General features: G+C 35.1%; 3 protein-coding genes across 4 annotated transcripts; 1 reads left to right on the top strand and 2 right to left on the bottom strand.

Moving 5' to 3' along the window:
* The first annotated feature begins 8,901 nt into the window (after positions 1-8,901).
* Positions 8,902-23,605, top strand: LOC138317982 (lens fiber membrane intrinsic protein-like). 2 transcript variants are annotated; one of them, XM_069259985.1, is made up of 3 exons: positions 8,902-9,443; positions 21,985-22,131; positions 22,492-23,605. In XM_069259985.1, the coding sequence occupies exons 1-3, from the start codon at positions 9,230-9,232 to the stop codon at positions 22,635-22,637; spliced, it is 507 nt and encodes a 168-aa protein (XP_069116086.1). In that variant the 5' UTR covers positions 8,902-9,229; the 3' UTR covers positions 22,638-23,605. The 2 variants fall into 2 exon arrangements, with proteins under 2 accessions (XP_069116086.1, XP_069116085.1); XM_069259984.1 differs by lacking the exon at positions 8,902-9,443 and adding an exon at positions 16,745-17,484.
* A 13,601-nt stretch (positions 23,606-37,206) lies between these two features.
* On the bottom strand, positions 37,207-39,650 carry LOC138319588 (thrombospondin-1-like). Its single transcript, XM_069262738.1, has 3 exons — positions 39,494-39,650; positions 38,607-38,786; positions 37,207-37,214 (listed from the first exon to the last, which is right to left on the bottom strand). The coding sequence occupies exons 1-3, from the start codon at positions 39,648-39,650 to the stop codon at positions 37,207-37,209; spliced, it is 345 nt and encodes a 114-aa protein (XP_069118839.1).
* Positions 39,651-39,888: 238 nt separating this feature from the next.
* On the bottom strand, positions 39,889-53,469 carry LOC138319995 (mucin-like protein). Its single transcript, XM_069263095.1, has 4 exons — positions 53,325-53,469; positions 51,418-51,593; positions 41,020-41,055; positions 39,889-40,210 (listed from the first exon to the last, which is right to left on the bottom strand). Exons 2-4 carry the CDS (start codon positions 51,563-51,565, stop codon positions 40,014-40,016), a joined length of 381 nt encoding a protein of 126 aa, XP_069119196.1. The 5' UTR covers positions 51,566-51,593; positions 53,325-53,469; the 3' UTR covers positions 39,889-40,013.
* Positions 53,470-72,089: the final 18,620 nt, after the last annotated feature.

Raw genomic sequence — 72,089 nt, 5'->3', positions numbered from 1 at the left:
AGTTTTTTTGTATATGACTTCATAAACCAAAAAGATGTCGAGAATAGTGCTAATAATCTAATTTGAACAATACACTTGGGTACTAATTAGGCATTCATTTTCGTGCTTTCAATACGTTTACAATAAAACAAATTGAGAGGTCGCGCATTGATATCTTAGCTAAAAGCTTAGTGTGGCCAATGGCTGTGTCGCTTAAAATTTTTTCCGTGAAAACGTGCATGTATGACATGCATCATAATGCTCGACGTACAATTCTTTCAATCTATGAAAAAATAGTCTTAAAATCCTAACCAATAGAAATGAGTGTCACATATGATATGAAATTAAATCATTTAAGCACTATTCTTAATATCTTGGGTTTATGAAGTCCGCCTGTTTTTAGGTCACCTGACCATAGGTCATGGTGACTTATTGCGATAGTCTTTGTCCGTAGTCTTGCGTCGTACGCCGTTCGTCGTGCTCCGTGTGTCGTCCATTAACATTTCCTTGTGAACGCGATAAATATTCACCGAGCTTCATGAAACTTTGTATGTAGACTAATATTAGAAAGATCTCGGACGAGTTCGAAAATCGGCTTTATTTGACTGTAAGTGACGGAGTTATTGTCCTTTGCACTAATAATTACTATTGGACGTTGTGAACGCGATAACTTTAGTAAATATGAACCGAGCTCAATGAAATTCTGTGTATAGACTAACATTGGAAAGTTCTCAAACGAAATTAAAAATCAGATTGATTCGACTCTTATTTAGGGAGTTGTCGCCCTTTGCATTAATGATTATTATTGGACCATTGGAACGCGACAACTTTAGTAAATATAAACCTTAATATAATTTAAGATTACTGAAGCTTTGTGTGTATACTAACTTTTGAACAATCTTGGACGAGAACGAAAATCAGCCGATTCGACAGTAAATTATGGAGTTATTGCCCTTTCCACTAAAAAGTTGTTGGACCTTGTGAACACAATAACTTGACTAAATATAAACCGAGCTTAATGAAACTTTGTATTTAGACTAACATTGGAAAGATCTTGGACGATTCGACGGTAATATACGGAGTTATTGCCTTTTGCACTAATAATTATTATTTGACATTGTGAACACGATCAATTGAGTAAATATGCGCCAAGCTTAATGACACTTTATATGTAGACTAACATTGGAAAGATCTTGGATGAGTTCGAAAATCGGCCTGATTCGACAGTAATTTACAGAGTTATTGCCCTTTGCACTGACAATTATTATTGGACCTTCTCAAAGCGATAACGTTAGTAAATATAAACCAAGCTCAATCAAACTTTGTGTGTAGACTAACAGATCAATCTCGGATGAGTTCGAAAACTTGATTCGACGATAACTTACGGATTTATTGACCTTTGCATTCATAATTATAATTAGACATTGTAAATACAATAACTTGAATAAATATGCACTCAGCTTAATGAAATTTTGTATTTAGACTAAAATTGGAAGGATTTCAGCCAAATTCGAAAAGCGATCTGATTAGATCATAACTTACGAAGTTGAATTTTGTGAACATGATAACTTGAGTAAATATAATTAGAGCTTAATGAAACTTTGCATCTGGATTGGAACTATCTCGAACAAGTTTGAAAACCAGCTTGATTCGACCTTAACTTATTTACGGAGCTATTGCCCTTTGCAATAATAATTATTGAACCTTGTGAATAAGGTAATGTGAGTAGATATGCACCAAGCTTAATGTAGACCTATTAGATTAATGTTCCTATTTCGTGAACAAAAGACATCAGTTGACTAGTAAATTACATAATAATTTTGTATCAAACATCAGGTGACTTTTAAGGCCCCTGGACCTCTTGTTTAATAATAATAATTATTATTTAATAATATAACTCAGTCAGGTACTAACTATTAAATTCAGTGCTTTTACTTATTTTTCAAATAAAACGTCATAATACTTGAGGAACAATTCTTTCGGTCTATGGAAAGATAACCTCAAATTTCTTACCAATAGAATTGAATGTAACATATGAAATTGAATTATATAAAGATATAATATAACTCTATTATGGTATTATAATACTAAATGGTGATTTCATATAACTATATGATGCAATGGTATAACTCTATTATGATATAATATAACTATATGATGATATTATATAACTATATGATGTTGTTATAATACTATATAATGCATTGATATAACTCTATTAATTATGATATAATATAGCTATATATTTACATTCCATGTTGCATTCGCCTATATAACACTAGTATACCAAATTGTAGTATATGAGAGTATGTCTGCAATTTACAGTGATGAGGTCTCTGTGTAGGAATACAAACAATGTAAACAAACATGGCCGCCAGTAAACAATAAACAAAGCTAGTAGCCTATCATCACATAGGATTTGTATTCGAAATAATTAAACTTTAAATAAACAAGAGGCCCATGGGCCTTAACGGTCATCTGACTATTAGTACAATACAACATAATCGTTTAAAGATTTTAGCCTATTTGACCACTGTGACCTTGATTGAAGGTCAAGGTAATTCATTTGAACAAACTTGGTAGTCCTTCATCCCAGCATGCTACATGCCCAATATCAGTACCCTGGGCCTTCTGGTTCTTAAGAAGAATTCATTTAAAGGATTTTAGCCTATTTGACCCCTGTGACCTTGAATGAAGATCAAGGTCATTCATTTGGACAAACTTGGTAGCCCTTCATCCCAGCATGCCACAGGCCTAATATCAGGTCTCTAGGCCTCATAGTTATTCACAAGAATTTGTTTAAATGATTTTAGCCTATTTGACCCCTGTGACCTTGAATGAAGGTCAAGGTCATTTATTTGAACTAACTTGGTAGCCCTTCATCCCAGCATCCTACAGGCCAAATATCAGTACCCTGGGCCTTCTGGTTCTTGAGAAGAAGTCGTTTAAAGATTTTAGCCTTTTTGACCCCCGTGACCTTGAATGAAGGTTAAGGTCATTCATTTGAACAAACTTGGTAGCCCTTCATCCAAGCATGTCACAGTCCCAATATCAGTACCCTGGGCCTTCTGGTTCTTGAGAAGAAGTCGTTTAAAGATTTTAGCCTATTTGACCCTCGTGACCTTGAATGAAGGTCAAGGTCATTTATTTGAACTAACTTGGTAGCCCTTCATCCCAGCATCCTACAGGGCAAATATCAGTACCCTGGGCCTTCTGGTTCTTGAGAAGAAGTTGTTTAAAGATTTTAGCCTTTTTGACCCTCGTGACCTTGAATGAAGGTCAAGGTCATTTATTTGAACAAACTTGGTAGCCCTTCATCCCAGCATGCCACAGGCCTAATATCAGGTCTCTAGGCCTCTTAGTTATTCACAAGCAGTTGTTTAAAGGATTTTAGCCTATTTGACCCCTGTGACCTTGAATAAAGGTCAAGGTCATTTATTCGAACAAACTTGGTAGCCCTTCATCCAAGCATGTCACAGTCCCAATATCAGTACCCTGGGCCTTCTGATTCTTGAGAAGAAGTCGTTTAAAGATTTTAGCCTATTTGACCCTCGTGACCTTGAATGAAGGTCAAGGTCATTTATTTGAACAAACTTGGTAGCCCTTCATCCCAGCATCCTACAGGGCAAATATCAGTACCCTGGGCCTTCTGGTTCTTGAGAAGAAGTTGTTTAAAGATTTTAGCCTATTTGACCCTCGTGACCTTGAATGAAGGTCAAGGTCAGTTATTTGAACAAACTTGGTAGCCCTTCATAACAGCATGCCACAGGCCTAATATCAGGTCTGTAGGCCTCTTAGTTATTCACAAGAAGTTATTTAAAGGATTTTAGCCTTTTTGACCCCTGTGACCTTGATTGAAGGTCAAGGTCATTCATTTGAACAAACTTGGTAGCCCTTCATCCAAGCATGTCACAGGCCCAATATCAGTACCCTGGGCCTTCTGGTTCTTGAGAAGAAGTTGTTTAAAGATTTTAGCCTATTTGACCCTCGAGACCTTGAATGAAGGTCAAGGTCATTTATTTGAACAAACTTAGTAGCCCTTCATCCCAGCATGCCACAGGCCTAATATCAGGTCTCTAGGCCTCTTAGTTATTCACAAGAAGTTATTTAAAGGATTTTAGCCTATTTGACCCCTGTGACCTTGAATGAAGGTCAAGGTCATTTATTTGAACAAACTTGGTAGCCCTTCATCCCAGCATCCTACAGGGCAAATATCAGTACCCTGGGCCTTCTGGTTCTTGAGAAGAAGTTGTTTAAAGATTTTAGCCTATTTGACCCTTGTGGCCTCGAATGAAGGTCAAGGTCATTTATTTGAACAAACTTGGTAGCCCTTCATCCCAGCATGCCACAGGCCTAATATCAGGTCTCTAGGCCTCTTAGTTATTCACAAGAAGTTGTTTAAAGGATTTTAGCCTATTTGACCCTCGTGACCTTGAATGAAGGTCAAGGTCATTTATTCGAACAAACTTGGTAGCCCTTCATCCCAGCATCCTACAGGGCAAATATCAGTACCCTGGGCCTTCTGGTTCTTGAGAAGAAGTTGTTTAAAATTTTTAGCCTTTTTGACCCCTGTGACCTTGAATGAAGGTCAAGGTCATTCATTTGAACAAACTTGGTAGCCCTCCATCCCAGCAACCTACACGCCAAATATGAGTACCCTGGGCCTTCTGGTTCTTGAGAAGAAGTCGTTTGAATAAAAAGTTTACGCACGGCGCACGGCGGACGGCGCACGGCGCACGACGACGGACGGTGCATGATGACAATAGGTCATCCTGACCCTTCGGGTCAGATGACCTAAAAATGTTAGCATTACAGTAATGAAATTAAAATGAAAATCAAGACGAAAACATTTAAAATTGCAGTGATTACTATTTGGACGCTTTCCAAATACCAAATTAATTAAAACGTCATAAAACATCGTCCAGCGTCTTAGAACGTCGTCTGCTACTGTGTCAAGAACACTGGAGGAAATTAAAAACTAGTCTACTTTGATTGGAAAACACAAGGAGAAATACAGCATGGGGCTTGAGTTGAGAGTTTTTCAAGGTACCTGGCATGGTAAGCTTTTGACTGTTTGAAGTAGAATTACACCGTGTAATTTCGAGATAAACTCAGCTTAAACTGATGGAATGTTCAACTTAATTTAAGAACAATCACATCGTTTAAGCTTTACACAGCATAAAAATGTACTCAGCAATAGTGACGTACCTTCCGAAAACAGAAATTAAATTGTAGTGTTGTGAATTTTGATGATTAAAGGGGGATAACCCTTACTGAGTACACTAGACTCTACATCACTGCGTATGTCTTGGGGGAGGCGCTCGGCATGGTATTATGCCGAAGCTAAGCTAGGCTAGACCGAATAAAAACGACGACAGTACTAATGAGAACCAACTTTATCACAAGAACTCATTGATTAATATCGACAGATATCTGACAGACTGATAGAAACATAAAGAGTTCATAAAAGCGAAACCAGGCACACTCAATATCCTACAAAACTATCATAGAAAAGTCAGATTTAAATAAGATTGCATCTTACCTTTCTAGTGGCACAAAATCCCATTATCCTACGTAAAAATATGTGGTTTAAATAAATCACTTAGTCTCACGCGGAATAGAATTCCATCATCAGATGAATCACCTCAGCAGCGTCCTTCCCCGAGCGCTGATTTGGAACCACATCACTACTATAGAAGGGTATCTACATTGCGCGATATTAACTGTCACATCAAGAGATAAAATGTTTAGATATTTTAAAAGTGTATGTTATTTTGTAGATTTTTAGGTATTATTGCTAAAATAAAGTTTGATGTGGTATAAAATGCATTTTTGATTATTTTATTTATGATACCATGGGGAACTATATTATATCTGGAAAAGATCTGCTGTTCCGGTAGTTGTATCTGCTGACGTCAGCGATGTGACGAGCGGCAAATTTAAACGCATTATTAACGACGTTTCTTCAAAAAATAGTTGAATGTAAATATAAGCAATAAACAGTTACCAAATTGTAGTATATAGTCAATATGAATACAATTTGGATGACAGATAAATAATCATGTCGCCCTAACGGGCGACATTCAATTTATCTGTCACCCAAATTGTATTCATATTGACTATATACTACAATTTGGTAACTGTTTATTGCTTAAATGATGCTATTTTCTTTCATACCTACACGTGTAATATTGGCTGGTCCAGGGCAAAACACTCATGTCTCCTGAGGCTGTATTGCATGGCTACCCATGCAATAAAGCCTCGTGACGTCAACAAAATCTCTATTTCCTCGGTAAAATTTTAACATTTTTACCACAAATATGACTGGTTTTACTATAATAGATGCAAACAACGGAATTTGTGTTGAAAGTATCACGTAATTTTTCTTGTATGGAAAATTGACTCCCATCGTGAATTTCTTCGAATTTATTTGAAAATGGCGGGATATAATAGTTGTAAAATTACAATAAAACGTCGAGGTATGAGAGAAAAATACTCTTTCATAAGTGGATATGAAGGATAGGGATATTCTACCCTCGGGATCACAAAATGTTGCAAAACCCTCGGCAAACCTCGGATTTTACTACATTTTGTGACCCTCGGGTAGAATATCCCTATCCTTCATATCCACATATGAAAGAGTCTGATAATATAACTCTATTATGATATCATATAACTCTGTGGTGATATAATATAACTATATTATGCTAATACATACCTAATTGACGTTATAACATAACTATATGGTGATATAATGATGATATAATATAATAATATTGTGCTATTGCATAATTAAACGATGATATAACATGATATTACATACATGTAATAAATTGACGTTGTAACATATAACTTTATGATGATATTGCATAATAATGATATTGCATAATAAATTGATTAGATAACATAACTAATATATAGTGATATAACATAACTATTCGATGCTATCATACGGAAAAATGTAATGATAAAGCTTCGCTTCGGGCGTTTACAAAACGACATTACAAGTATGAGTAATCGTATGTAATACCACTATTGCCAGCAGCAACTTCATTAAAAGAAACGCCCCCGCCGACACCACAGTGTATACGGTTTGTGTGGGAGGAACATTTCCAACGTACACATGTATTATGTATAGGAGAATGATGTAACATACACAACAATGTGCAATAATGAACATGGTTTGATACAAAAAAAATCAATGTCTGAGTAATATGATGATAACGAAATAGGTGAACAATTAAGTATATTCCTTGCCTGAAATTTACTCTTAAATTTTGTTAAACTTTTACCAAGATCTGACACATGATAATATGTAATGCCATAATTCAGTTAACACGTTTAAAGTAACTAGAATTGATTGATTTTTCTCGGTGTAAATAGTATTCGTAAATGTAAAAGATTACGTCGCACATGTTTGAAACTAAAACATTGGTATTACAGCTAATCACGAAAGTGACTCATACAGATTATTACTTATCTTTTTAGCATGATTTAGCATAATAAAAAACGCCGATATTTTGAACGTCCGAGGCCATATTTAATACAGAACTTACTATATTTGTGTCTCAAACAATGCAGGTTATCGTTAAATGTCCACTGGAACTACCATTAGGTATTCGGAAATGATCGTCGCGATTGACACAAATCACTTTATCACTTTATTATAATACATGTATATTATGGAAAATCCCAGTGTTGGCGATTTGTGCACGGACAGATTGAATCAGAATGAGAGAGCAATCTGATTAAAATACAAATCCTTATTATCACTACGTTTGATAAGAGGATTTGAGAACATCCCATTAGGGGTCACGTCATGATGACCTTTTGAAATGGCCAATCAAATTGGCACTGCCAGAATCTTGACTGGGGACGAAATAGTTTGAAAAAGCTGTCCCAATTATTTTCTTTTATGTAGCCATCTCGCCCGAAGTGCACAACAAAGCTTATTGTATATGTATACTGGGGCGAAAAGACATTTTCAATTAATGTTGTAAGGTGTAGAAACTGCATTTGCTCTGAAGTACACGTGGTATAAAGGTCATCTGGACGTGACCCCTTATTGGATATTGTCAGATCCTCTATTGAACGGAGTGGTTATAAGGATCTGTGTTTTAATCAGATTGAATGAGAGAGATTCAGAAAAGCAGTGGGCGTTCATATGTACAAACAGATTCACGATCAGAAATGAGATTCCACTTATGGAAAGTAAACGAGAAATATTGAGACTAGTTAATTAGTGCTCCATTTATTAATGTTCCGTGTTTTCGCGATCGAACAAACAATTAAGACAGCGGATGCTTAAAATTTACACAATCTTTGCTACTTAAACTAGTCATCTAAACTGAACTAGCTCTAGCTAATATCAAACCGAAACTAGATTTACAGTTTCTTAAGTAAATCGCTCGCGAAATGTATTGTCTTCGGAACAACATATTAGATTGATAGATATACATTATGAATCATAAGGCTCATGTATATGCCCACTTACTCGAATAAACTCTTACTCTTCAGTAATTTTGAAACCTAACATTATATATAAACCAATGCCTCGCATAAAAAAGTCATATTCTTTAATTAATATACTACACAGCTCGTAAAAATCAGCAAACATGACAAATATGTAAACTCAATACAATTAACCTCTATATCGATAACATATAAAACAATTCAAATGACCTTCAGGATTTTTATCCTCAAGATGTTTTGTTTTCGCTCCCGCAACTTCATTTTTATACGTTTCATACTAGAAAAAAACTATATCCTAGAGGTGCTCCGTACGTATGGTGAGAATCGCTTAACGCGACAGCCACTTACTTCATAAACAAAATTGATATATGTCGGACAGTGGTTGTCATGGTAACCCTCGTATTAGTACAACTCCCTCTGAGTTCGCGTCCCTGGGATATTCATCAATTCGCATGCGCGTGAAGACGTATTTAGTTTCATTGGCGTGAGGTCATGCGTTTTCCTCCCTGTACAAACTTTACGTACAGTCTACACTGCGAGAGAAGTGTGTGCGCTTGGCACTATCCTCAAACTTGGACAACATATACCGGTAGGATCTATGTTCCTCGTGTGTATCCTATAAATAACTCCACACATCTCCATCGCTCTATAGGGCGTTGCCCCTCTCTCTCTTAGCTTTTTCCGTGTTGAGCTAGGTGGAATTTTATTTTTCTCAAAAGTCGCGTCGCAACCTTTGTTGGTTAAATCGCCACAGTTTAGTTACAACTAACGCTGAAAGATGGCCGGGTGGAACACGTCTTCGACATGGATGAAGATCGCACTGATTTGTCTGTGTTTGGGATTACTATTGTTTGTCATCGCCTTTGCGACCACCGGGTGGATGGTCTACACGGCATATAACTACGACAGAAGTCAGGGACTGTGGGAGTTCAAGGACTGTAGCGGTCGTGGGTGCTTGTCAGGGGACGTCAACCCCAACCGGTCCATGGCAGGTAGGGCGCTTTCTTTGATTAAATAAAGAAAATCGGCGGTTTATGTTTGGCCTAATTTGGTAATGATTTCTTGATAATAATGTAATCACATCACACCAGTATAATTTTAAAGGTGAAAACATAATCACTGGTGAGTTATTATACGTGAAATGTATTGCTGCATTTCTCGTCATTATACTTAAAATTTGTCCTTGACCTACAATTTATTTGCAAAAAAGCGACCCTGACCTTAGACTGGGTGTTTGATGGATATTTATAAAAAATATACTACGTTCTACAATAGATTATGATAAAGATAAGTATTGGTCTCAGTATGTCATTCATGTATTACCATTGAATTGAAGATTTTTCTTCTACGAGTTCGGTCAACTTACGGAGACACACTAAGAATTGTACAAGTGGTAAAGTGGTAGTTGCTGTTCGGCATAAAAAGAGTGGAACGACTGATTTGCCCATTACCGGTTTATGTGACTGTATAGGCTGTGTTGCTCGGCAGAACACAGAGGTACCCACTGTTTCTCTAATAACAAAACAAAGGATCCACAACACGTCCCATGCAAGGAATACCGTCCACAAATGAAATTGAATATTGATATGACATCAGGCAAAACAAAACTAAATATTTCTGCATCGTAATATGGTATATCTTCATGTCTTATTTAAGATAGTTATTTTCATAAGTAGTATATACTACACTACTTCTCGATTTACAATGTGTATGCATGCGTGAAACTAATTTGCGCTGGTTCATCAGCATAAAATTCTTAGAAAGACTTTGGACAGCCTCTGCTCTTATGACAATGATTAAAAATCCACCTTTTGGCGTGTATGACAGATAGAAGTGGCGTTGTAAAGAGAGTTGATACAACAGAGCACGGACATATGTTGTGTGCCACAGCAGGTGGCCATCAAGACTGAAGACTTTCTGCTGGCATGTGTACACATAAATATTCTACTTATCATATAAACACAGTAGGCATTTACTTTAAAAAGTTTCAGAAAAAAACATGGACAACTGTCATCCACTTGATGTAAACGAATCCATGTTTTCAGTTAGACCGATAGTGAAATGTGCACTGGTCATCAGTCATAAACAACAAAGGGAACAATAGACATGGAACAGATAATCACAAAACAGACATTTAATACTGGAGGATACCGAATAATGGGCTTTTAACGCGGGTCAAAATTTTCGCGTTTTTTAAAGTAAAAACAAGAACATTAAATCGTAACACTGTAAAATGTTAACGATCTGGCTCTCAAGATGTATATAAGTCAACTTCTCAAATCTTCGCGATCATAATTCTCTTCCGTGAGATCGCGAAAATATCCTCCTCTCGACATCAACCAGGTGTATAGTTTATAAGAATCCTTCAGCGCAAAGGTGTTCAAGAAGGTTTAGCAAGCGAATGTAGCGTTTAAAGAATACTAAAGACACACTCTCATTCAAAATAATCATGATACAGACTCATTGTAATGGAATAGCAGAGTACTTAATATTGAAACCACGGTTAAGCAACCAAATTTATTGATAAGTTTGTGAGCTGAGCATAATGTTATATGAAAATGACAGGGTATTGGTTCACTCGTGATGGATGTCAGGCTATTGCAGATAGTTCTAATATCGCCAAGAGTAATTTGACAACAACCTTGAATATTTATGTATTTTTACATTTGTGATCGATTTCATCCCAGTTTACAGCTGTACGTTTAATGTTCATGTTTGTATAATATCTATATCAGGGCACAGTTTTATGAACATTCCTTAACTTAAAATTACCCATAAAAAAGCATTACAGAATTTAAGAAAACAACTTAAGTTAAGGAGCCTTCCTTAAAATCTGTAATGCTTTCCTATGGAGAATTTTAAGTTAAGGGATTCCTATGTTCAGGAATATTCATGACACTGGACCCAGATGCAAGTTGCTTTTGGCAGCACCGTTATTTTCGCGGGGTGATATTTTTGTGATTTCGCGGAACATTGCTATGATCGCGTAAATTTGATCAGCAAAAGTAGTGAGCAATGGTTGAATCATATAAACCCTGAAAGCCAAATAGCAAAATATTAAAACCGCATAAATTTAATTTCTCTATTTTACGTTAAAATCGCGAAAAAATTAAATAACCGCATATGAAGTATTCTCCAGTGTGACTGTGCTATATTTGTGTACACATACCATGATACAATCATAAACAAGCGGAAATTATCATCACATGCTACTGGTAGGTAATCCGTATATAGTGTAATTTAATCTGGTGTTCACAATCATTCGAAATTCGAAGGACTAGTTTTAATTTTGCGGCATCCAGTAAGAAAAGGTGACGTTTCAATAACGAATAGCTGTCTAATTTTTCCTTTGGCGGGAAAAGTAAAGCTAGACATTTCTTTGTTATTTTGAATACCGAATAACTTAACATTGCTTTTTTCTGACAAATGTTAACGCCGTAGTACCTGTAAGTAAAAAACAATGTTAGAAATAGCTACACCATTATGAACAACATTAGACGAGGACACCATTTATTAAGCCAATAAATATAATATGTAACATGTAATATTCGTGAGTACTTTCGTTTTTGGTTAAATTTCGTGGATAGAAATATTCGTGGTTTGCCGATGCAGTAATAGTGACATTTATATCAAAAGAATATTGTTGTTTTTTATTCGTGGTTTTACAGCAACCTAGAAAACAACGGACATTTATATATACAACTTATATGTCATGTGATACAGTGATTTGTGGATAGAAAATGGAATTGTTGAATTAAAACTGTACAAATTGTCTCATTTTATAAGTTATAATAAAGAGGGACTATGTTTTATACGGAGTTCTCCGACACCCGCTGTGTAATCAGGACAACAGCCTTGTCAATCTCAGCAACATTTCCTGGCCGACGTGCTGCTGATGCGAGATATTAACTGTTTGGTATGCGGTGTTTCTGTTTATGTAGGATCTTTGTGCCAGAAATTGCTATTCAGACCTACGTAATGTACCAACATATCGTAATATACATGATGTATCTGGAACAAATAGCCGATTTAGTGCGCATCACTTACTGTACCGGGTTTTTCATCATCCAGTGATTATCTCATTTATTGACTATTGTTTTCTTGTTCGTTCCTTTGAATATCATTATTAAACTTCACACATACATTGTATATATAACGAAATTTTCAACTCGTACATCTGAATAGATAAAGTGTATGTAATTTTTAATAATAAAATTGATATGTTCTTTGATCTGCAAATAAGTACACTCTTCAAGATTAACATGACTAAAAATCAATGTGTCGCTTACATTGTTTTCGGAACTTTGATGTCGTTTTTTATGGACCTATCACTATAGTTATAACCAGCTGTTTTAGTACATGCTAACGTCTACACGGTCCACGAGTCATCGAGATAATGTCTAATTTTGTAGTCAGGAATGTCTAGCTCACTGACATTTTGTTTTCGTCGTTATTTCCCTTTATTGATCATTAGTCTCGTGGTATTACATTGACAATCACGTATAATGAAAGTTATAAACATTTACAATATTTTACAGACAAGCGCTGACTATGGTTCTGACTATCGGACATTCCAGAGTAAAGTACATAGAGGAAATGCTTCAAACATTCCTCCGTATATAGAAATATTCCTCAGTCTTTCTATCAGACATTCCTCATTATATGACATTCCTTAGTATATGATATTCCTCATTATATGACATTCCTTAGTATATGATATTCCTCAGTATATGACATTCCTCTGTATATGATATTCCTCAGTATATGACATTCCTCAGTATATGACATTCCTCAGTATATGACATTCTGAAGTATATGATATTCCTCAGTATATGACATTCCTCAGTATATGACATTCCTCAGTATATGACATTCCTTTGCATATGACCTTCCTCTGAATATGATATTTCTCAGTATATGACATTCCTAGTGTATGACATTTTCAGTATATGACATTCCTTACTATATGATATTCCTTAGTGTATGACATTCCTCAGTATATGACATTCCTCAGTATATGACATTCCTCTGTATATGATATTCCTTAGTGTATGACATTTTCAGTACGTGACATTCCTTTGTATATGACATTCCTTTGTATATGAAATTTCTAAGTATATGACACTCCTCTGTGTATGAAATTTCTTAGTATATGATATTCCTTAGTATATGACATTCCTTTGCATAAGACATTCCTCTGTATATGATATTCCTTAGTGTAAGACATTCCTCAGTATATGATATTCCTCATTATTATATGACTGGTGTTTTTGCTGCATTTTGATTGGCCGATACGTTTCTCAGAAGTATTCATCAACTGCGATATCGGCAAAAAGCACGCGAGGTTACTGGACTCAGTCTAGATACCTCTCGCGAGTCCAGTAACCTGTGTCAAAAATAGATCGAGAGAAACTCCCTTTAGATGTGACGTCATAATCACTTTTGACGTCGAGTCGTACCCAAATATAGCGTTACGGGAGTTTCCTTATTCAAAGATGTCGGATTAATCTATTGTGACGTCATTATAAATAGTCGGCAACATATTTGGCGGAAGGCAGCAAGTTTTGTAAAAGGAACATTTGCAAATATCATCCTGTTTATTGTAGTTAAGTCTTTTTGAAGAACCGGGTTAATATCCTGTAAATGTCATATAATAAAACAGTTATCGACCTATTTTCAGGTGGATACGGTGAGTTATCAACCCTCGAAAATGATATAACCCTCGGCCTACGGCCTCGGGATATATCACTTACTCGGGTTGATAACTCACCGTATCCACCTGAAAATAAGTCGATAATTGTATAGTATATGAAATTCCTTAGTATATGACATTCCTTATAGTATATGACATTCCATAGTATATGATATTACTCAATATTATTATGACATTCCTCAGTATATGGCATTCCTTAGAACGTGTGTATTATGTATATTATATTGTAAAATACATTGAAATAAATAAATAAATCATTAAATATAAATACAAATTTGATACATTTCTTAATTTATCATTAGTTTAAGTGTATGACATTCCATAGTAAATGACATTCCTCAATATTATTATGATATTCCTCAGTAAATGGCATGTATATCATATTGAAAATAAATGTAAATACATAAACAAATTTAATAAATACAAAAGCAAATTTAATACATTTCTTAATTTATCATTGGTTTAAGATTAACATAGCAGTCTTCAGAGAGTCATCATAAAATGCCACGTAAATGATTGTAATAATCGACATGTTATCGTCGATTTCAATTTGATACATGTAGAACGCCTCATTTAAATCGTTATATATGTGTGCATCTTGCATCAGCCATTCTGACGATAACACTACCATTTGATTACCTTTATGATGTTACTGAAATTTTCTATCTTAACATATTACTGATTTATCTCCCTTGTGGAAAGGTTTCGATTGTGACGTCATTAGTTTGGACTGAAATTAACGTCTTCTTTTTTTAAATATGACGTTACGCTCAGAAACACATGGCGTCACAATCCCTCTTTATGCAAAAAACAAAGATTAAGTAAAGTCCTAGAAGTCATTCTAACATCTACACCACGTTGATGAAACCAACAATGTAGCTGTTCGATGTAATGAATGGGAGGAGTTCGCTTTTATCTATCAAGAGGGCGTGTTGTTATTGCAGAGGCCGCCGACGGGTTACTGATACATATAGATAATCGAGGGGTGTTGTTAGTACTCTATGAGAAAGTTCAGTCTGTGAAAATAGAGGTTATATGGCATTAACCGGTTTATAGGCTTCTTTCACTAGAGCTAACATCTATCAAGACACAACACGAGTTATAACACAAATTAAAGTGTATTTCCACATTTTGTTCATTAAGTTCGCTAATTAACTTTGTACGGTCATCTAAATGATTAGGACATTCTAAGAAATAATGATAAGCATTTTCACAATGCTTTCCACAGTTTGTACAACGACAATTTTCGACTATACATGTATTTGTACGGAAAAAGATCGTCATTAAGAGTACTACATTTGTGCCTTAATCTGGTGTGAAAAATGTTTAATTTTCTGTTACCATATCTAAAATTAATTGGTCGATGAAAGACTATTTGTTAGGAAAGAACAATCTTAAAGGAAGAGATTGGTTATTCCTTGATATCATTATCTAAAATTCTTCCAGTTTCTTAAAGTAGAAGGTAAGAGAGACTTGAGAGTGGAGGAGAGTCGATAAGTTGGAATACAAAAGTCGTTATTGTTTCTTACAGCATATTGAATATTTCTCCAACTGTGGGAGGTTACAGATTCGAAAGAAAATTAGGAGTATCAGGAGTTTTCATCTTATGTAGTAATTTGAGTTTTCTTCTTGCTCTCCTATCACTTAGTAATTCTAAACAGGGGAGGTAATTGTTGATAAAAAAATTATCTATACAAAACAAAGCAAACTTTACCAATGTTTTAACTTTACCACCTCTTGGTTGCAAGTTTGAAACCCGTGACGTACTAGCCGTAGTTATGGCTGTGTATTTACGAACTGTGGATCCTGGCACGTCCTCAAATGACACTTCCTGTTGTACTAATGTAATGTTCTCCGTGTATTTACCAAGCACGGTAGTGTTGATCTACACACAAGGCATAAATATAACGACTTCAGCAGGTGTTTAAGGAGATGTAACCATACCATGCGAATTCTGAAGATGTTTACGTCGAATTTAATTTATCAGCGTCGTCTCCTCAAACATATCGTATTTGAATAGTATCATTCATATATTCAAATAGCACAATCGATCACTTAATATATTATTTGACATATTGCTTTCAAATTCCTGAAAATAAGAAAGATAAAAGTGAAAAATTCGTAAACCTCTTCGCAATAAGAGATGGACGCATTTTTGCTATATCAAGGGAAACAGGAATGACGATGTAGTGCTGTATCAAAGATAATGTTTATCGGAAGCTAGACTGCTGTCCATAGCTACCATCTGGATCGTGTTACGTATTTCGCTTGACCATTTCCCCTGTAATGGCCCCAGATGCCGAATCTCGCGTTCAGGTAACCTATTACATTTCTGAAAGATGAACCGTTGCCAAGAAAGTGTTTAGATGTTCAGGAGGCTCCATATAGGAGTTTTTGGTGGTTAGAAAAAGATGTCCTTCCTTTGTCGATAAAAGTATTCCAAATGCTATCTTTATGACCAATTCCTACGATATGTTAGAAACATATCAATGAAGAAGTGTTGTTTTTACTTAGCTTCCGAGACAATTTTACAGCTTTAATTATAAAACCCCACTGGTAGCCTCTTCGTGCAATTCCATGGAAGTAAAAATAGGAAAAGCTACTTCTTAATATACCCTAACTTTCTTACGTTTCATTATCTGCTTTCAAACTTTAAACGCCTAAGTAAAAGGATGAGAGTGAACAGAGACCTTGAGGTTTGTCAGAGAATCGCCGCCTTAAACTTCGGCACGGAGCCCTACAGAATTGCGCACTGGATAATGTCTTGTATTGGCCATGCAGAATAATATCAGTAATACATCGTACATGTAAGAATCAGCGTGTGTTTATTTTCGTCTGGAAGCTATATTTATATCTGACAGTTAATTATCTTCGCGTGGAAATATCAACTTGTACTGATACCATTCATTAAAACGTTACCAATGGAAAGGATGGATTTTTCTGACTAGATGCATGCTACAGTTGTGATAGTGCGCTCCATGCAATGTAGATGTTCAATTATACCGAAGGATTTTAAGATCGCTGAAATTCAAAAATTGTTGCTCGTTTTGGGAACTTTTAAAGTGGAAAAATGGCACATAAATGGTACGACCATGTTACGGTGTGGCTAAAGATCGGAATAGTTTTACAACTTGTGTCTACCGTTTTGTTTATTGTTGGGTTTTCTACGGATGTGTGGATATTCGCGACATTTCGGGAGGACGCTAGGCGTGAATATGGACTCTGGAGATATTTATTCTACACGTACAGTTCACGATACGAAGATGTTGGGGCCATCCGAGCAAACATAGGGAACAATGCTATTGTTATAACGAGATCAGGTAGGAAGAAGACAGGTGTAGTCTGTATACGTTTGATGTAGAATATTCGCTTTCCCGAATTAACGTTTAACATACTCTCTGAAATATTTTTGTCACCATCAGAATTCTAGTGAAAAAGCATGTTTGATTGATAAGAAAAGCTCTTGAATATCTAAGAATAGACTTCATAAGTGGTATGCATTACAAACGAATGTAATAAAAATAAAGTTACACAATCTGAAGGATGATCTAGATATACACTATCATTTTAAAAGAACGCCTACACTATTCGGCAATAGAAATTGTCGGAAAATAGATAAGCCCTCGTCTTATCTCAGCTACAACCGCTCTATCCTCAGTAGCGCCGAGCCTTCGCGATAAACACTTTGATTTCTGTTCCTAAATTAACGTCTCTTTCTAATATAGATCTATTACATAATATGATGAGTAAAACTAGCCCTAAGTTAACTGAACATGCCTCGTCATATCTTGAGAATATACCCTCCTTTTTTTAAAACTTTTACTTAAAATGATGTCACTATTTCTTAATTTCAAAGGGATATGGAAAAGCGTTTGAAAACAAACAAAAAAATGTGTAAACTCCGATGGATTTAAAAACAATATTGATATCAATGCTTGTAATTAATTTTTCAGACTATGTGAGAAAACGAACTACGTTTTAATGTACGATTACATTGATTTAGCAAGGTATATTTTTTAACAAATCAATACGCAACGTCAGTGTCTATATTGTGATATCATGGTATTGTCTGAATTGTTATCGTAATGGTATGAAAAAAATCGATCAATTTAAAGGTCAGATACATGTATGAAAAAATGGTTTAAAACTATCTGCAAACAATATTTAAACTTATAAATCTTCAAAATGTTCACTAATATTTGATAAACGTATTTACTGGTACATGTTTAATAATAGCAACAATAAACTAAAAAAAGATACGGATATTATGATATTAAATGAAAAAAAGACAAGTATGGTAATGATAAAGAATAGGAAGATGGGAATGATGAGGGGAATCATACCTATATAAGAATTACGATTGTAAATACAAATAAAGAATAATGCTATGAAAGATGACACAAAGTAGGTTTATGTTTCTAAGTAAGGGTGTGGGAGTGTATTGTTGATTTAAAGAAAAGTTATAAAATAATCCACGTTTTACCGATGCAGGAATTATTTACTGACAAAGTTCCAGGAATTCTCTGTTGGGTGCCACTACTCTATCAAGTACGCTAAGGAGACAACTGTTCGAGTGTTAGTAATTAAATTCAATCATCGCTGCTTGCCGCAAAACTATGCTGCAAACTGCTGTGGTTTTCTTCTTTAAAGAGTTATGACGTAATTAAACAGGTGTTTTTACCATACGGGCAATAAAAGTAAGTACCCCGTGGTGAACCTCTTATCGTATGATGTGCGTGTTTACATCCTCAAATAATGACAGGAAGTAATGTTTACACATTCCTTATGCATATTCTCCAAAAAGAGGTCCTCGACGGGGTTTGCAAAGCAGCGATATATACATATGTATATTATAAAATACTTTTTACAGTAATGTAACATACATTTTGATGCATTTTATAATATAAACAATATCAATTCACATTTAACTTTCAGCAATTGACAAACAAGCAAGTGATTTTATATCAGTATAATCAGTACACGAAGAGAAGTTTACATGGCTGTTTAGACATTTTGCCGATGTAACCCATGGTAATATTCATAACATTAACTGATCCCGTCTGTTAACACTGAAACTATGATATCCCTAACAGATGCAGCAAAACCGTCCTCCAGCTAGTCATATTGTAACTGAATTACAGTAACAAGAAATGCTACTATTGTTTATCTTTTTCCTATCGACTGAACGCTCTTTTCAAAGTCATTCCTGTATCTTGCAACATGTGTAAGCGTTTTGCGGAATCAGTAGTTCGGTTTTCGCTATCAAAGAGCTATATTCATATCAAATCCCACAACCAGGCCAAGATATCTTTGATCACAGCAACTCATCTATTATCACATTTACATGTACATGCAAATAATGTAAAGTTATACGACTTTTCTCTTTTTTCCTTATTTAGTTTCTAGCTGGTTGTAAAAAGAGAAGAAAATGCAATGATGGATGCAACTATCTATTGTATAGCATATAAGTAATTTAATTGTTTAACAAACCTACATTGTACATATCATATATTTTGTCATTGTATGTCCGAGGACAGCATACATGCAAAGTTACACGAATTACAAGAAAAACCATGTTATAGTTTCACATGAGGCCAAGGTGGTCAAGTGGTTACCACAAGCCCTCCACCTCTGGGTCGCGTGTTCGAATCCCATGTGGAGTAGTTACCAGGTACTGACCGCTGTTCGATGGCTTTTCTCCGCTTTTTCCACCGCCACCTAAACCTGTAACGTTCTTAAATGACCATTATTGTTAGTAGAATGTTAAACTACTCAAACCAAAACAAAGTTCCAACTATATTCCATATGGAATGGGGCTTGTTATATATTACTGCAGAAATCATGTTGTAGTTATAAGTAAGCATTTAAATAAATAACAGGCACAGGTAGATTGAAATTATCACGGTGATACCAAAGATTTTCAGCATTTACGCATAGTCTTTCTCTAAAAATGGAAGTTTCATCTAATTGTCCACAATGATATTTTATAGTCTTTTCCTAAAAATGGAAGTGTAATCTTAATGTCCACAACGATATTTTATAGTCTTTTCCTAAAAATGGAAGTGTAATCTTAATGTCCACAATGATATTTTATAGTCTTTTCCTAAAAATGGAAGTGTAATCTTAATGTCCACAATGATATTTTATAGTTTTTTTTTTCCTAAAAATGGAAGTATCATCTTATCGTCCACAATGCTATCATTAGTAAATGTAATCGTAAACTGATTTTTTTTTACATATCATTAACTTAGATGCATCAACACCAAATTGATGAAAAGCAATTATAGCAAATTTTAGATATCACACGACGTTACAATCATACAACATACTTGAAATATAAATAAGGAAAGCATTTGAAACGTATTTCATGGTTGAGTCAAAAGTGTCCTTTTGTGGGTAATTTCTAATCCTATTTGTAATTACACTGTGTGTTTTTAGGAGGCATCATTGACAAAATAAACACTTTCTTATGCAAATGGTAGTAAAGAGTTGTATTGGGAAAACAAATTGAATGTTTTTGAACAATTTTACTTTCGGAAGAATGTTCCAGAATAATCAAAACACCATTAGACTTTTTTATGCCTATTTTCTATAACATCTTCGCTTACTGGTATGACAGTGTGTGCCAAATATCACTGTTCCCTTCAGATAGAGATTGAACAGTGTTTTGATTGCGTTAAAGGTGGTATGAATGCAATGGGATACAGACATATTCCGCGCTACATGTAGAATATGTCTGGATCCCATTGCGTTCATACCACCTTTAACGCAATAAAAATTCTGTTCAATCTTTATATTTACATAAATAAGTCTACTTTTACGTCAAGTTTAAAACGGTGATGGTTGCTAAGTTGGGTAACAGTTGGGTAACTACGGTAGTCAGGATGACCGAAGATATAGTTCCGATTGTTGAATGTTATAGCTGCAGTTTGATTTGAAATATAACAATGACACCTTTAAATTATTTTCAAATTTTGCTGGGTTTTTTTCCCCAATTTGATAATATATCAATAACGTCGATTTTTATTAAAATTTGAGATAAACGAGGCGGAACGACTACCGGTATATATCGTTGTCAGGTTAGTGATGCGGTCCGAAGTGGAGCGAGCCGCCATATTTGATTTTCAACCGAGGAAAGTAACTGTGAAATAGTCTGTTGATCAAATCATGGTATGACTGCTGAGCTGCTGAATGTTTGTAATGTATGTATCGGTCTACGTACGCGATATAGACTAAATTCTTCATAGTCACGACTTTTATTTTATTGTACGAATGATGGACAAGTGTTTACATGGTGTGGGACTGACGTAACTATGGAATTCCTCGAACATTCCTGAGGAAAGCCCCCGGTTGTAACCTCGACAAGCGATTCTTTTTGTTGTTTATTACCGTTACAATGCTTGAACACATATTCTGTTTTGATGTCAAATACATTTTAATTGGATCTAATAACAACTCTTTATTATTATTTTGAATCCGACAGCGAGGAAACTTTGTTAACACTTCATAGAGTAGGCCAATCGAGTAGGCTAATGACGAGCATGATATTGTCTGTGCCGCCTAAGGATCAGTATTGAGACAAATAGAAGACCGAAATTGCCTTTCGACCACGACTATTGCACGATGATTAATGGACTAAATGGCTATTAGACGAAGAGTTGATTACAGGTATAAACAACATCATAGTGTTGGCCTTACGGAAGCCAATCTGACACAGTCAAAGTCAGTCAACCTAACGGTGCTTAGAGGGATTGCAGACAAAATATCATATGGCAGAAATAATTTGTCTTTTACTGTGACCCTGACCTTTTATGTTACAGATTGGTACCGTGCTACGCAGGCCATGGAATGCTTCGGTCTCATCTGCATCGTCGTTGCCACCTTCCTCCTCCTGCTCTACTTCTTCGTCGCCTCCTGTAAAAGAAGGAATGCTCTTATAGCTACTATCGTCTTCACCTTTGCTGCGGGTGAGTTCAATAACGTTATATGTGTTTCCCTCTAAAATTTCATATTGAACTGGTCTAGTCATGGATTTAGAAGAGTCGAAATGTGTTGTTAGGGGCGATTGTTTTAATGAATGAAGAGTGTTCCAATGAAGGCTTTTATCAAATATTAATTTATGTGTATTCAGGTTACGTGTGAAAACAAGACTTAAACGAATTGGATGATTGTTATAAAGATATCATTCCTTTTGAAAGAGTCTATTATTGAATTATATCATAATATTACATTGTATTACTTTATGTATTATAAACCATTTTCGATTAATGTTTTTTTTCTAAGGTATTAGGTTTGTTTTTAATTTCATTCATTTATTTATTTTACAGTTGGATTTATCATCATCGGCATTGCTATTTTTGCATCAAAGTTCGATAACTACGGTTATGAAATAGGCTGGTCAATGGGCCTGGCTATTGCGGCAGCCATTTTGGCTTTTGTGGCGGGAATCATGGAAGTTTTAGAAATAAAATAAAATATAAGTATCAAATTATTTTACCTCTCGAAACCAGAGACAGAAGATTACTCCATCGGTTGAATTTATACGTGAGTCGATGTTAAACTATTGCTCACATAAGCAGACGTCTAAAGACCCGGATGTTTTTTTCCATAACTATGGAGGACGACTACTGTTTTTGGCGGGAAGAGGTTATATGTTATCCTTTAGCCAACCATTTCATGACCAAACCTCACATACTTACTACCGAATGCGAAATGTTTAAGGTTATGATTAATCTTTTCAGGAATTAATTACTGAACGCCGACACTTTTAATTTTCTACGGAGGAAAGATGCATAACTGTAGAGAAGTATAGTTAAACCCTAGTTATTATATAATATACTAGAATGTCACGTGATTAATGGCCATCTTTTCTTTTGGTGAACATGCAGTGAACGTGACATTTTATTTCCTCTTGAGTCACACATACCTTTTTTCTGAATGAAAAGTTTATAACGATATTTATGCAATGTTTTTATAGATTTATATATTTTTCTTTACTCAAAGTGCTTTTATCTTTTCGCATTGATGTCAAAGTCACATCTGAAAAAATGCTAAGAATTGAAATGAGCGTGTTGAGTATTAATGTAAATTTTGTAATTCATTTACAATAAATGCCAGATAATTTCAATTTCTCAAAATTTGAAAATCTGAGCAATCAACTTGGATTGGTGTACTTTTATTGTGACTTTGAGATCAAATGTGTTCTAATGTCTTAGGCAGCAAGATGTGTATATGGCCGTTGTAATCGTGTTTGGATAATGCAATTAAGTGTTGTTCTTTCCTTTGTTCGGTGGGGGACCATCCCCGTATACGAAGACTTCTAATGTCGGAAAACACAATCATTTTTAAACATCGCAAGAAAGATAACTCCTGCTGAATTTATTTCCCTCGTGTAACCTTCATCATGTTATAAAATACACGTATTAATAATTATATATTTAATGTCTGGTTGGTATTTCGTTATGAGTGAATGCATGGCTCAATTGTTCAAATGTATATTGCAAATATGACATTTATTTAGCTATAGTTTGCTTGTGTAATGTTGTTCTTTCTTATTATAAACAATTTTAAATAAAAACTACAAAATCAAACAACTTTTATCAGAAGTTTATATTAAAATTTAAATGAACAGACATTTATATTCCTATGGATTCTTCACTCTAAATTGATGAGGTTTTCTTCAGATCGTATGGCAACCATCAGTTGTATATAATATATTTTTCAATACTTTAATTTCATATGTTACACTCATTTCTACTGGTTAGATGTTTGAGGTTATTTTTCCATTGACCGAAAGAATGTTACGTCAAGTATTATGACGTCATACATACAAAACGTTTTCGCATTACATTTTAAAAACGACACAGCCATTGGCCAAACTGAACTCTTTGATAAGGCACAATGCACCACAACTCAATTTGGTTTATTGAAGAAGTAAACAAAATCACGATAATTTATGCCCAATTAGTACCTGAATGAGGTATCTTAATTAAATTATGAGCAGTATTCTCAATATCTTTTGGGTTTATGAAGTCATAGACAAAAATAATAACAAAACAAACAAAAAACCGCCTCGCGTCCTAGAAGAATGTCTTTCAATTTTTTTATGACTTCATAAACCCAAAAACAACTGAAAACAATGCTAAATAAATAAGAAAACATCACCGTTCCATTTGAAAGTATTTCATAATATCTAAGATTGAAGAGCAAATGGACGGCAGGCATTACCAATTTAAGTCTCCTTGTGATAATAATAATTTTCAATAATAGCAAAATTATACATTAAAACAAAACATATTATACGAAATTAAATACAACACATAATAACATTACAATAACTCTTGATGGTGGATTATACAAAGATAGAATTTTACCTGTAATACTTAGATATATGGGATACAAACAAATGATACAAACATAGAATCTTATTTTCGCATACGCTTACATTTAGCATTTTCGAGAGCTTTTTGAAGAACGCGAAAGACATTAACGCAGAAACGTTTCAAACACATGGTACAATAGAAACATGTAAACCTCAAACAAACGGTACAGTAGAAACATGTAAACCTCAAACACAGTAGAAACATGTAAACCTCAAACACACGGTACAGTAGAAACATGTAAACCTCAAACACACGGTACAGTAAAAACATGTAAACCTCAAACACACGGTACAGTAGAAACATGTAAACCTCAAACACAGTAGAAACATGTAAACCTCAAACACACGGTACAGTAAAAACATGTAAACCTCAAACACACGGTACAGTAGAAACATGTAAACCTCAAACACAGTAGAAACATGTAAACCTCAAACACACGGTACAGTAAAAACATGTAAACCTCAAACACAGTAGAAACATGTAAACCTCAAACACAGTAGAAACATATAAACCTCAAACACACGGTACAGTAGAAACATGTAAACCTCAAACACAGTAGAAACATGTAAACCTCAAACACAGTAGAAACATGTAAACCTCAAACACAGTAGAAACATGTAAACCTCAAACACAGTAGAAACATGTAAACCTCAAACACACGGTACAGTAGAAACATATAAACCTCAAACACACGGTACAGTAGAAACATGAAATTATCAAACACACGGTACAGTAGAAACATGTAAACCTCAAACACAGTAGAAACATGTAAACCTCAAACACACGGTACAGTAGAAACATGTAAACCTCAAACAAAGTAGAAACATGTAAACCTCAAACACAGTAGAAACATGTGATTATCAATCACATAGCACAGTAGAAACATGTAAACCTCAAACACACGGTACAGTAAAAACATGTAAACCTCAAACACACGGTACAGTAGAAACATGTAAACCTCAAACACAGTAGAAACATGTAAACCTCAAACACAGTAGAAACATGTAAACCTCAAACACATGGTACAGTAAAAACATGTAAACCTCAAACACACGGTACAGTAGAAACATGTAAACCTCAAACACACGGTACAGTAGAAACATGTAAACCTCAAACACACGGTACAGTAAAAACATGTAAACCTCAAACACACGGTACAGTAGAAACATGTAAACCTCAAACACAGTAGAAACATGTAAACCTCAAACACACGGTACAGTAAAAACATGTAAACCTCAAACACACGGTACAGTAGAAACATGTAAACCTCAAACACAGTAGAAACATGTAAACCTCAAACACAGTAGAAACATGTAAACCTCAAACACATGGTACAGTAAAAACATGTAAACCTCAATCACACGGTACAGTAGAAACATGTAAACCTCAAACACACGGTACAGTAGAAACATGTAAACCTCAAACACACGGTACAGTAAAAACATGTAAACCTCAAACACACGGTACAGTAGAAACATGTAAACCTCAAACACAGTAGAAACATGTAAACCTCAAACACACGGTACAGTAAAAACATGTAAACCTCAAACACACGGTACAGTAGAAACATGTAAACCTCAAACACACGGTACAGTAGAAACATGAAATTATCAAACACACGGTACAGTAGAAACATGAAATTATCAAACACACGGTACAGTAGAAACATGAAATTATCAAACACACGGCACAGTAGAAAGATGAAATTATCAAACACACGGTACAGTAGAAACATATAAACCTCAAACACACGGTACAGTAGAAACATGAAATTATCAAACACACGGTACAGTAGAAACATGAAATTATCAAACACACGGTACAGTAGAAACATGAAATTATCAAACACACGGTACAGTAGAAACATGAAATTATCAAACACACTGTATAGTAGAAACATATAAACCTCAAACACACGGTACAGTAGAAACATGAAATTATTAAACACACGGTACAGTAGAAACATGAAATTATCAAACACTTGGTATAGTAGAAACATGTAATTCTAAAACACATAGCAAAGAAAAAACATGTAATTCTCAATCACAAAGCACAGAAAAAACAGTAGAAACATGTGATTATCAATCACATAGCACAGTAGAAACATGTAAATCTCAAACACACGGTACAGTAGAAACATGCAATTCTCAACCACTTGGTGCAGTAGAAACATGTAATTCTCAAACACTTGGTGCTGTAGAAACATGTAATTTTCAAACACATGGTACATTAATAAAATGTAATTCTCAAACATATAGTACATTAGAAACATGTAATTCACAAAACTTGGTGCAGTAGAAACATTTAATTCTCAAACACACGGTACAGTAGAAACATGTAATTCTCAAACACATAGCACAATAGAAACATGTTATTCTCAAACACACGGTACAGTAGAAACATGTAATTCTCAAACACATGACACAGTAGAAACATGTAATTCTCAAACACATAGCACAGTAGAAACATGTAATTCTCAAACACATTGCACAGTAGAAACATGTAATTCTCAAACACATAGTACAGTAGAAACATGTAATTCTCAAACACATAGCACAGTAGAAACATGTAATTCTCAAACACATGACACAGTAGAAACATGTAATTCTGAAACACATAGTACAGTAGAAACATGTAATTCTCAAACACATGACACAGTAGAAACATGTAATTCTGAAACACATAGTACAGTAGAAACATGTAATATTCAAACACATAGCACAGTAAAAACATGTTATTCTCAAACACATAGCACAGTAAAAACATGTTATTCTCAAACACATAGCACAGTAGAAACATGTAATATTCAAACACATAGCACAGTAGAAACATGTGATTCTCAAGCACATAGCACAGCATCGTCGGAGACCCACGTGTGATCGCACTATACTACGTTACACTTGAGTGTAGAGTAGTGTAGTGTGATCACCCGTTGATCTCCGACGATGATAGCACAGTAGAAGCATGTAATTTTGGATCCTGAGATTAAATCGCTGTGAAATAATCGTTCGACCTTTAAACGTTGCTTTACAGTGTATTTCGAATTCGAAATGTTTTATGTAAAATGTCTCAATGTATCAAAGTTATGTATGAGCCACTATGAAATAACTTATACGTCGTTTCTAGAAAGGACTCTCTGCGCTTCATCTATTTGACCTTTTAGAACAACTCATACCTTTGCTATAAGAATTGGCCGGTCTGCAGTCGTCTTACCTCAATAAATGATAAAATCAACATCTACATTTGTGTTACTACGCTGAAATTACGAGATACCGGGCAAAAAACCCCCACAAAAAAACAAAAACAGAAAAATACACATACACACACTAACAGACCAAATAAAAAAGCACTATATCTATTAGTGTAATTCCAAAGACCGTGCTGTCGCATTTAATGAAATAACATGGATAAAACAAGGTAAAACGAATTAACAAATTTTATCAAAAATAATTCCTTCTATATCTGAAAATATTCTCAAATACAGTTACCTCAGCGTGATAAATAATATGTATATAGTTAGCAAAATAGGTTGTTCCTGTTGGGAGTCATAGTTCAATATCGATTGCATTGAACAAACAAGGACATCAATTCTTAATCAAGATCATATAGCTTGTGAAGTCAACGAATAACTACTTTTTTATTAACCCGATAATTTCGACTATTCTCATCTGATATGTATGTCAAGCTGATTATCAATCACATGAAGAATATCCGGAGAGAACAATTGTTTTTAAGAAAACACAATTTATTACGTGTTTCTTATTTGATTTTGCAAGTATTCGCTGATTATTGGTTTTCCCCAAACGATGTGTTTTAGTTTTATTCCATCGAGGAATACCATTGAACTATATGCCTTCATAGAAATACCTTAAACAAATCAACAATATTTATTTTCATACACACAACCGATCTACAGTTGCGAACATTCGCAAGGGTTTTAATAAAGCAAAATTGGTGGGTTAATAAAAATGGGCGAAATTTAATACCTCGCGAAATCAAAAACATAGTTTTATATATTACCATTTAAGTATGAATGACACTTTCAAAGACTACAAAGAGAATTCGCGAACAATAGCCCCAACAGTAAATCACGAAATGTCACAGCCGCGAAATTAAATAACTACACAGTATAAAATGTGTCCAGCCTTAGGTATATTTAAAGAATAATCTGTATTGCTCTTTTATCTAGGGGCTCCAATCGTTATCTATATTTCAATTGTGTCATCATTTCAAATTAAATTACGTAATCTGAAACATATCAACAAAAAATGAAAATCGCCTATGGAATCTCTACAATAATGTCAATAAAACTATCAAATGATATCAAGATGACATAGCAATCTTTCATGTAAACCCTGTCTCTTAATGCTACATGACAGTCTTGAGACTCATTGGCCGGGTTAAATCCAGACGAGGTTGTATCTTCATCAGTTAGATATATTGCTTTCTCAAGAACCTTTATATTTGATTAGACAAAAATACAATGTTAGATCCGCCTTGACCAATATGTAAAATGTAAATATTTAAATTTAAAAGATTTATCTTTAAATATGTTACACTACCGAGGAACCCAAATCAATAATTATTACTTCGATAACCAATGGCATTTAGTATGTAATTGCATTTTTATTTAAACATATTTTATTTGTATCAAATATATACAATGGGATCGGGCACAAGTTGTCCAACTTGTTGTAAGGACTCTCTTAATACAATTTAATAACTGCATAGATACAAGAAGATGCCAATATATTTACATATGTACAATTTGGAGAGGGAGAGATAGATGAAGAAGGAAAGAAGAAGGAAAGAGAAGGTAGGAAAGGGATATCCAGATAGGCAGTGAAGAGAGAGAGAGTGTGGACAGAGAGAGTGTGTGGACAAAGAGAGAGAGAGAGGGAGAGAGAGAGAGAGAGAGAGAGAGAGAGAGAGAGAGAGAGAGAGAGAGAGAGAGAAGAGGAAGGAAGTTTCATTATCAAATTAAAAAAAATTGTTTTAATAAAATGGCATACTTGTTGATTCAGACAACAGAAGGTTAAATAGTTCACTTTTCAATGCTTATCCCGTGCTATGTGTTCGTTATCCAATCACTCCAGGATTTCACAATATACGTTTCTCTTTTACCATCAGTCTAGGAAAATAATACTTTTACAATAAATATCATGGGTAGTTGCGTACTAATAAAGAGAGAGGGAAACACATTTGGATGTAATTTTCAAAATCTATTTTCATCAGTAGTATACCATTTCAAATAAATTTTACGATGACATTAAGAAAGGATCTTCTATATAGCTATCATAAATTCAGTGCTCTTTATTTTCTTCATATTTCTAATGATATGTTGTTATTGACCTCTGATTATGCCCCAGAAAATTATGCAGTCAGGAACTTGCATATATTATCTTTATAGAAACCGGAACTACCCAGACCAGTTGCGCCACAGATAAATCGAGAATGCAGCAGGCTCCCATTAATTCATGTCAGGACAGAGTGCAGATGCATCTTTTTGTATACGATAAATACTTTTTATTATAGAAATAAATAAAAAAAACTCTAACTTTTCAAGGGCGTTGACAGTAGTAAGTATGTAACTTTTGTAACCAAAGAAAGTTAAAGATACAAATTTGTTAGGTCAGTTCTAATAGTGAGAAATAATCTCTGTCGACGATATCGGTCTTTACGAAATATGAACAGTATTTTCAGTGTAACTAAAGTGAAATACTGTTATGAAACTATAATGGCTACCAGTCTCTAAATTATTGAGGAAAAAATCACTAAAACTTGCCATTATTATTTTGTTTCTAATACATGCCTGATTCTAGTTTCAATCTAGGGGGAGGTAATCTAGTAAAGAACTGCTGAGAAAGTCTTATCAACAACTTTGGGTCTGGTGGCCATCTAATATGAAACTAGAGTTTATGAGTTTTGCGTTTCCCTGCCGTTTTCCTGTTAAGTCGCTGATAAATGGTACTAAGATCCGCCAGAATGATAAGGACAAAGGGAATAGCTAACAGTACTGCTCCCACTGCTCCAATGGTATTCGCCGACGTCCTCGAGTCCATGACACTTGTCTTCCGACGTATATTCACTGTTGATGAAAACATCAATATTTTGTATTCTTAATTATAGTAATTTTCTTTTAAATAAAACTAAATCGATAATTCATTTTCATATTTACATTACCAAGGGTATGGATTTTAGTTTCAAAACTGATTTGGACTGACACTGTTTAAAATGTTTAAAACACATAATGAGGACAACGTTTACTTAGTGTTTAGTATTTATTTCTCTTATTTTGTGTTTTTTTTTTATATATTTATGTACTTACTTAAATATAAAATCAATATACATGCAAACGGAATAGTAATTTTTTGAACATATTTTGGCATGAAATTGAACACTTTGATAAAAAATGTATTGTCCGATGCACCTACTGTTTGTCTGTGTTTTGTCCACGGTCAATTCCTTCTTCAGCATCGCGACGGCTTCCGCGAGTCTCTCCATTGTCATGTTGGTTATACGAGGGGGGCAGGGGCATTTTCTGGTTCCAGATGGCTCAGAACAGACAACTTCAGAAAGAATCGAAAGTGACATATGTACATATATTAGCCTTCAATGCTCAATATTTTTCTCAATAATGCTATCAACCAATATGAATAAAATAGACAAAGTATATCTACTACGTATATGCTGACAATGTCAACTTTCTTGAAATCAAGGAATTGGATTTATGGAAATCATACTTGAGTTAAAACAAAATGTTAGGTTTGTCGTCATGGTTTGTGATTTTTGTTTTTCTGATATCTTAGCGTTCTAGACACAGAGATATTGGTAAGCCACGGCTATCATTAACGAAACTAGACTAAAATATCGGCTTAAAAAGCTTGGATGCACAAATGAACAATGTCTGCACAGAAAAAGTATATGCATATGAATGTGCGTATTTTGTGGATAATCCTTAGTATTACTGATATCAAACAACTGAATAACGATATAGGTGAGTGAGCTGCTGACAAGTATCAAAATACTATCTTAAAAGAAACATACATTGACAGTCGGTTAGTTTGCAAATCTGATTGGCTATAGCTGTGGTCGCGGTTTTATCGCAGTTAGAACCACCATGTTGTGGTGAGGGGTGAGTACAGTTCCTGATTCTCTGTTGTGTACCATTACCGCATGTTGTAGAACATGATCCCCAATCACTCCAAGTGGACCAACCTCCATCGACTACAAAGATTAAAACGTATATTTCCGCTTAGGAAAATAGTATGGTATTTTCGTAATTTTCATGGAATTATATGATATGTTTTACCAAATCACTGGGTTGGATGTAAAACAAAATTTCATAAAGCCAATCATTAAGTATTTATAGAGTAGACTTTAATGCGTTCATTTCAAGTTTATATTCATTTTGCTCAAATTGCACAATCTTTGATAATGAATGAATTAACCCCTTATGACATATATAACGTAAAACTTTCTTCAATTCTAGGGATGGCTGATAAGGCTCTTTATTCGCTTTCCCAATTGGGGAAAAAATCGTTATTGAACACTATGGATACACGGACAGGTATGGGTGTTGCAGGAAGTCGTTGGAGAAATATTCCCTGAACAATAAGACTCGTTTAGATCCGAGCTATAACATGTCCTTGTTCTAGTCTTTAATCCAGTTCCGTTCCGCAAGTCTTTGAGCACAAATCGTTGGAACCCCAGTTCGAAAATTCAAATCTCACTAAAAAATTACACCATTTATCATTGGGAGCCAATGATAATGGATGGTTAAGACTTGATTATGAATCGCATGGTTTCTCCTATGAAATGAATTTCGGTCAAAATTACTGAAGACGTACCGCGTACTGATTGTTTTTTATCTAAAATTATCTGGAAATTACTGCGTCCCCTTCCCTTGAATATGAATAACCATGTAATCAATCAATATTACTTAAGACACGCAATGTGTTTAAAAATGAAAAATCATAATTTCAATGTCTAACGTCACTGTACCCCATTTGGTACAAATTTGACATATTTTTTGTGATAATTTCAATATGCATTCAATGTGATTCAATGTTAGTCAGTTTCTGACAAGGACTGCCTTTGGGGTGTACGTCCACAATAAAAAAAAATATCGTCGTAACTGCAAGCTAAAAATAGACCGGTTTTATTCCTCACTACGTCACTTCCGGTTTTGATACAGCGAGCGGACCCCTTTTGGTACACGGGACATTTTGCTTAGAGATTCTCGATTGGTGTGCTGAAATTTTAATTTATGCACTTTGATCGAAAGGTATGGTATTCATTTATCAAGCTGTATGACTGTCTTTGATATTTACCGACGATTATCTAAAAAGTACCGCCGTTCAAAACACTACCTAATCTGGCGAGTCATTTCCCGTATTTTTCAGTGAAATTGAAAGACGGTTTGGTGTTACAATTAAAATATGGGAATATCTACTACACTTCTTCATATAAATTGATTTGAAATAGAACATAACTCTTTTAGAGTATTCTGCAATCTATATTCCCGGTAAATACCAATTTTCCAAACTTTTTAAAATATGTTATCAAAACGAAACAAGCACCTGCTCATTTGCATATAAAATTTAATATAACATGCCTAAACAGTCCATATTATAACTAGGCCTATAATATAGATCTATCCATTCTCCGAATGAAGCATTGGAAATAACGCAAATAGAACATAATTATAAGATATGGTATCTTGTTTTATAAGATCATTTTATTCATTGTACCATGTAGTGTACATTACATATTGTGAAAAAGAGCTTGTTTAAAACTGTTTGTATGTAAAATGTATATAACCTTATAATGTGCATGTATTTAATTTTGATAAGACTTCATTTAGCCCTCAATACACAGCTAATGCATAATAGTACATATTTGCTGAAAATCTTGTTATGCAACTGTATTTTGAGGTTGAGGTCTTGTTTATAATTGTTATTTATATGAAAAAATTAAACAAAATCATAGATAGATACATGTAGGTATATTGGGTAATTAAAAATGTTTTAATGTATTATGTATGTATGATATTTAAAGATAATTTTATAAATTACATTACAAAATGAATTTAAATACTCTTCTGTTTTAATTTTTTACAACTCTGTCAATTTTGTTATAATCTTCCCTTCTTGATTTTAAAAGGTTTGCATTACAAAACATTACATATATAAATTTCCCCATATCAATTTAATAAGAGGATTCAAATACATGTGATTCATGTATAATTATTTTATAGTATATATAGATATTTTTATGGTAAAACAAATACCATTTTATTCAATTACTGGGTATATGAATTACCAATGACTAGATATCCTTCCTTCTGTTAACTTATTACATGTAATTATTCAGCTACATGTAAATCATTTTTACCTGGGAGTTTATCTGTAAAATGGTAAAATTGGGAATGATATATCGTGTCCATTTTTACTGGAAGACCACAAATAAAAGGATAAGAAAAGTCCTCATAATGGTCATGTCAATGCAATAATATTGCATTTTTACCTGTACATACTGCATTTTGTTCCCTATAGAACAAAGATACCTATAATCCAGCCATGAATGGATATTGTTAAGATCAATAGCTCTGTACCTGGTATAATTTTTCATGTCTAATTTTCAATTTTGTTTATGTTGCAGGCATGGAAAACCCCAGAATATAGGAGGAATTTCTTGAGGCTACACATACCTTTTCTATATGTAAAAACCAGACAGTATTAAATGCATGGAAACCATAATATCTCTTTGTTTTATTTCCTGAGTTCATCATCTGTTACAAAATTTCTTTTAAAATTTCTTTGAAAATTGCAGCATTCAGCATTTAGCACAATAATTTTGGAACATATTGTCATATACAAACCTATATGAAGATGTGAATGTCTCAGAAAATGGTTTTATTGTAAAATTAAGTATAATTTTAAAGAAGAAAGATCTGGTTTATAACTGGAATTGCCCTTATACTTGTTAATTTTCAGTAAATACATTTCAGCACTCATAAATATATCAATTTGTTCTTTCTTTAAAATCATAATACTGGGAATCACCAGATAGTGTATGCATGGTAATAATATAGGTACAGTCAATATATACCTGGTACATGTACATTTATACTTGTAGGTACTAGGTAATACATGCAGGTACACTGTATAATTGCATATTAATTTGATAAGTGGATAAAAAATGGATGCAATAGGGCCTAAGGAGGTAGTACAGGTTCATTTAAACACAACAATACTTCAAACACACAATTTTAAAGATTCTTACAATTTCTTCTTACAGATGAAAATAAATGTATTCACATTTGTTCAATTCAGGATAACTTGGAATGTGAATTATCTATACATGTATATGTGTATACATGGCCTCACATTGACAAATTGATATTAGTTTTGATGCTATGCACTGACCATATTTTGGTTGGTATATCAATATTGATTCCTAAACACAAGTTTTCAGAAATGCAGAATTTGTCATACCTGTTTAAGAATTATATATATTTTATTTTATAACATTGCAACTTTAAATCAAGAATACAACAACCCTTTTAATGTAAACAGAAAAGATGGAGAGAGAGAATAAATGAAATATTTGTGAGCAATGTCTTCTATATAATAAAAGATCTAGGATGTACATGTAAGTTCAATGTTATATTTTTTCCATGACTGCATGTGACATTAAATCCCCATGGTGATTCTCAACACTGATTCAGTTTATTGCTGTTTTTGTGTACTATTAACGATGAAACAGTATTTGCCTGCAAATCTGGATTAAGTCATTTTATAATTTTGAGGAACCGTTTAAAAAAATCTACTGAGCTACTGCTTACATATAAGTTATATTTATCTGTACTGAGTACATTTGTATGTCATGGTCTTGGGGGAAATGTCACTGGTCTGTTGTTTGATTATCTCAATTGATTTAAGACAAAAGTACATTCATATGGTGTACATGTAGGTTATCTTACAATCCTAGTTATTAATAAACAAAAAAGTAATAATTGACACCAACACATAATATATATCTTTGCTATAAATCCGGATCATTAAACCCCCAACCGAGCACCTGGCCTGGTAGATCGTTTTAGTCAGCAACGTTGAGGCATGCGCATTGGTAGTAAAAACAAAAATGGCGAAGCGGGATGTTTGAATTGCGGTGTTATACTCAGAAAAGTGTCGTATCTGCGCTAATAAAAGAGGTATCGTTATGGAAATGATATCCGAAGAATTTTAGTGATATATAGATTAATTTAATGCGTTTACTTAAGATGAAAACGGATAACAATATAGCATGAAATAGCCGTCGAATGGCTCTACGGCACCCACTGCTAACATTTACGGCCCTTTCGCCCATTTCCATGTAGGCGTATACGAATATAATCAAAGCGATCGAACTCAAATTTGAGCATAAATTGTCATTTTATACTTGTATTTTCATATCACAATAGTATAAATAACAAAACACAGTAACTAGGATTTTAGAGGGGAAAACCCGAATTTTGTACCAAAAGGGGTCGTGTACCAAATGGGGTATGGTCACGTTAGTATTTCCTCCAAGGTATCATACGGAAATTAAATTTCAATCTTTAGCATGTGACTAGTTCACGTACCACGTGATACCTGTTTTGTGGACTATTGTTTCTATTGGCGATAGAATGACGTTATACGAGGATATCCCGCGCTAACTGCGCGTGTAGACGTTCGATCACCACTGGAGATACTTTTACCGCACAAACGTTATGGGGTATCACGACACGGTATCAAGTAGGACATAAGTCCTAGTCATTCTTTTTCAAAATCTACACTTGTTTTTTTTTTTGTTCTATTTAGTTTTCGCTGGTTTCGTCCATATAAATATACTTTTGATTTCGATGAATACATTGTTACAGATGATCCCAATCGAATTTTTTTCTTGGGTATTGTAAATGTGGACATTTTTGCGAAATTTACGCTAGATACGCGGAGGCTTTTATACCACGAAAATTTTCCCCTATGCCTGATCTTGTGTATATTAAGATATTATATGAAACCATGTTTTACATTGAAGCTATATTAATCGCGAAAATAACAACGTCGCAAAATGTTGACGCATGCAAATCGCGAAATAGTAACGTCGCGAAAATATTCTTGTTGGCAGTAAATTGATTACATTTGTTTGTTTCTACATTTCTTACAGACAAAATAACACGTTGTGCGCTACTTAGGGATGAATTCTTCTGAGGTTTCAGTCCCGTTGAAGTCTCGTTTCGACAAAAATCAAAGAAGTTATGAGATTTTCAAATACAATTTATCAATATCTGTATAAAGTTGCCAGTTGCAAATTTGTCAAAAAATTACAGTTCTAACTTTAGCAGATTTTTTTTTATACGGGGATTTTAAGAAATGGCCCATTTGGCGGCCATTTTGAAATTGTGTCTTTTTTCGCTTTGAGTAGAGCCTAAGTTTTACCATTTTTTACTGAAATTGTGTTTACTTAAAACATCACTGCACCAGCACTTTTAGCTGTATCGAGCTAATTTTTGCTGTAAATCTTTACTTGGTTCGTGGTAATTGAAATATTGAGCATAAATGTGTGAAATGATTCACCCTTTTCACTTTATAATTACATATATTGGTAATTTGAGCACTTTTATTTTTTACTCTAAAATGCTGAAAAATAACAAATATTCAAGTGGGGCAAAAAAGTAATCACACGGACCCCCCATTTTTCTGCCTGATTTTGAAAGAACGACTCTTTCCCTATTGATATGCAAAATATAAACAAAAGTTTAGTACCAGAATTTTTTCTATAAAGGGTTAGATTTGGCAAAAATGGCTGAAAATGGTGCATTTTGTAGCTCAAAATTAAGGGGTAGGAGTAGCATATGCTGTTATTCTGAGAAAAAATATTAGTCATATTAATCAAAACTGGTATATTTTAAAAGAAGACTACTGGAAAATAAATTCTACAAACATTAATACATATCAAACACCTCATTAGGAAATTATGGCTTTAATCTCTTGTGTATATGGTCAAAACGGCATAATTCCCATAAAATCCAATATTTTGTCAACTAGGTATCTTTGAGTGACAGTAGTTCAAACACGAGCACACGGACAATTTTTTTTTTCATTTTGTTTCATGGTATGAACTCCTCTTTCCAAAAATTTATATGAGAAAAAAAGTTTAATACAAGAACATTTTGACTTCTCAGAGGAGTACATCCTTAAAGCTGAAAGTGCAAGTTTAATTTATTTAATGAGAATTAAAAAAAAAAGATAAGTACACTTGTATTTCAAGAATCGTAACTGAGATATTCCCTTGTCGATAATAGCCATTTTTTTTCTTTTTTCTTTACCAGTTATAAAGCGCGTGAATCGACACACATGCGCTCAGTCTATACATGTACATAATACACCAAGTAGCTGTCCATGATGTATCATCTACTAATACGTAAACAAAACCCTTACCTGTAGAACTGTGCGTGGCTTGTTTTAGCACAATTTTCACCAAAGTAAATAGAAATCCAAATAATAATCCGTCGACATATCTCCACGCACGTTATCGTACCGATGTACTCGACTGACCACGTGGACGTGATCACTTGTTCCATACGAGCGACTGTTCCATGTATATTTACGTGTAAAACTTAGGGTATATTGAAGTATTGTATTAACTCGTTCTGGACATATTTTGGGATTTAGGTGACAATATTACTTCAGTGAAACCTTGTCAGATGAGTGCATTGTTTATTTTCAGTTTGACAATGTTATCTGCAGTATAAGGGCATGTGTAAGCGAGATATGTTTAGAATGACGCATGTGTGCCAAATCCCGTGCTTTTATAGGGGGTTGCCCAGTGGAAAGTGACCAAACAGAACAAAAATGGCTACCTTTCGTGGATACGACAGTCTTAACTTGGGAATGTCTCAGAAACGATTTTTGAAAAATATTTTTTCATTACATTTTTTTGTAATCTCAAATGCATGTTTTTTAACTTGTATAGTCAGCATTGTAGAATAACTGGAAAATCAGAGATAAATTCCGTCAGATAGTGCCTACCTGGGCAATCACCTGTGTTACAAGTCTGATTTGCTGTAGCTGTTGCCGTGATTATATCGCAGTCAGCGCCGCCATGTTGTGGTGAGGGATCGGAACAGTTCCTGGTCCTCTGTTGAGTACCGTTACCGCACGTTGTAGAACATGGTCCCCAGTCATCCCACGTGGACCAGGCGCCATCAACTTATGTGACATGAACATGAAACACTTTATACCTTCAATAGATCTTACCATTCGTCCACATACCGCACACTGATATCATTTCAATTAAATTTCCATCCTTTGGGATAACTAGCGGAATATTTTTTTAAGTATTTGTTTTGATTTTTACTTTGGGTTTCGTTTTTTGAGTTTATCTTATTCACATTTGTGGACTATTGTTTCTATTGCTGATGGTATGACGTTATACGAGAATATCCCTCGTTACTGTATTTCAGCGGGAAGATTTCAAAGAGAAACGTTCCATCATCACTGGTTGATAACAGAAAAAAACGTTTTGGGTTATCACGGTGTCACGTGGTACAGTAATTAATATGTATACTATAAATATAGAAAGTTTCTCGAAATTACAGCTAAATACGCAGAGGCTTTCATACCGCGAAACGCGCGTGTATAATAAACAGTGTGTGAAATCATGTTTTACAATTTGGAAGGCATATTAATCCCGCAGAAAACAACGTCGCGAAATGTTGACGCATGCAAATCGTGAAAACAAGCACTCGCGAAAATATTCTTGAGGACAGTAAATTAATGTTCTAGATTATTATAGATTATGTACATTTGTTTATTTTTACATTTCTAGCAGACAAAACAATCCAGCGTGTGGTACTTTTATAACTGACATAGAATACCAGGAAAACAAGAGATACATTCCGTCAGATAGTACCTACTTGGGCAATCATCTATGTAACAAGTCTGTTGGTCTGTTGACGAATTTTCATCGCAGTCAGCGCCGCCATGTTGTGGTGAAGGGTCGGTACAGTTCCTGGTTCTCTGTTGAGAACCGTTTCCGCACGTTGTAGAACATGGTCCCCAGTCATCCCACATAGACCAGGCGCCATCAACTTATGTGACATGAACATGAAACACTTTATACCTTCAATAGATCTTACCATTCGTCCACATACCGCATAATGATATCAAAAGTGATTTTAATAAAAGTTTCGTCCTTTAAGATTATTATCAGCATACTTTCTAGAGAAATTGCAAAACAATCATCAAGATAATTTCATTTTTATTCTGACTTTGGGTTTCACATCATGTTTTATTCTAACTGATTTTCCATGTTGCATCATAAAATACTGCTAGGTACGTGAACAAATAAAAGTTATATTAAGAAATTATCATGGTTGTGGATAAGTGTTGATCACACTTCTAGTATCTCAACCGAGAACTGATTTTAGAGTATTTTTATATCGGTAACGACATACTAGGACATGACTTGTTGTTACAGTTGGTTGTTTCTGACACATGCGTATAATGGGAACATGGGGACAACGCTCCGGCCAGATCAGGGATATGGCATGTCCTCATTCTGATCATCATTCCCGTGTCGCACGACCGGGAACAGTGTCCGTAGGGACTCCAGCTGAAAATGTCGGCTTCCACTAAAAAATAAAGTAATGTAGCAAGGTAAGTCATAAAAATGATGGTTAGGAATAAATAATAATTTGCAACTTTACTTTGTATCAAGATTTAGTACAGTGGGCCTAATATTTAGGTTAATGGGGAAAGCATCTGTTATTTTGTCCGGAGCCTACGAGACGTCTTGTTTTATATTTTATTTACCTAATTCTACCTATTTCTAATTGTTTTAAATTTCTTTTTTCACTTTCATTTTCATTTATTTTTTGAAAAAAAAAGAACGTTATTTGAATTGAAGATGATTACTATAATTTCCATTACTTCTTTGTTAAACTGTCACTTATTAAGTTTTTTAACAAAAAAAAATAAACTAAATTTGTTCGTTTCATCATGAAGCTTTTGTTGCTATACAATGTACGTATTATAATTTTGTTCAGAAGCAATTTGTCTTCATGCCTAAAATTCTTCTACAGTTTATAATTAAATCTTTTTTACAGTTACTTAGAAGGTTTCAAAAGACAAATATTCCGATAAACGTCCAGCAACACAGAGGAAATGTTCATTTTGATATTAAATTTGATTTAAATATTTTCTGTAGTATTCGAATACTTCCCTTTAGACTCTAGTTAATTTTCGTTCAGCGTTTTATGTAAGTGTTAAGCAGAAATAAAATCAATACATCATTATTTGATATGTAATATGTTTGTATATCAATTATTTGCTGAAACAAATTAAAATAAGATAAGTAAAAAAACGATAACTCTGGTCTGATCGTTAATGGTAATAAAATAAAACTTGTGTCTAAATGTCATATAAAACAAAATGAACTCACAAACCCAGATCGCAAATACTTCCGCAACAGAGTAATCTGCAATAAACCAAACACCGTGTCATTATGAAGTTAACTTAACGAGTCCGTTTTTAATATTCATTAACATCCTAATGTAGCTTTATACTGGAATAGTCTATACCTTACACTGTAGTCATCAGGTACAGCTGTAGCTTTATACTGGAATAGTCTATACCTTACACTGTAGTCATCAGGTACAGCTGTAGCTTTATACTGGAATAGTCTATACCTTACACTGTAGTCATCAGGTACAGCTGTAGCTTTATACTGGAATAGTCTATACCTTACACTGTAGTCATCAGGTACAGCTGTAGCTTTATACTGGAAAAGTCTATACCTTACACTGTAGTCATCAGGTACAGCTGTAGCTTTATACTGGAATAGTCTATACCTTACACTGTAGTCATCAGGTACAGCTGTAGCTTTATACTGGAATAGTCTATACCTTACACTGTAGTCATCAGGTACAGCTGTAGCTTTATACTGGAATAGTCTATACCTTACAATGTAGTCATCAGGTACAGCTGTAGCTTTATACTGGAATAGTCTATACCTTACACTGTAGTCATCAGGTACAGCTGTAGCTTTATACTGGAATAGTCTATACCTTACACTGTAGTCATCAGGTACAGCTGTAGCTTTATACTGGAATAGTCTATACCTTACACTGTAGTCATCAGGTACAGCTGTAGCTTTATACTGGAATAGTCTATACCTTACACTGTAGTCATCAGGTACAGCTGTAGCTTTATACTGGAATAGTCTATACCTTACTGTAGTCATCAGGTACAGTGTACTTTATACTGGAATAGTCTATACTTACACTGTAGTCATCAGGTACAGCTGTAGCTTTATACTGGAATAGTCTATACCTTACACTGTAGTCATCAGGTACAGCTGTAGCTTTATACTGGAATAGTCTATACCTTACACTGTAGTCATCAGGTACAGCTGTAGCTTTATACTGGAATAGTCTATACCTTACACTGTAGTCATCAGGTACAGCTGTAGCTTTATACTGGAATAGTCTATACCTTACACTGTAGTCATCAGGTACAGCTGTAGCTTTATACTGGAATAGTCTACCTTACAGTATCATCAGGTACAGCTGTAGCTTTATACTGGAATAGTCTATACCTTACACTGTAGTCATCAGGTACAGCTGTAGCTTTATACTGGAATAGTCTATACCTTACACTGTAGTCATCAGGTACAGCTGTAGCTTTATACTGGAATAGTCTATACCTTACATGTAGTCATCAGGTACAGCTGTAGCTTTATACTGGAATAGTCTATACCTTACACTGTAGTCATCAGTACAGCTGTAGCTTTATACTGAAATAGTCTATACCTTACACTGTAGTCATCAGGTACAGCTGTAGCTTTATACTGGAATATTCCATACCTTACACTGTAGTCATCAGGTACAGCTGTAGCTTTATACTGGAATAGTCTATACCTTACACTGTAGTCATCAGGTACAGCTGTAGCTTTATACTGGAATAGTCTATACCTTACACTGTAGTCATCAGGTACAGCTGTAGCTTTATACTGGAATAGTCTATACCTTACACTGTAGTCATCAGGTACAGCTGTAGCTTTATACTGGAATAGTCTATACCTTACACTGTAGTCATCAGGTACAGCTGTAGCTTTATACTGGAATAGTCTATACCTTACACTGTAGTCATCAGGTACAGCTGTAGCTTTTATACTGGAATAGTAGTCATCAGGTACAGCTGTAGCTTTATACTGGAATAGTCTATACCTTACACTGTAGTCATCAGGTACAGCTGTAGCTTTATACTGGAATAGTCTATACCTTACACTGTAGTCATCAGGTACAGATGTAGCTTTATACTGGAATAGTCTATACCTTACACTGTAGTCATCAGGTACAGCTGTAGCTTTATACTGGAATAGTCTATACCTTACACTGTAGTCATCAGGTACAGCTGTAGCTTTATACTGGAATAGTCTATACCTTACACTGTAGTCATCAGGTACAGCTGTAGCTTTATACTGGAATAGTCTATACCTTACACTGTAGTCATCAGGTACAGCTGTAGCTTTATACTGGAATAGTCTATACCTTACACTGTAGTCATCAGGTACAGCTGTAGCTTTATACTGGAATAGTCTATACCTTACACTGTAGTCATCAGGTACAGCTGTAGCTTTATACTGGAATAGTCTATACCTTACACTGTAGTCATCAGGTACAGCTGTAGCTTTATACTGGAATAGTCTATACCTTACACAGTAGTCATCAGGTACAGCTGTAGCTTTATACTGGAATAGTCTATACCTTACACTGTAGTCATCAGGTACAGCTGTAGCTTTATACTGGAATAGTCTATACCTTACACTGTAGTCATCAGGTACAGCTGTAGCTTTATACTGGAATAGTCTATACCTTACACTGTAGTCATCAGGTACAGCTGTAGCTTTATACTGGAATAGTCTATACCTTACACTGTAGTCATCAGGTACAGCTGTAGCTTTATACTGGAATAGTCTATACCTTACACTGTAGTCATCAGGTACAGCTGTAGCTTTATACTGGAATAGTCTATACCTTACACTGTAGTCATCAGGTACAGCTGTAGCTTTATACTGGAATAGTCTATACCTTACACTGTAGTCATCAGGTACAGCTGTAGCTTTATACTGGAATAGTCTATACCTTACACTGTAGTCATCAGTCTTACAGGTACAGCTGTAGCATTATTATTTACTGGAATAGTCTATACCTTACACTGTAGTCATCAGGTACAGCTGTAGCTTTATACTGGAATAGTCTTATACCTTACACAGTAGTCATCAGGTACAGCTGTAGCTTTTATACTGGAATAGTCTATACCTTACACTGTAGTAGTCATCAGGTACAGCTGTAGCTTTATACTGGAATAGTCTATACCTTACACTGTAGTCATCAGGTACAGCTGTAGCTTTATACTGGAATAGTCTATACCTTACACTGTAGTCATCAGGTACAGCTGTAGCTTTATACTGGAATAGTCTATACCTTACACTGTAGTCATCAGGTACAGCTGTAGCTTTATACTGGAATAGTCTATACCTTACACTGTAGTCATCAGGTACAGCTGTAGCTTTATACTGGAATAGTCTATACCTTACACTGTAGTCATCAGGTACAGCTGTAGCTTTATACTGGAATAGTCTATACCTTACATGAGTCTTACATCTGGAATGTCACTGTAGTCATCAGGTACAGCTGTAGCTTTATACTGGAATAGTCTATACCTTACACTGTAGTCATCAGGTACAGCTGTAGCTTTATACTGGAATATCTATCGTTGTAGCTTTATACTGGAATAGTCTATACCTTACACTGTAGTCATCAGGTACAGCTGTAGCTTTATACTGGAATAGTCTATACCTTACACTGTAGTCATCAGGTACAGCTGTAGCTTTATACTGGAATAGTCTATACCTTACACTGTAGTCATCAGGTACAGCTGTAGCTTTATACTGGAATAGTCTATACCTTACACTGTAGTCATCAGGTACAGCTGTAGCTTTATACTGGAATAGTCTATACCTTTACACTGTAGTCATCAGGTACAGCTGTAGCTTTATACTGGAATAGTCTATACCTTACACTGTAGTCATCAGGTACAGCTGTAGCTTTATACTGGAATAGTCTATACCTTACAATGTAGTCATCAGGTACAGCTGTAGCTTTATACTGGAATAGTCTATACCTTACACTGTAGTCATCAGGTACAGCTGTAGCTTTATACTGGAATAGTCTATACCTTACACTGTAGTCATCAGGTACAGCTGTAGCTTTATACTGGAATAGTCTATACCTTACACTGTAGTCATCAGGTACAGCTGTAGCTTTATACTGGAATAGTCTATACCTTACACTGTAGTCATCAGGTACAGCTGTAGCTTTATACTGGAATAGTCTATACCTTACACTGTAGTCATCAGGTACAGCTGTAGCTTTATACTGGAATAGTCTATACCTTACACTGTAGTCATCAGGTACAGCTGTAGCTTTATACTGGAATAGTCTATACCTTACACTGTAGTCATCAGGTACAGCTGTAGCTTTATACTGGAATAGTCTATACCTTACACTGTAGTCATCAGGTACAGCTGTAGCTTTATACTGGAATAGTCTATACCTTACACTGTAGTCATCAGGTACAGCTGTAGCTTTATACTGGAATAGTCTATACCTTACACTGTAGTCATCAGGTACAGCTGTAGCTTTATACTGGAATAGTCTATACCTTACACTGTAGTCATCAGGTACAGCTGTAGCTTTATACTGGAATAGTCTATACCTTACACTGTAGTCATCAGGTACAGCTGTAGCTTTTTACTGGAATAGTCTATACCTTACACTGTAGTCATCAGGTACAGCTGTAGCTTTATACTGGAATAGTCTATACCTTACACTGTAGTCATCAGGTACAGCTGTAGCTTTATACTGGAATAGTCTATACCTTACACTGTAGTCATCAGGTACAGCTGTAGCTTTATACTGGAATAGTCTATACCTTACACTGTAGTCATCAGGTACAGCTGTAGCTTTATACTGGAATGTAGCTTTATACTGGAATATTCTATAACTTACACTGTAGTCATCAGGTATAGCTGTAGCTTTATACTGGAATAGTCTATACCTTACATAGTAGTCATCAGGTACAGCTGTAGCTTTATACTGGAATAGTCTATACCTTACACTGTAGTCATCAGGTACAGCTGTAGCTTTATACTGGAATAGTCTATACCTTACACTGTAGTCATCAGGTACAGCTGTAGCTTTATACTGGAATAGTCTATACCTTACACTGTAGTCATCAGGTACAGCTGTAGCTTTATACTGGAATAGTCTATACCTTACACTGTAGTCATCAGGTACAGCTGTAGCTTTATACTGGAATAGTCTATACCTTACACTGTAGTCATCAGGTACAGCTGTAGCTTTATACTGGAATAGTCTATACCTTACACTGTAGTCATCAGGTACAGCTTAGTATACTTTCTTATACACTGTAATAGCTCTTTATACTGGAATACCTATACCTTACACTGTAGTCATCAGGTACAGCTGTAGCTTTATACTGGAATAGTCTATACCTTACACTGTAGTCATCAGGTACAGCTGTAGCTTTATACTGGAATAGTCTATACCTTACACTGTAGTCATCAGGTACAGCTGTAGCTTTATACTGGAATAGTCTATTACACTGTAGTCATCAGGTACAGCTGTAGCTTTATACTGGAATAGTCTATACCTTACACTGTAGTCATCAGGTACAGCTGTAGCTTTATACTGGAATAGTCTATACCTTACACTGTAGTCATCAGGTACAGCTGTAGCTTTATACGTAGTCTATACCTTACACTGTAGTCATAGTAAGCTGTACTTTATACTGGAATAGTCTATACTTCACTGTAGTCATCAGGTACAGCTGTAGCTTTATACTGGAATAGTCTATACCTTACACAGTAGTCATCAGGTACAGCTGTAGCTTTATACTGGAATAGTCTATACCTTACACTGTAGTCATCAGGTACAGCTGTAGCTTTATACTGGAATAGTCTATACCTTACACTGTAGTCATCAGGTACAGCTGTACAGCTGTAGCTTTATACTGGAAAAGTCTATACCTTACACAGTAGTCATCAGGTACAGCTGTAGCTTTATACTGGAATAGTCTATACCTTACACTGTAGTCATCAGGTACAGCTGTAGCTTTATACTGGAATAGTCTATACCTTACACTGTAGTCATCAGGTACAGCTGTAGCTTTATACTGGAATAGTCTATACCTTACACTGTAGTCATCAGGTACAGCTGTAGCTTTATACTGGAATAGTCTATACCTTACACTGTAGTCATCAGGTACAGCTGTAGCTTTATACTGGAATAGTCTATACCTTACACTGTAGTCATCAGGTACAGCTGTAGCTTTATACTGGAATAGTCTATACCTTACACAGTAGTCATCAGGTACAGCTGTAGCTTTATACTGGAATAGTCTATACCTTACACTGTAGTCATCAGGTACAGCTGTAGCTTTATACTGGAATAGTCTATACCTTACACTGTAGTCATCAGGTACAGCTGTAGCTTTATACTGGAATAGTCTATACCTTACACTGTAGTCATCAGGTACAGCTGTAGCTTTATACTGGAATAGTCTATACCTTACACTGTAGTCATCAGGTACAGCTGTAGCTTTATACTGGAATAGTCTATACCTTACACTGTAGTCATCAGGTACAGCTGTAGCTTTATACTGGAATAGTCTATACCTTACACTGTAGTCATCAGGTACAGCTGTAGCTTTATACTGGAATAGTCTATACCTTACACTGTAGTCATCAGGTACAGCTGTAGCTTTATACTGGAATAGTCTATACCTTACACTGTAGTCATCAGGTACAGCTGTAGCTTTATACTGGAATAGTCTATACCTTACACTGTAGTCATCAGGTACAGCTGTAGCTTTATACTGGAATAGTCTATACCTTACACTGTAGTCATCAGGTACAGTGTAGCTTTAACTGGAATAGTCTACCTTACACTGTAGTCATCAGGTACAGCTGTAGCTTTATACTGGAAAGTCTATACCTTACACTGTAGTCATCAGGTACAGCTGTAGCTTTATACTGGAATAGTCTATACCTTACACTGTAGTCATCAGGTACACAGCTGTAGCTTTATACTGGAATAGTCTATACCTTACACTGTAGTCATCAGGTACAGCTGTAGCTTTATACTGGAATAGTCTATACCTTACACTGTAGTCATCAGGTACAGCTGTAGCTTTATACTGGAATAGTCTATACCTTACACTGTAGTCATCAGGTACAGCTGTAGCTTTGTACTGGAATAGTCTATACCTTACACAGTAGTCATCAGGTACAGCTGTAGCTTTATACTGGAATGTAGCTTTATACTGGAATATTCTATAACTTACACTGTAGTCATCAGGTACAGCTGTAGCTTTATACTGGAATAGTCTATACCTTACACTGTAGTCATCAGGTACAGCTGTAGCTTTATACTGGAATAGTCTATACCTTACACTGTAGTCATCAGGTACAGCTGTAGCTTTATACTGGAATAGTCTATACCTTACACTGTAGTCATCAGGTACAGCTGTAGCTTTATACTGGAATAGTCTATACCTTACACTGTAGTCATCAGGTACAGCTGTAGCTTTATACTGGAATAGTCTATACCTTACACTGTAGTCATCAGGTACAGCTGTAGCTTTATACTGGAATAGTCTATACCTTACACTGTAGTCATCAGGTACAGCTGTAGCTTTATACTGGAATAGTCTATACCTTACACTGTAGTCATCAGGTACAGCTGTAGCTTTATACTGGAATGTAGCTTTATACTGGAATATTCTATAACTTACACTGTAGTCATCAGGTACAGCTGTAGCTTTATACTGGAATAGTCTATACCTTACACTGTAGTCATCAGGTACAGCTGTAGCTTTATACTGGAATAGTCTATACCTTACACTGTAGTCATCAGGTACAGCTGTAGCTTTATACTGGAATAGTCTATACCTTACACTGTAGTCATCAGGTACAGCTGTAGCTTTATACTGGAATAGTCTATACCTTACACTGTAGTCATCAGGTAGCTGTACTTTATACTGGAATAGTCTATACCTTACACTGTAGTCATCAGGTACAGCTGTAGCTTTATACTGGAATAGTCTATACCTTACACTGTAGTCATCAGGTACAGCTGTAGCTTTATACTGGAATAGTCTATACCTTACACAGTAGTCATCAGGTACAGCTGTAGCTTTATACTGGAATAGTCTATACCTTACACAGTAGTCATCAGGTACAGCTGTAGCTTTATACTGGAATAGTCTATACCTTACACAGTAGTCATCAGGTACAGCTGTAGCTTTATACTGGAATAGTCTATACCTTACACAGTAGTCATCAGGTACAGCTGTAGCTTTATACTGGAATAGTCTATACCTTACACTGTAGTCATCAGGTACAGCTGTAGCTTTATACTGGAATAGTCTATACCTTACACTGTAGTCATCAGGTACAGCTGTAGCTTTATACTGGAATAGTCTATACCTTACACTGTAGTCATCAGGTACAGCTGTAGCTTTATACTGGAATAGTCTATACCTTACACTGTAGTCATCAGGTACAGCTGTAGCTTTATACTGGAATAGTCTATACCTTACACTGTAGTCATCAGGTACAGCTGTAGCTTTATACTGGAATAGTCTATACCTTACACTGTAGTCATCAGGTACAGCTGTAGCTTTATACTGGAATAGTCTATACCTTACACTGTAGTCATCAGGTACAGCTGTAGCTTTATACTGGAATAGTCTATACCTTACACTAGTAGTCATCAGGTACAGCTGTAGCTTTTTACTGGAATAGTCTATACCTTACACTGTAGTCATCAGGTACAGCTGTAGCTTTATACTGGAATATTCCATACCTTACACTGTAGTCATCAGGTACAGCTGTAGCTTTGTACTGGAATAGTCTATACCTTACACAGTAGTCATCAGGTACAGCTGTAGCTATAGCTGTAGCTTTATACTGGAATAGTCTATACCTTACACTGTAGTCATCAGGTACAGCTGTAGCTTTATACTGGAATAGTCTATACCTAGTAGTCATCTTACACTGTAGTCATACGGATACTATCCTTACACTGTAGTATCAGGTACAGCTGTAGCTTTATACTGGAATAGTCTATACCTTACACTGTAGTCATCAGGTACAGCTGTAGCTTTATACTGAAATATTCTATACCTTACACTGTAGTCATCAGGTACAGCTGTAGCTTTATACTGGAATAGTCTATACCTTACACTGTAGTCATCAGGTACAGCTGTAGCTTTATACTGGAATAGTCTATACCTTACACAGTAGTCATCAGGTACAGCTGTAGCTTTATACTGGAATAGCTTCTATACCTTACACTGTAGTCATCAGGTACAGCTGTAGCTTTATACTGGAATAGTCTATACCTTACACTGTAGTCATCAGGTACAGCTGTAGCTTTATACTGGAATAGTCTATACCTTACACAGTAGTCATCAGGTACAGCTGTAGCTTTATACTGGAATAGTCTATACCTTACACTGTAGTCATCAGGTACAGCTGTAGCTTTATACTGGAATATTCCATACCTTACACTGTAGTCATCAGGTACAGCTGTAGCTTTATACTGTAATAGTCTATACCTTACACAGTAGTCATCAGGTACAGTTGTTTAGCTTTATACTGGAATAGTCTATACTTTACATAGTAGTCATCAGGTACAGCTGTAGCTTTATACTGGAATAGTCTATACCTTACACAGTAGTCATCAGGTACAGCTGTAGCTTTATACTGGAATAGTCTATACCTTACACAGTAGTAGTCATCAGGTACAGCTGTAGCTTTATACTGGAATAGTCTATACCTTACACAGTAGTCATCAGATACAGCTGTAGCTTTATACTGGAATAGTCTATACTTTATACTGGAATAGTCTATACCTTTAATTTTCTTGGTTTTTTTTATCTGAAATGGCGTAAGTTTGGCCCAAGTGTATAACTGGCTATACGGTTACTTATTGATTGGGGTAGTCCTATAACAATTGCGTGTGCTAACCTGGCGCTAGAATGAACAAAATAAAATGTTTTTGAGGGATAGGTAATATAAGACTCTCATACCTTGACGCTTTATTGCAATTTTACAACTATGATTTTTACGCCATTTTGAAAGTTTGAGAGAGAAAAAACATGACTGCAAATCAATTTTCCATACATAAATCCCGTTGTTTGCATCTTTAAAGGATAAACCAGCCTATTTTGTGAAAACAAATGCTTACATTTGTGTATTACCCTAGATCATTCAGTATTATACCTGTAGGTGTACGTTTTGTATAGTTAGAAAATACTCCAATACATAAAGAGAGGAAGATTGGTTAGTAACTCGTTACTTATCACAGTTAGGGCTATAGTAGACAAATATAGAGTGTTGCCTAAAGCTACATAGGAGACGAATTGTGTTGATAGAGACTACGTTTAAATTTCATATACACGTATTTTCATAGAGAAATGACGTCCTCATTCAATCGAGGATATTTAATTTAAATATGGATAAATCAAAACTTAGTTCTTCATCCTAACGTTGACGATAGTATGAAATAAATACATTAAAATAAAAGACATCCAATAGATACTCACTCAACACATTGATAGACCCTCAAAGCATCTATCCCTTCCTATTGACACCCCTTGTCCCCTCATACAGACACCGGTTATCTATCATATTTATAATGTTGTGATCTAGGATAATCTGGAACCTTATGTTTAATGTTTCACATACCTTTCGAGTCTTTAGCTTGAGTTCCTTCACTATATAGGAAATGTGGATTGTGTCGATTCTGCTCCCAGGTGCAGCGTCCAGAATTGTGTGTATCCACCACAACAAACCAACCATTATCCCTCGGACATGTGTCAAAATAATGGTTCATGTAGAAGGTTCGTTGATAGACATCGTATCTAATAATTACATAGAGGATATTCCTTGTTTCTTGATGAATAACATTGATATTTAATCGAGTGAGATGGAAACTTTGATATTTTTCGCGGGTGCGAAGCACGAGTAAGAGTGAAAAATATCAAAGCTTCCACCTCATGAGATGAAATATTATAAATTAATGAAAACACAATGAATATTTTACTTATTACAGTTTTTCCCGCTTCTAATTACAAAAACCTACCATTACTAGTTCCGCCAAAAGTTATTCTGTCATTGTATTTTACAGAGTTCTTGCGATTATTACGTCGTGGTTTAATAGTGAAATCAAAAGAAATCATAAAGTTGTTTTTAAGAAGATATGGTATGAAAAGGGTGTTCTGTTTATTAATAACATTTTGAAAACAGACAAATCCATATATCGTCTAGAGGAATTTCGTGAAATGATAATATGTGGACTTTGAAATTGATCGATATGGATGGGGAAATATTTATAAACACCCTAATGCTACTACTAGCTCCAAGCTTCAATGGTTACAATTCCGAATAAACCACAGAATACTTAACTATAAAAACATTTCTATTACGAATTGGTAAATCAAACAACAATCTGTGTACATTTAGTAAAAATATCCAGAAACGATCACTCATATATTTTGGGACTGTGAAAATGTATCAAATTTGATTGAAAAATTCAGAATTTCTATAATTACTAAAAATTCGATGTCGTTAACTTAACGATAGTTTTGAACAACCGGCCAAAGTCTTAAATTTGAAAAACAGGATTTCATTTTCGGCAAACAAAATAGTACACATACTTATTTCCATATTGAAAATTTGATACCGCTTCTAGTAAAACAACTCAATTTAAACAGTTTAAAAAATCGTATTAATTTAAAGTAAAAGCTTACAAGATTATAATATCCAATAGTAATTTAAAGCGTAAACCACAAACACTTGCAGAATTACAAATTTGGTTAAATATATAAACAGTAACATTTTAAAAATTCTTGAAAGATCTCTCCCCCCCCCCTCCTTTTTCTGTCTTGTCTTTGTTGTATTTTTTTATCATGAGTTGTCTGCCTTAGTTCACTTTGTGACTACATTTGTAGGAAGGGAAACAACTCTTGATAGATTTTTTATGTGAGTGGTAATTAATGTGTGTATTTTATGTTATTAAATGCTCTTCTTAAAATATCATTAGTTTTGACTGGAGGTTTGTATTAGAGGTGTAATTCAGGTGTAAACATTCTCTCCCGGCGTAATTGTAATTATTATCAATCCTTTTGTGGTTGACTAAGGTTTTGTATAACAGTTATAACAAACATTGTACAGGTATTGCATCAATGTAACAGTACAATGCATTCAGAGAGTCGGAATTCTCTATCCAGATTCAGGAGTATAAGTCTTTATCCTGCAACTGTCCCACATACTGACGGATAACTACTGCCGGATAAAACTTGTGCTTTATCCGTCAATGGGAAATGCTTTATCCGTCAATACGATCACGTGAATTAAAGAAGCGTCTCGCTTCGAGCGAAACCAAGTAAACAACTGGCAATTGACTTTCGTTTTGAATGTCATAATGGTTGCAGGATAAACAGAAAACACGGTTAGTATCTTACAATGCAAGGTTTATTTTGGTGCTCGACACGGAAAGCCGAGATGACCTAAGTCTCGCACCAAAATAAACCTTGTATTGTAAGATACTAACGGTAGCCTTGAATTCTCTATTTAACATGACGAATGCCTACCCGTAAATTGAATCGTAGTTTGTGTCGGAATGTGGACCCAAGTCATTCCATGATGAAGACAGAATCCTTGTTTTGCTGAACCAGGATCCCTTAGTGGAATCTTGAGCATTAAATACCACATATGCATTCTCCGTACCATTCACAACAAAAGATACCCTAACCTGTAAAAATAGGTTGTAAATGATCACTTACGGGTTACAGATTTTATTAATATCACACATCACACGTGTAACTAGATACCATGAGATATTAATTTATAAACATGTCGAAAGATGCTTTTATCTCAACAGCCATGTTTTATCTTGGATTGTGAGCATTTAAGTTCCGACTTTGTATAAAATATATCATATTACATACTTTACAATTTTTTGTTTTGCTTTTCATCGATCTTTTTCATTTATGTATTTATATATTTTTCATATTCTTACAAACCTGGTATTACTACGGCATGATAATTAGGTTGAATTTAAAGAAAGAGTTTAATACGTTCAGATTTTTTTTATAGAAATTGTAATTCTCTGGTCGGATATTTGAAGAATGTATAATGTTAACTTAATATATATTTGTGAAGTCAGTATTAAAGAAATCAGTAAGTATGAAGTTCTGGGGCCGCGGTAGCCGAGTGGTTAAGATGTATCGACATATTACCACATGCCCTCCACCTCTGGGTCGCGAGTTCGAATCCTATGTGGGGCAGTTGCCAGGTACTGACCGCTGGTCGGTGGTATTTCTCCGGGTACTCGGTACTCCGGCTTTCCTCCACCAACAAACCAGGCACGTCCTTAAATGACCCTGGCTGTTAATAGGACGTTAAACTAATCAAACCAAGGTATGAAGTTCTGAATTTTAGAAATCAAAGCGCATATCACATGAATATACATACAGTAAAAACACACTTGAAACTCTATCTCTCTCTGCTGAATTTCAACGCATCAACGAATTACCGACTGTTCCGGACGGTGAATGGTAGTCAGAAACTGCCAATAGCAAAATAAGTTTTGCAATAACGCCATGAATGAAAACAATGTCACCAAAAAAAGACACTAAACTAATCTACATAAGTATCTTTTTGTTGAATATTTGGAGACTTACTGCATTGATGTTACTCCAGTCCTGAACGATCTGAGATCTGTACGTCTTGCTTCCAGAATCTAAGGACAAGGCATCCGTATCCCCTTCATTATGTGAGGTCGTTTCTAACCATAAATCTAACACACTTTTTCCATCAAACGTCTGTCCGTCGGCGACCTTCATTGCCAGAGTCCAGTTTCCTTTGATAAAAGCCAAACAATACCTGAGTGATATACTTTACACATGCTTATTTTAGAGGTACATTGTAGTTGCGCTTTTGACGCTGTCTTGGAATCGGTAATGGACCGAATTGTGCTCATCTATATCCGCCCTAATAAATCATAATTGACATGTTTTCGTATTTGCAGAGCTAGTGTTACTTGGACTGAAGAAGGTCCTATAGTGGCAGAATGTATGTTCCATAGAAATAATTTTTTATTTTATTTTGAATTTATTTTGACATTTTTTAAATATCATTAATATGCTAGATTTATACCGTGTTTATCTGTTTAGGTATTTGCACTAAACAGAGCCAAAATGTATGCAAACTCTGTTTCCCTTCTCCCATGACTGTTTCTGGCCAAGATTGGTTACTGTATAACCATAAACATATATTATATTTGATAAAGCAACGACTATTTGACCAAAGTCAGCAACATTTGAGAGGCTTATTGGATTCCTCATCAAAATGTATATTATATAAGCATATTGTGAATCATTTTACTATACAATACTATTTGACCAAATACATATCTCCTAAATACCGAATGGTTTTATCTAAATTTCGTCTATGTGCTTATAATTTGGCCATCGAAACAGGCAGATATACCGATACTGCTAGAGAACAAAGATTGTGCCCTGGTTGCAATTTAGATGTGGAAGACGACTATCATTTTATTTTAATATGTATTAATTATCATGATTTAAGAAAGAAATATTTAAAACCTTTTTATTTGCGTAAACCATCTGTGTACAAGTTGATACAATTATTATGTTGCGAAAATATAAGTGATCTACGTAAATAAGCGAAATTTCTATTTGAGGCCATGAAAATACGATCCCGCCTCCAATAATTTCAGTATAGTTATTTTAGTGCTGTATTCTTAACCTGTAAGTTATGTAGCCTTTATATAATACACATTTTTATTTCAATGTATAGTACAATTGTAACTTGTCTTAGATATTGTACTAATTACTATGTGATTGTATATATATGTATATGTGCGTATTTTGCACAATTCCAATAAGTTGTAAACTTAATGGGGAAAAAAGAAAAAGAAAAAGAAAAGAAAAATCCGTGCCGAAATCTATGACATTAGCTCCTGGCCATTCGAGCCAGGTGAGCTAAAATGATCCACTAGAAAATGTTTCAAACAATAATACAAAAGAATTATGCGAAATTGAGAAAGTCGTTAGAAACATCCAAATTCAGTCACCGTTGAGATAAGTCTGATTATACATATATGGACTGGCATACTTGATATGTCAACTCTTACGGACACATTATTTTGTCTTGCTTATTTGTATAAACAACATCATCTTTGTATCATAATAATAGAATGGTATTGCCTATAAAGCTTACCTGGAATTTGTTCTCGCATGGCGACGGCATCATACGCTAAAAGTAAAAATATCAAGTGTATTAAAAATTCCTTGAAATCCCTATATATTTCAAGTATGTCAATTTTCAGTGAAATCATGCAGCAAATCAATGTCGACCAAAACAAAGTAGATATCAATAATTTTCCGCTTTGTCTGGGGACTTGATAAACATAAAATAAAAAATATCGGTTATTCCATTTTACGTTAAATGAAAGAAATTCATAATTTGCTTTCCTTTATCCATTCATTCATCGATAATGATCCGATTTCACTGATTCTTGCACTTGTCCAATATATAATAATTTCAAATAGATATCTCTAGTTTGAAAGAAATCCTTAAAACCAGCTAGAGTATTGTCAATAATTTGGTGGCAAGTACAATAGTAAACACCCATCCTGGCCTTGACCTGATAACTATGAAACTCAGGCATGTGCATAATTGATTGCACTTCCGGAAAAAATCCATGACACTATGCCTTATATGAATGAAGAATGAAAACAAATAACTTCGTATGTATTTTCCTGTTGATTAGGGTCAAAGAAGTAATATCAACAGGATTCTCCAGATGACATGGGATCAAATCAAATGTAAGTCTGTTGGATACGAATTACTTCAGATGGTAAAAATGGGACAAGGAAGTAATTCCAACCGTGTGGACAAAACAAAATTGTCAAATTTTCGAGGCGATCTACCCCTTTATCAAGACATACAAAACGAACACGATTACATAATAGGATTCCTGTTGATTAGATTTATATATACGATTAAACATAAATTACTGTCCAAATAATTGATATTATTTATGCTGTGTCGAGATGTAAACATTAAGATATATCAATTATCAAACAATATCGAATTTCTAACTTCTCTGATTTCTCAACTCTGTGAACAGATACTGCAATGCTGCTGTTTTTTCTGAAACAAGAGATCTATAAAAACCTTGTTAAGTATAAACTAAAATTTCTGATACGATAATTTTGAGATTTGTCAAAGATATTTCAATCTTCTATGCATATATTCTGCTTTATCGCTATTCGGAGGAACTCCATGAAGCCGCTGGAAAGTTTACAATGATTTTCTGAAAATACTTGAGTACTGTTCAGTGACCTCAACCTTACATTCAGCTTGATGTCCTTACCTCAAGAATGACTAAGAATATGAAATTTATTTTGTAGCTAATGTATATACACATGACGGTTTGGACGTACACATGTGCATAAAAATAACAATTCATAGAAACATCCCAAAGCCACATCCAGATAGTTCACCGTATAACAAGAAAACAAATACACATGTGAACATTTTCCCTAACCCATCAAATCCAAGAAGGCGTATTTCCAATAAGCTCCCTTCTTGATGGACGCATTTATTCAAATGCCTCTTACAAGATAGTCCATTATTAGAATAAACAAAACGCCTAGGTAATTTTAAATTAGCACACTGTCTGAAAATATAAAAAAAAATATATATATTATATTTTACATATTTAAATCATCATTTCAAATGTTAGTTCGGTTATAAGGAAATTAAGTCGTGATACCGCTGGCAAGCTACATGTATGGACGGAAGGACGGACAGATGAACATGTGGAATGACGATCTTTATATACGATATGGCTATTTTCACCGACATTATCATACAGTTTCTCTCAATTTCGTAAACAATCATTTTATTTTTTTTTATTTTTTTTTAGCAATTTGAGTTTTAAAAAAATCGAGAACATTCTACGATATTGGAAACTATACTGGAAAGCTTCCAACTTGGAACAACGAAATTGAATTCATACGGATGGATGAATATCAACTAGTTTTTTTCCTTTTCCTTTTTGCTCCATATCTTTATTTGAATTGATCTGAAGTATATTTGAATTTTTTTATTAAAGTCAATAAAGAATACTTGAAATAATTTTCCGTAGTCTACATTCTGTTAATATTCTTGTTTTGGTATGGATTCAGATGTGTTCCACTATTGATTGACATTTATTTATTAATGAACGGGTAATATGCGGATAAAAGGATATTGATGATAACTTATAGTTATAATGCCATCATTAAAGCATCTATTCTAACATGTGAACAAATACCATTTCAATTTACAGATAGAAGGAAATATACCTTGTATGAGTGTCATTTAGTCATTACAGGCCAGTGTCCGACTGTTTAAAAATATATTAATTAAAAAAGATAATGAATTTAGATTTTGTTTATCATTTTTTATTTAGTATATTGATTACAACGTCAGAAGTGATATGGAAATTTAACATTGATTGTCATATTATCTACTGAAGCCGACCAGTTTCTAGCCAATGAAAATGTACGTTGATATTATCATTGCCTTTTTAAAAACGCTGATATGCGTACAAATCATTAATGCGTGGAATCATTTAAAAATGCAAAAATAAAATTAAAATAAATTTAAAATTCCAAGTTTAACGGACCGTAAGGGAGCTGCCGTATTTCTATAACTGGTTGTTACATTAGTAAAATGTTGGTTTTTTTTTAGTTAGACAACTTTTTCATTATACAATGTCTGTGAATATTACAATTTGATAAAAATCATCTGCCCATAACTTATTCTGAAATATTCATTACTCCTAGATCGATGTTACGGCATTATACCCGATCTATCCATATGTTTGGATTGTGTAGATAAATATATACAAATACGAGGTTATTGATTTCACTTCTGCTATTTTTTTACAAGTGGTATTGAATAAAATGGTTCTTGCATAACATCATGCTAGATACGTTTTATGGTTGAAATTGCGCTGTTTCTGAAGATAAAAAGAAATGTTCTATTTATACCAACAAATAAAATGATACCTCAATAACATGACAGCGTTATGTTAAATCTAACTTAATCACGCAGGTTTGACATAAATTATTGATAAATTCAGACGTGAAAGTACTTTATTTTATTGGACACTTATCAGATCTCTAATCCGTTCGTTGTACAGTGTTGAAGAAGCGTGCTAATTAAATCAATTAACATGATGATAGGGAATCATATTTCAACCCCCGTGGTTTTTTCTCTCAAAATATCAATGTTTCCGTACTTACATATTTAAATGATTCAACGCAGAAATAACAATTTGTTCTTTCATACTTCCTAGTTAAAATCGTTAGGAAAAACAGATATGTCTTTTACTTGGGTACCGCGGGCATATAGAAGACAGCCCACAATCTCATACACGCTTGCTTGTGGCGCGGCTAAATACCATATACTACCCAATACCACCAAATACTACCCAATACTACCTGTAAATAGCTAATTAACCACTCTTTTGTTATTTAATCTAATTGATACTTTTAAATAAAATTTGGTTACTTGATCTTTAACATTCGACATGAACTAATCTATTTCTACAAAAACTCATTGTTTTGTAAGGCAAGCTTTGTTTTGAATTAAAAATAAAATAAAAAGATTATGTCACAAAATAATGGTTATTAAATTATGTTCATGTAGTATTGGGCATTTAATCATTCCATTGGCCAGTATTGGGTAATTTCTGGGCGATATTTGGCCTCAAAACAAACATTTTTACACAAAACTCATTATATAAGACAAAATTTATTTTAATTTAATATAAATAATTAGATTAGGTCACAAAACCGAGGGTAATAAGTTATTTACATGTAATGTTGGGTAGCATTGGGTATTTAGACGTTTCGTTGGTCAGTATTCAACGAACTGAATTTGATGTTCGTTCAAATCAACGAACATCAAATTATTGCGTCTTGTTTTAACAAAATGGAAATTTCAGTAACAAATGAAATACAACTTTTTGGTCCGCCATCTTTTATCCTAGTGGTACCATGGGCATTGCAGGCTAAGAAAATAATCTGACAGCATGTCTTGGTTATAAGAGAATGTATACCAAGACATCTATCATAATAACTTTATTAAAACAAAATGCGTGCGCATATGAGTAGTACGTTTCAAGAAAACGAACCAGCTCGTACCGGTTCGGTTCGGCTGGCATAGCGTGTTCCAATACAGATACAGCGGAGATTCTTAACTACTTACCCGCAAATGGAAAGCACGGTAAATATGTTATACGTAAGAAAATATAACCAGACATGGGTCTGAAAAATAAATAGCAATTTCGTAAACCTCGAAAAGTATTTTGGCAGATACTCATTCGGCAAGCATCATGTTGGTAAGCCAAAATCTTTTAAACCTGGACAACTGGACAAACCCGTGTTTGATTATAATCATCTGTAATCATGAAAATAGTCTTTAAGATTTGAATTTTGTTCGCTAAGGCTCGTCCGAAACACTTCTTATGCTAGGTTTACACTATGTTCCCGGCGAACACGGTAGCCCGTTTGCCCGAAACGTGGTGCGCCGTGGAATTTTGGCTATTTTTATCTCTGTATTCAAGTTGAACTAGGTCTTGTGAAGTTTTGCCACGGTATTTTACGGATTACGTGGTGGACCGTGGATATAGGGGAAAGTGCTGTTCCCGGAGGTTAAAGGTACACTACGGCTATAGCACGGTCTATCAAGGATACCACTACGTTCTCTCTAGGCCTGTTACGATATGATGAGATCTGCTACGTTTTACACGTTTTGATCAAGCTCCGATACTTTTTTCACGGTCCGCCAAGGCTTACTAGGGATGAAAGTCTGATGAAGGGCTTTTGTGGAGCAAATGAAACAATATTTATTGACGAAAATGTCATTTCCAATACGTTTTGATTACAAAATTATAATTATTGTAGCCAAGTGTTTCTACGCAAATAGTTTTTTTTCTGTAATGGTTCTCACTTAAAGTGAACAGTCGGGCAAGGATGGCTAAAGTCGGTAAAAATGGTGTGAATGTATCCAGTATAATTTCTTATGAAATGGAAAAATAAAATATCTCGTCAAAATCTGTCTGCGTACGAAGAAATTAATTTAAAGTATGGGAATTCTAAAACGTCCTCCCGGCTCACTATGTCATTTCCACACAGCCTCGCTTTCAATGCTTTCAACTTTTCTTTACTTTAATGGTCAGAACTGGGAAACTAAGCAGAACTTGACCGTCGTATTAATATGTGAGAACTTTTGGAAGGCCAATGAACGCATTTAGACTGGTTTTCTTTGCCCGACTATTCACTTTAATCTGCCTTTTGCAATAATAGCCTTGGTATAATTTTATGGTTTAAATGTGTTTGATAATGACTATTTCTATTTATTAATACAAATAACTCCATGAAGTAGCAAATATGTACCAGGTCAGGCAATGATACTCCATCATATATATCTTGCAACGTAAGACCGTAGTAAGACGCAACACGTCGTATCACGTCGGGCTTTCAACCGCTAAAAGCCGTGATGTGCCTTTACAGAACGCATCAAAGCGGCTATCTTTCACCTTGGCTTGCCGTCAAAACCTTGACAAACCTGGCTGCCCGTTCCACCACGGGCCGTCTGGAAGTTTTGTTACGGCCTCGTACGCACTGTTACGTTTTGTTACGTCAACCCCGTTTTATTACGTCCTGTGGCGTTCACCATCTGTACCGTGACTGCCGTGGCAAATTTTTTGACAGTTTAAAAATCTGGCACGGCATCCACGGTATTCACGACCGCTTACGTTTGTCTATCACGTCCTTCTGCGCTGTCTCACGTTGTCTCGCGGTCACCACGTTTAGTCCACGGTGGTCTGAAACGGTGCTGCCGTGGCCGCCGGGAACATAGTGTAAACCTAGCATTAGGCTAGTATCATAAAATCTCATATGAAAAGAACACTCATTTAAGATAATATACTACAAAACTGGTAAAAAAAAAATCTTACTTACCCAAAAGAGAAACCAGAAAACAAAACATAATCATATCTTCTGATGACATTTCAGCTCCATTAGCCTTGGTAGTTGACTTACTTGTATACAAACTATGACTTAATATAAACCAATAACAACTCGTTTTCGCCTTGATATGGCACCAATATTCCATAGAAAAATCACACATAATACATATGAATTATTGTTAGTAACGGGATCATCAAAGCTAGTGAATTTATATATATTTCAATCGATCTAACAGCCAATTAGTGCTTGGCAATAACGTACAGTTTATATTTCTTACACGGAGAATGATTAATGTGGTAAAACAGATGAACAATTTTGCAATTCGTAACCTTTCAATTACAGCCTGTTTGTCTACACGTCCATTTATAAGATCAAACGGAAATTGTAAATGACAGCAAACAACCACAATTTATTTTATAAAGTAATATATTAGGTAAACCATACTCCAGCATACACATACGGCGCAGGGGAAACATTACTAGAGCCATGGTGTCGATCAATTAACTTCCCTAGAGTGTTTTTAAAACGCGTTATACATTTTCATAACTTTTTTTAAAATGTGACTATTGCATGTTCCAGAACATTAATATCAATATCACATATCAACTGCAAAATTCAAATTAACAACATGATTTGATAGGGTGTCAAAACATTTGTGATGTAGTAGATGAGTGTCGTCTCCTTTCCACTACCGATTACAAAGAGTTTGTATAGAATCAGCTATTAGTTTTTTACTTTACCGAAGTATATATAGTTGTAATTCAATTTTGCTTGTTACGAGCACTTTCATTGGCTTAATTTACTTTATCAGCCCATAAAGGAAAAAATGGCGTCGCTAGTTGTAACGTGATAATTTCATGGACAAAAGAGTCCCAAAATGAATTTTGAATATTGAAGAGATTATCTTCAGTTAATTGAATTATAAGGATTAATTTGAATAGATTGTTTATGTTATGGAGATATAACACAAAAATATGAGTGTACTCTCATCATAAACCGCTTCGCGGTCGCGGTTTATTCAGAGTATATTCAGATTTTTGTGTTATATCGTCATAACATAAAAAATATATTCAAGTTAATCCTTAAACATCAAGAAAGTGTTAGAATCTGAATTAAAATTAAGGATAAAGAGATATAAAGACATGTACATCTTGTAATTGTGTTTAATTGAGAAATATCAAAGCAGACATAGGAATTTAGACTGGAAAACATGTATCACAATATATACATATTGAGTCTTTGGGTGAATACGAGGAATTGTTAAAACTGGGAAAGGTGATATTCCCCGAGGCCGAAACACGCGGGAATTATCAGCTTTCAAATGTTTAACAATTCCTCGATTACCTACAAAAAGCCAAATTTTGTTTTGTTATATGAAACGATGCCTATAACAAAAACGTTACTACTATATCTGAAACAATTTTGAAGCAATATAATTTTGTTCTCTTTTTGATAATAAACTAGAACGAACAATATGCAGGCTATTTTTGATGAGTTTTTGTGTCAATGACAAAATTAGTCTACATGTGATTGTCCATGCATGCTAGCAGGTAAGAAAATGTAAAAGCTTAAAGTGCCTAATAAACCGTGGTTTGATAGGAAATGCAGAAGATTGTATGGTGAGTATAAACTTCATTGCATTTGTTTACAAATTGTAGATCCCCTGACAAGAGATAAATATCAGTTCGTCAAAAGAAAAAGTATGCCTGTAACAAATCACCCCAAATTGTTTTATTTCTTTTTTTCCGGGAGAAAGAGCAGAAATGTTGAAAGCCCAGTTATGGTTATCTTAAAGAATATGATTGTTCTGATGTAAAGGATCAAGTGAAAGATAATGAAGATCATGTCATTTCAGCGAGAAGATTACAAATAATTACGTTCCATCATCACTGGAAATACTTAAGCTTGCCCTGCACAAACATTTATGAGGTATCACGTGGTACAAAATGCACATAAATTATTAGTTGCAATCAAGAGTTGTTTATAGAAAAGTCTCCAGACCTAGATGGGATCACGAATGTATATTTCGTTGGATACAGTGATGAAGTTGCACAAGTTCATATTGAGGAGGAAATTATTTATTACGATTTTACGAGTTAGTTATTTTCCTTTAAGGGACTAAATCGTTGAAAAATCATGTAACAAAAGATAAAACGAAATATAGAACTGAAAATTGTAAAAGTTGTTTACTTTGTGTTTATAACAAAATTGAAAAGTTTGTATAACCATTTTGTTCAAAATGGAGAAAAAACTGAATATAAATAGAAACGACCTAGTCACTATTTCTTGTTATTATCTTTCGGCGAGGTAAACAATCCCTGTGTGCATGGAAATCTCATCTGTTTAATGGACATATCTGCTATCGACTGAAAACACCAATTTATCGACTACAAGTTTCTAAGTGTAAATATTCATATATTGTACAGGTTTTTGCAGCTATAAAGAAGAGTTTTCATTATATTATATGGTTCTATACTTGCTTCTACCATTATTTTATTTTCATTTGTCATGATATTAGGTACTAGTCCGCTAAACCTGCCAATATAATTAGTTTTTTGTTTAAAAAATAGCTTAATATATGGACTTTATAATAAGGAAGAAAAATGGAAACAAAAACTAATAATATAGGCATGTTTAGCGGACTAATATGGTACATGTATTTCTTTTATCATTATATCAATATTTGAAATTCCCTATTTATCCTTAGTTATATAATGTCTATTATTATAAACAAGAGGCCAAATGATCTTAAAGGTCATTTGACTTCCTTGACAACAGTCATATAGGAAATTAGTTAGATATATTGTGTCATGGTAGCCACGTTGGATTTGGGATCAACAACTGAACACTTTGTCAATATCATGTCAGTTTCGGCCAAATTGTACAACGAGAAGAAGTCCAAAATATGTTTTCAAGATGACGGCTGTTGTGGCCATCTTGTATTTCGGATCGATCCGAAAAATAACAACAATTTGTCCGGACCATGTCAGGATCATTGTAGTCAAGTTTCAGCTAAATCGCACTGGTATAACTTGAGAAGAAGTTCAAAATGTGTTTTCAAGATGGCGACGGTGGCGGCCATTTTGGATTTTGGATTAACCTACAAAATAACTGTACTTTTTGGGACCTTGTCAGGATCATTTCAGGCAAGTTTCAGCTAAATTGCACCGGTAGAACTGGAGAAGAAGTTCAAAATGAGTTTTCAAGATGGCGGTTGTGATGGCCATCGTGAATTTTGGATCGACCCAAAATTAACAACACTTTGTCGGGACCATATCAGGATAATATTATGTCACTTTCAGCTACATCGCACCGGTAGAACTCGAGAAGTTCAAAATATGTTTTCAAGATGGCGGCTATGGCGGCAAGATCAAGCAGGAAGACAGTCTAAAAAGTTAAAACAAATATGGAGACAGATCCCAAAGGCTCATAAGAAGCCCCCTTCAGCGACTCTAAAACAATTTTTTAAGTGGAGCGTACGGCCGTAATATAGGCCTGTCCAGACTGAACCCCATTATCAAGACAGACAAAGAAATGGAAGAACCTTCCTCCCGTTTACCGTGAAATGACAATACACTGGTAATAATATAACTGCGATAGCCTACAGTAGTACCAGAGGTAAGATTGCGCTCACTAAAGAAAATGAAAAGGGAATCCACGATCAGCTGGACAGAGGCCTTGACTTTGACTTTGACTTTATTCCTCCATAAATGAAGAGTTTATACAAAACTTTAAGACAAAGAATTACAAAGAGAAAAATGAAAGCGATTACATAAATAACACATATTTGACGTCATAAATCAGGACAATATTGTAAGAAAATTGAGAGGAAAAAATATATATAGAGAGAGAGGGGAAAATTCAATACATCAATAAGGAAAAATGATTAAATACAAACTGACATCTTCAAAGACATCATGATATAAATGTAAGAATGTACACATATTTACTGAAACGCTAATTCAGCAGCTTTCACAGAAAAGCAACAACAAACGTAAGAAAATCTTATAGAATATACATCATCCGGTAATAGTTCCTGTATATAATCAGGGATGTACCCTAATAGGACACAAATAAGTTCGTGTCTATCTAAATTGTCTAATTTTACGTATAACTCAACTGGATAATTGTTGACAATATTTGTAAAGAATTCATCACGTAGATCAAATAGATCTTGATGTTTACAATCAAGTAAGCAATGGGCTAAAGCATCATGAGATATCACATTACATTTCGCACATAACAGCTCACAACGTGGGCTTAACAACCACAGACTTGCTACTCTACTGCAAATATTAGCTTGAAAAGAAGATAAGTGTTTCCAAAGAAACCAAAGAGACGACGGACGAAGTGATCCATGCAAACATTTAAATCGACTAAAATCATCACAATTGCTAAGGCGCACATGCCATTCAGATTGTTCTTTCCAATAGATAGCATTTTTGACAAACAATTTCCAAGACTGTTTGGAAGGGAAAAACCCGTCTTCCAGAAATATGTTCAAGTCTTCTTCTAAACCGTACTTAAAAATAATAACCCAGATGTCGTTAATGACACCTTTAGTACTTTTATAAACACCAAGGTGTTTCTGGTATAACCTTAACAGAAATAGCTGTTTTACTGCAGCTGAAGATCTCAGACGACACATCGAACCAAAAAAATGAAGTTTAGACTGTTCGACTTTTGCCTTCAAAGAAATAAGGCCCAACATACCAAGTGCCATGTCCGATCTAGTTCTTAAAGGAAACCCCTGAATGACTTTGGCACAAAAATGTTGAATTATTTCAAGCCGCGACCAATCTTTCGAGCTTAATGAAAACCATAACTCCGAGCCAAATAAACTGCACGGAAGTGTGATAGAGCGAAATAGCTTCAAACCAATGAGAGGGTTTATCGAATTACCGATTAAGCCTCCATTTAAAAACGAGAAGCAAGTGCTTCTAAATTTGTGAAGTACATTTTCAATATCAGGACAACCAAGTTTATATTTGTCTAAAAATATTCCAACATGTGTCGTATGTTCAGACTCATTCACAGTTTTACCATCCACACTCCAGTTGCGTGCGGATCTTGCAAAACATGTTTTCGATTCATTAAAAACTACAATACATGTTTTGGAAGCATTATACGTAAACCTCCATTTACAACTATATTCATAACATAAATTCATCAAAACATCTAGATTACATTTAGTATAAGATAAAAGTACAATATCGTCAGCCTGAGTAGGACAGGTAACGTTAACATCTCCTATCATTAGTGAAGACTTTGATTTACATAATTCTTCCAAAAGATCATTGATAAACAATGTATACAGCCAGGGTGATAAAATACTACCTTGCCTAGTACCTTGTTCTATAGAGAACGTGTTAGAAACAAAACCTTTATAAACAACCGCACTTTGCATATCACAATACATTGAAGCTAAAATTTTGATAAATTTTATATCAAATCCTAAATCATACATTTTCATAAATAATCCGTAGTGCCAAACACAATCAAATGCTTTAGCGGCATCAAGAAAACATGTAAATAACTTATTACTTTGCTCATTTGCATATGTAACCGCTTCATGTACCAAAAATGAGGTCATCGTACTGCTAACATGAGGCTGAAAGCCATTTTGTAGTGGATTTACAACAAAAAGTTTAGTGGACTCAAGTCTCTTAAGAAAAAGTTTTTCAAAGATTTTTAAAGTGACAGGAAGTAAAGATATCGCTCGATAACTGTTTGGATCATTCTTAGGTTTATTGCTGCCCTTATACAGCGTACTTATGATACCTTTTTTCAAACTCACAGGGGAAAACTCCCGAGATACACAAGCATTAAATAACCTTGTTAAGCAATAATACAAACAATCACCTCCATATATAAAGTGTTCATATACTAATGAATCATGACCCGGTGCTTTACCTAAAGGTAATTCCTTACAAACTTTAGAGATTTCAAATATTGTAAAATCATTAAAGTTAAAACTAGACATTGTAGAAGGCTGATCAAGTAGATCTTTCACTTTTAAGTCAACAAATTCTTTAAAATCATCATCGTAATCTGTACATTCAGATTGTTTATACAAAACCGAGAAATATTCCCCCCAGTGAGCTGCAATTTGCTGTGGATCTCGAACTGTTTTGCCGTCAAAAGTTAATTCAGCACTAGCTGTTCCAGTGTTACGTTGACTTCTATTTTTAATAATTTTCCAAAATGTCCGCTGATCAACCGCAGCTGCCTCTACAATGTCATCATTCAGTTTTTGTAAATGTTGTTCTGACAAACGACGATGAGCACATCGAAACTCACGCTTTGCCTCTTTATATAGACGAAAGGAATTATCATTTGGAGCTCGTGGACGTCCAAGTCTAATCCAATTACAGCGAAGATTCCACATCCGTTTATGGAGGTCCTTGAGATGACCATTCCAGTATGGTTTAAGGAAAGTGCGGAGTCTCTTTTGAGGCAAAGAAATAAGAGAGGCTTTTTTGATTATACAAATTAGATCAGATGTAAAAGTTTCAATTTCATCACAAGTCGAAATTTTACGTTCCAATAAACCAGAGTCACGCAATAAATGTTCAGCATTACTGCGATAAATATCAACGTTACTATTAGCACCAGAGGTGATCCACTTGAAAGACGTTCTTTCAAAACCCTTTGCAGAACTGTGAGCGTTATGTAAAAACGGATCAGGTACACGTATATCGCAGAATATAGCTCTATGATTAGATACGTCTAGGAAATTGTCGCCCGAGACTCTACAGTTACTGACCAGGTCAGTCTTTCCTGAGTCCACCACAATATAATCCACTAACGAGCCGGCTCCATCGTCGCCGTGTACAAATGAATTTACAGGACCGTTGCAGGAAGAGAGAGTATTAACGGCAGTTAACTGGTTCAGCTCCAAAAAACGACGCAACAAGATGCCCTGAGGATTTAGACCGGTAATGACGCGAGGACCATCCAGGTGTGCATTAAAATCGCCCATAACAATAACGATTCCAATCGAAGAAAACTTCGTGTAAAGTTCGTCGAGCTTGTCTACATAAGAGCGGAACAGCTCCATTCCATATCGCATAGTTGGAAGATACACTTGCATGATATAAAAGACGGTATCTTCAAGTACGACTTTAATTATCGCAATTCTATCGTCTTCGGAATCGACGACAACTATCTGATTAGAGAGGCGCTTGTGCCACATCAACGCTACACCACCTTTACGCGTTCTCCTGTCGGCATGAGGATGTAAAGAAAAGTCACATATAACATGCGAATCGTAGAAATGGTGGATGCTTTGGAATAAATGGCTATTTTCCTCAAACAGCCAGTGTTCTGAAATACCACATATATCTATATTATTAAGATTCAGTGCATTGTGGAGAGTAAGTCCAGATGACATAATTCCTGTCACATTCCATGTCATTATACGGAGATGCTCCATACAAAAGAGAGTTAAAAGACAGATGAAGGATCCTATCACAGTGTACTTATACATTAGTATCGGATTCTTCTGAATTCTGGGCATCTCGCCATAGAACCGAGCTTGACTTACCCATTTACGACAACGGACTCCTCCAGGCCAGAAACCATGTGCTTTTGTTTTAGAGATGTCACTTGACAAGATGTTGACCCGCGCGGATACGCAGTCACGCATCCGGCTTTTGAGAAGCCGTAAGAAAGTTACGTGTATACCTCTGTCTTCAAGGTACAACCTTATGTCATCTGATGTACAGGTATCTGACATGCCACATAAAAATAGACGTGAAGTCTTTTTCCGCGTGACCCCAACAAAACCACTTGGGGGCGTAACGTCAGGTCCTTTCTTGGGCGCGCTCTCGTTCTCAGAAATGTCCGAACAAGCGAGAGTGTGAGAATTAGGAGCACTAACCAGTGAGGTTACAGATTCCGCATATGATGGTTTCGGGGCGGGAGTTAGAGTATCAACACACGCTGGATGGTGTGCTGGGGAGACAGGTATATCATCCGTTTCACTATTACGACGCAACGAAACGCGCGAAGAACTATTAGTAGAAACAGGAGTGTCGGTTTGTAATTCGGGAGAAGTAACAGGCTTCCGTATATTTACAGCCTCGTAAACATACCTACGAACACCATTTATCTCATTCCCTAGCTCCTCGGCAAATACACTGATTGCAGCATCAACACAAGCCTTGGCTCTTACTGGAGCGTCGGCAACAGATTGTTCCATGTCGCGAACACAAGATTTTAACGAAGACATACATCCTTGGACAGAGTTCACAGCTGACCTTTGAGAGGCGAGGTCTTGTTCCACACAATCGAGTTTCTCTTGGAATGTTCGAATCTCATTGCGAACAGAGTTTCCACTTGAAAACTTCGCATCATTGACGCGGTCCAGACCCAAAGATACGTCACTGATAGACTGAGTAAGATTTGTTAACTCAGACAAAGTAGATTTCCGAAACTTCTCGAAAGAATGTGTTTTGGAAGAAACTAAATGTAACCTGTCAGCAAGGGACTTCGGAGCTGCACCGTGATTAATGTCTTCCGTAAACACCTTGTCGATTGTTTTACATGATGTTTTAACATCAGAGACTAATTTCTCAATATCTGATTTCAACACTTCCTGATCACGTATAACTGAGTCCAGGCGGGTATTGGTGTTGTCTTTCAACTCGTGCATTTGCTTACGTAGTAGTGCGATTTCGGCGCGTATCGCGTCGATATCATTACTACAATCACATGAGGGTTTCGCAAAACATTGTCTGTATGTTTCTGTGAGAATACTTCATTGATTTCTCCATCATAATCACCGTTCAGAAATTGCTGAATTATAAAACAATCCCGAGCTAGTTTAGCTTGAGCGGAACTTTTATTTGTCGTTTTCCGCGATATGAGTTTACTTGATGGACATCCATGTACGTGTCGTGCACGGTCGTGTAAAACAGATCTGTACCAAACCAACTTACTCTCAGAGTTTTCAGCAAGAAGCAAAATCTTTTGTAAATACTGTTCTTTGGGGAGTAATATGAGAGAATTATCAAACTGATCAGAACCAGTTCCCAAATCATGCTCCGAATTACTGCTGAGAACATCATGACAATTACTCTGCTGGCTTGAACAATCCAAATCCAGATCAAAAACAGATTTCGGATTAGTTTCATCCAAATCGTGGACATTGGCAGCAGCCATAACGTAGAGATACAGTTTGATGCCAGTGAGGCGACGTTCTCAGAGTTCTTCAACACTACTATGTTCTGTATAACTTTTCGGATAGCGAGCAACAGTTTTATCAGAATTACTAGATACAAAATACACCACAGATATTTTATATTCATATGAAATTCAGTTCACATATAATATGGTAGAGTTGTAACTATAGGATACACACTACACTGTAATGATGTGTAAACCTATTACACAGCGTGCGTCTCCTGATCACTATTGTCCATAGTCAGGTGTGAACAGGTGTATACAAGTGAGAGCTATATTTAGCTCACCTTCGACAAGGGGTATGCGTCACCCTTGACTGATTTCACAGTTAGGTATTATGAGATACAATGTACAATCAAAGTTCGTCAATCAAAAAAGCATATTATTTTTTGAAGTCAAATGGGTGATCTTCATAACATAAGAAACGACCTTACCAAATCCCAGGTCTCTTCAACTTGGAAATTTCACTGAATTTCACTAATTTGACGGAGCTCACCATTATGCGTCCCATCATATCGGTGTCACGTGAACTCTTCAGCTAGAACTAGTTCACCGGTAGAACTGGAGAAGAAGTTCAAAATGAGTTTTCAAGATGGCGGTTGTGATGGCCATCGTGAATTTTGGATCGACCCAAAATTAACAACACTTTGTCGGGACCATATCAGGATAATTTTATGTCACTTTCAGCTACATCGCACCGGTAGAACTCGAGAAGTTCAAAAAATGTTTTCAAGATGGCGGCTATGGCGGCAAGATCAAGCAGGAAGACAGTCTAAAAAGTTAAAACAAATATGGAGACAGGTCCCAAAGGCTCATAAGAAGCCCCCTTCAGCGACTCTAAAACAATTTTTAAGTGGAGCGTACGGCCGTAATATAGGCCTGTCCAGACTGAACCCCATTATCAAGACAGACAAAGAAATGGAAGAACCTTCCTCCCGTTTACCGTGAAATGACAATACACTGGCAATAATATAACTGCGATAGCCTACAGTAGTACCAAAGGTAAGATTGCGCTCACTAAAGAAAATGAAAAGGGAATCCACGATCAGCTGGACAGAGGCCTTGACCGGATCGATCTTCCTATCGATGCAACGGTCATAGATTTTCTAGTGT

Source organism: Argopecten irradians, chromosome 3, assembly GCF_041381155.1.
Source record: "Argopecten irradians isolate NY chromosome 3, Ai_NY, whole genome shotgun sequence".
NCBI classification, from domain to species: Eukaryota; Metazoa; Mollusca; class Bivalvia; order Pectinida; family Pectinidae; genus Argopecten; species Argopecten irradians.
Note: the sequence above shows the minus strand (reverse complement) of the source record. Positions and strands in the feature narration are given on the sequence as shown.

Excerpts from the sequence above, each read along its gene's own strand:
- LOC138319588 (XM_069262738.1), bottom strand. The coding sequence starts at position 39,650 with ATGTGGGATGACTGGGGACCATGTTCTACAACGTGCGGAAACGGTTCT. Across the intron at positions 38,787-39,493 it reads TTACATAGATGATTGCCCAA|TTGATGGCGCCTGGTCCACG; the intron begins GTAGGTACTATC and ends ATGTCACATAAG.
- LOC138317982 (XM_069259984.1), top strand. The coding sequence starts at position 17,235 with ATGGCACATAAATGGTACGACCATGTTACGGTGTGGCTAAAGATCGGA. Across the intron at positions 17,485-21,984 it reads TATTGTTATAACGAGATCAG|ATTGGTACCGTGCTACGCAG; the intron begins GTAGGAAGAAGA and ends TTTATGTTACAG. Across the intron at positions 22,132-22,491 it reads CGTCTTCACCTTTGCTGCGG|TTGGATTTATCATCATCGGC; the intron begins GTGAGTTCAATA and ends TTTATTTTACAG.
- LOC138319995 (XM_069263095.1), bottom strand. The coding sequence starts at position 51,565 with ATGAACCATTATTTTGACACATGTCCGAGGGATAATGGTTGGTTTGTT. Across the intron at positions 41,056-51,417 it reads TCAAGCTAAAGACTCGAAAG|ATTACTCTGTTGCGGAAGTA; the intron begins GTATGTGAAACA and ends GGTTTATTGCAG. Across the intron at positions 40,211-41,019 it reads AGTATTTGCGATCTGGGTTT|TGGAAGCCGACATTTTCAGC; the intron begins GTGAGTTCATTT and ends TTTATTTTTTAG.